General features: G+C 38.9%; 1 protein-coding gene across 1 annotated transcript; it reads left to right on the forward strand.

The window, feature by feature from the left end:
* Window positions 1-7471: 7471 nt before the first annotated feature.
* LOC137281341 (protein timeless-like) lies at window positions 7472-51777 on the forward strand. The gene is made up of 23 exons (XM_067812515.1): window positions 7472-7565; window positions 13186-13288; window positions 14541-14635; window positions 15062-15123; window positions 16909-17086; window positions 17573-17697; window positions 18133-18193; window positions 19643-19696; window positions 22520-22821; window positions 24049-24118; window positions 24378-24490; window positions 25690-25803; window positions 26700-26800; window positions 27567-27759; window positions 28042-28240; window positions 29159-29262; window positions 30005-30149; window positions 31019-31096; window positions 31659-31824; window positions 34446-34502; window positions 35451-35654; window positions 36697-36796; window positions 47842-51777. The coding sequence occupies exons 2-23, from the start codon at window positions 13195-13197 to the stop codon at window positions 47948-47950; spliced, it is 2724 nt and encodes a 907-aa protein (XP_067668616.1). The 5' UTR covers window positions 7472-7565; window positions 13186-13194; the 3' UTR covers window positions 47951-51777.
* Window positions 51778-58431: the final 6654 nt, after the last annotated feature.

Below are 58431 nucleotides of genomic sequence, written 5' to 3' on the forward strand. Positions count from 1 at the left end.
TCCGTCCAAAATCCGTGCAAGTATAGCACTTTACTAATTTTTCTATGATGATTTGAGTCAGGCTTGTTAAGGTTTTCATAGTACATAGAGTACCCATACTTTATATTTTTCAGTTAGTTTCTATAACATTCTTCGCAGGAGGGGCGGTGGGGTAGCCTAGTGGTTAAAGCGTGCGCTCGGCACGCCGCAGACCCGGGGTCGATTCCCCACATGGGTACAATGTGTGAAGCCCATTTTCTGGTGCCCCCGCCGTGATATCGCTGGAATATTGCTAAAAGCGGCGTAAAACCAAACTCACTCACTCACACTCTTCGCAGGAAAGCTAAAGCTTTATATTCATTCTTTTATCAATTCCTATTTTGATGGAAAGTAAAGTTTTAAACTTAAATGTAAACTTGAACTCCGCATTGATGCGGCTGTTCTATATGAGTGGTGTTTGTTTTATGCCTCTTATAGCAATATGCCAGTATTATCAAAGCGGAGGACATCAGAAATGGAGTTCACACATTGTACCCAAGTGGGAATCGAACCCGGGTCTTCGACTTGACGAGACAAGGCTTTAGCTAGCTAGTTACCACGCCGCTCCTGTTCTTAATGAAATTGACCTCGCACAATAAAGCCGTCATTTGATTCCAGGATTGTATACTTAGTTCTTAATGAAGATTATAGTTTAAAACTTTGATTACACGGTTCCATTTAGGAAGTGGTCAAATGCAACATATGTCATATTTGGGATTTCACTTCCTCAGTAAACTACAAATTCTAGTACTTTTTTCACGGATGGGACTCAACCATAAAAGTACTATAATTTGTACTTTACTGAGAAAGTGAAATCCCAAATATGACATCTGTTGCAGTCACTTCCTTTTATGACTATTGCGTGCAGGTGATTTTTTGTAGATATTTAGTAAATTTCATCTTGCATTCATTTGCACAAAAATGTCAAATCTTAGCTTGCGGACATATAGAAAAACAGAGGCATACTGAGAATTTGAGATGTTCTATTTAATGAACACTTGAACTTGGCGACTTGTCCTTCTTGCCGGTTCTCATATTAGACTATAACTAGACAAAGACTAGCCTTTAAACTTTATTAGATTCTTACAAGTAATGGCAAGTGTCAAAATATCAAACTGAGTTTGAGGTGGGTACAATGTATTTATTTTGGTTTCTCAAAGGAAAATTTGGATACCCAATTGAGATGAACACAAGCGGGTACAAACTTCAATGACCCAAACCGTTGTCTGTAGCTCATGTCCTGTTCCATAGCTCACGCGCTGGTCTTAAAGAATCAGGTACAGACTCGGTCACTTTATTGATTCGCGTGTTACTATATCTCAACTGTGTAATCTTTGCTCGGATATACCGATCAGAGTCACTGGATTATTTGCTCCTGGTTCGGAGGCTGTGAGATCGATTATGATTACTAAATAAGTCGTTAAGCATGCACTTACGTGTTTTTAAACGATGCAGGCTATTATACAGATTATTACCGGTGTAGGTCCGGGTTTGAATTGATATTCAGTAATCCATGCTTGTGGATCAGGTGGTCAGGCTTGCAGACCGGGTTGTCACATGTCATCAGCTCCCATTTGCGCAGATCAATGCTGATGCTGTTGACCTTGGCCTGTCTGATCCAGACCCGATTATTTACAAACCGCCGCCATATAGTTGAAATATTCGTGCGGCGTAAAGCTAAACTCGCTCACTCACCTTATACAGGTTCAGTATAAGGAAGAATCGCGCAGATATGAACAAAATGTGCACATGAAAAATTATGGAAACCATCCTAAACTTTGGGTAATACTCAATGGACACGCACTTTCTTGTCTTGGTCTAATGAGGGCGGTGGGGTAGCCTAGTGGTTAAAGTGTTCGCTTGCCACCCCGAGTATCCAGGTTCGATTTCCAAAATGGGCACCATGTGCGAAGCGTAACCCCGGCGTCTCCCGCCATGATATTTCTGGAATATTGCTGTTAGGTGAACGTCTTTTCGTCCATATCTCAAAGAGCTGTATCCGCTCATGAAGTTCTGAACATCATCAAGACACCTTTTGAGGCAATATATACAACTGATAGACGAATGGATCAATTAGAACACTACATAATGACCCATGAAGATCCTGATTACAATTAATCATCTATAATCCATGATGCAGGGCTTGTCATACGTGTCGTATCGGCCTATGTGCGGATACAAAGTATGCACGATACGTTAGGAGTTCATTTAAAAAAACCTAGCAGATACGAACCACAGCAATTGTGTAGGTCTAGAAATCATTTATAGTCGTATTTATCTAAAACATTAAGCTGAATTTAAGCAGTGTCCTATCTTAGAATTTACATCATAGCTAAAAATTGGGGTGTCTCTTGTGTTGCTAAGTCCCGGTTGCTAAGGAAACCGCGTATCGCAGCGAATCATCTCGGTTAAATTCCATTGGTCAAAATTGTGCAAATTACATTCTGTGCGGGATAGAAACTAATTGCAAGTTTGTTAAAGAAACAAGACTGTGCAAACAGTCAACTATCAACAACTTGCAAACAGTCAAGTATCAAATTGCTGTACAAATACTGAGTGAAACACTCACTGATTCCATTAGTTGAAAAGTATGATCATGCTGATATGTGGAAATATTATGACCTTCTGACCTCTGTAGCACTATTTCCAAATCATGGTAATGCAAACCACAAAGTATTGTTTATTGACCTGTTCAGACTTGCTGGCTTGGTGGACACATACCATTGTATCCCAAATGCTTAGATCGATTTTCATGTCGTTGATTACTGGATTGTCTGATCCAGGCTCGATTATTTACAAACCGTATTTATATCATTCAAAACTACGTTACACTGAAGACCCTGCTTATGTGTGATCAGACGTTATTACTCGCCCGTGGAAGATACTGCAGTGTAATATTTTACATCGATATCACACTAGTGTAATACCGCAAGACGTATGACGTCATAACGTTCATAGTTATAAAACGTAATAAAAATGGTATTACATAACCCCCATTATCGTTTAGTATCCTCGAAGATACCGTTTTGAGAGATTTTGTACATGTCTTGATATGTTATGACGTCATCGACTTGATGACGTCACAATGATAATACCTCACTGCAGTGCAAATGTGATGACAGTAACTTGTTAAGAAGAGATTTATAGTTTTCAATGAAGACTGATTGTTTATGGGTTGGACCCACTACGACATTGTTTATGGGTTGGACCCACTGCAACATTGTGTTGGAACCGCCTCCGTGGTGTAGTGGTTAGAGCGTCCGCCCAGAGAGCGTGCACGTCGTCCTATGAATGAAATAGTCTTAAATTCAACGTTAAGCCCCATTTCAGCTCACCTCGCCTCACAATGCCGTCGGTGATTTTATTGTATGGAAACAGGACATGTAACTCTATGTAATTGAGTGGTCTGTTGAAACGGCATGGTGTCGGTATAGTGTGAAGATTGACTGCATATATCTCACAGGCCCAAATAGACCGGACTCTGCACAAGGGTGTGATGCCTTGCAGTAATCTCAATTTCTTCTTCTCTTCTTTTGCATACTGCCATCTTAATATCTTTGTGGTGATTTGTATTACTTCGTTCACTGAAGAATGCAATTGATCATTGCATCCAATGTCTGTGTTTTTTTCCGTTTCACGCCGTTTTCCGATTATGGTACCAAGAAACGTTGACTTCCTGCAAAATTCAAACGGCAAAGTTTATTTGGTTGCGTCATTTATGTTGACTTTTATCCACTTTAAAAGTGAGTGTGACGTCATCCACTCGTCATGCCAACAACCCGGGCTCGATTCCCCACATAAAGCCCATTTTCGGTGTCTCCCGCAATGATATTTCTGGAGTACGATGTGTGAAGCCCTTTCAGGATGATATTGCAGGAATGTTGCTAAGTGTGGTGTGAACTCATTCTTATTTACGTTGTTTGGAGAGTGATGAGTCTGGTATTTCACTCACTGGTGCCGCCGGCGAGTGCTCTCCAATTGCGTTACTCGGAAAACGCTGACGTCATACCTCTGTTCCAATCACCTCCATCCTGATGTCATTTGACGTCTGGTAACATTTTGTTTCTATCAACGAAGGAACCGTATGGCTGTCGTTAACCTCACTGTCGTCTGGTGACGTCAAGTGCTGTGTAAATATGTATTTATAAATATACGTTCATAGCCATATAGCCCATGGAAAATGTTTCCATACTGGTATACAGAAAACAAACCTGAAAAAACAAAAAACAAATCGAAAGTCGCGTAGTGCGTTTCTCGGTATAAAGTACGAAGTCGAGAAATTTGCTGTTTCTAACTAAATCATGGACAAAGCCCATGGTGTATTTTTGTCTAAAATGAATAAATAAAGTTGCACCATTCTGACATTTTACACACCTCTGTGCAGGTTAATAGTCTGTGCCTGAACAACATCTCTCACAGCAATCCCTTTTCAGATCTAATAACAGTGTGCGTCAGAAAAAATATTAACGTGTATAAACAAAACAAGCAGCCCTGGTAACCAGCGGAATGACGCCGTACTGCATGACGCACTGCATGAAGATAGTCGTCCCTGGACCAGACAACCCACAGACAGATATCATGGGCATCCATAGGTCAACATGGGTGTGAGGGGGTGCTGGTCGCACACATCATTTTCACCCGAATTTCAGTGATCACTTACAAAACTTCAGGACTGAAAGGGGTGCTGACCCCTGCAACCTCCCACCTTTGCACAATGTATGAAGCCCATTTCTGTTTACCTTCAACTACCGCTCGCCATGATATCCATGGAATTTTCGTAACAGCGTTTTAAAACCTCATTCGGTCATTCGTCATCGACTAACTGACATTGTGATATAACCGTGTGGAGATACGTCTAAATGGTATGATGACGCTCATTAGACAAAGTCCGAGACCTGGAGCAACCCACGTTTGTTGAGCGGCCATTACACTATTTGGAGGTATTAGGTGAAGGCGTGCATTTGCATAAGTGAGAAGATTTTTTTCTTTTCAAAACACCTTTTTACATGTCCTCTATAACCATTTAATGTTTTCAAATGTGAAACCCGAGAAAATTAAGTGAATTTCAAGTATTTTCAGAATACATCAAATGTTCATCCCAGTAAGGTTTTATTTATTGTTTATGCTTATCACAAAGTGGAGATTTATCATCCAAAAATGGTGTTCCACGTGATACAACGCCTGGGTGAGATGAAATATTACCAGGTAATACAGGTATATTTTCCCTGATTTGGACTTTTGTTTGCCTTCCCGATATGGGCGGGATCAAAATAGTCAATCTGGCCCCTGGCATGATATCGATAGCTTGCCCGCTGACTTAAGGGAAGATATCGATATCTTTACCGTAATTTGTGTACACGACGTCACAGATCGGTAGTGAATCGAATGACGATACGTCAACAATGTTTGATCATCCTTTGATCATGGTGAGTGCGTGAGTCTAGTTTTACGCCACACACAGCCATCTCCCAGTTTTATGGCGGCTGTCTGTAAATAATCCAGTCTGAACCAGACAATCCAGTGATCAATAGCATGAGCATCGATCTGCGCAATTGGGAACCGATGACATGTGTCACTAAGTCAGCGAGTCTGACCACCCGGTCCCGTTAGGCGCCTCTTACGACAAGCATAGTCGCGTTTTATGGCAAGTATGGGTTGCTGAAGGCCTCTTCTACCCGGTACATTCAAGGATCCATTGATCATGGCCGGATAAAGGACACTAGCGTCTGTAACACGACGATTGCTTCAGTTGGAAGATTTTTGGGAGAGGTAGGGGGTAGGAAATATGTATTTTATTCTATTTCTATGTGGTCTGATATTATTAAATTCATAGAACGGAATAATCGTCTATGTGGGATATGTCATAGACTAAATCTTTTGAATACGTTTCCTTAAAACTTCATTTATTCAGACGATCTATCTGTTTCAATATATGTCCGAAATTCTATCATCTATGTCTTTGCAATGTGTTCAGCAAACATTTGGTGTATCCCCTCTTATCATGAAGGTCCCGGGGTAGAATAGGCCTTCAGCAACCCATGCTTGCCAGAAAAAGCGACTATATGCTTGTCGTTAGAGGCGACTAACGGGATCGGGTGATCAGGCTCGTTGACTTGGTTGACACATGTCATCGGTTCCCATTTGTGCAAATCGATGCTCATGTTGTTGATCACTGGATTGTCAGGTCCATACTCGATTATTTACAGGCTGCCGCCATGTGGTTGTAATATTGCTGAGTGCGGCGTAAAACTAAACTCGCTCACTCTTATCATTACGCCACGTCATGAGTGGGATATTTGTATTTTTATCAACCCATGTCGACATAATTGATATCAGTAGATGAAATTCTCTCTTATTCCTTTCCTCTGTATATTTCCCCCAATCCAACGATGTGAGACGTACGTATATCAATATCGGTTGGCCTAATATTGATGCTGTTTTTTTTTACAATACATCCAAGGCCAAACTGCCTGTTGATGATCATGGATGTATCGATCTTTCTATCATTCAGGATGGTTATTGTTGTTTTTATTAATGTTCACCCTCCTAAGTCACAAAATAACTATGCTAGTCGTTAGAAGCGACTAACGGGATCGGGATCGGGTGGTCAAACACGTTGACTTGGTTGACACGTCATCAGTTCCCAAATGCGCAGATCGATACTCCTGCTGTTGATCACAGGAGTGTCTGGTCCAGGCTCGATTATTCACCGACCGCCGCCATATAGTTGGAATATTGCTGAAAGCGGCGCAAAACTAAGCTCACTCAATCACTATAAAAACATTACATTTACTTTTTCTTTCATTTGTTTATTACAAGATACCAAGACACAATTTTCTTTTCCCCCAACGCATTAGTTTGGACAAGTCGGTTAAACGATTATGAAAGAATGTACACCATAATATTAGGTGCAGCCGTCGTTGATGCGGGTCTCGTTACGATTTATCGTGACAGCATATACAACAGTTAATTTAGTCATGCTGTGACATTAATGCGCATTGTCACGATATATCCTTAATGGGAGTGTCGGTGCCAATAATTTTCATTCTTTGGCGATTACTAGTATTACGTTAAGACTGGATGGTTAATATTTAGGAGATAAACATCATGTGTTGGCCAATTTCCGGGTGTTATTTGAAGCACGGGAATGCATTTGGAACCGACGGCGGCAGTTTCCGGAAATCTAATACCATTTGATCATGTTTTTCAACCAATCGTATTACAAAACACAGTGACTTTTGGTTTACAATGTGGCCCAAAAATGACGACACGTGAGCTGTCTTTTCGTCCCAATTTGTGTTCGAACTCCGCCCAATACATACGCTCCTTACAGGATCCCTAGTAATCGCTCTAGCTTGACGGAAAAGACACCTGCGGTGTTGTGAGCTAGCATCATCGACATTGACTTTTACTATGCTATGTGAGGGTCACGGTCAGAACACTCTTGAGTGACAACAGAAAATTGTTAACGATTCTCCATTTCACACGAACAGTATGTCGGATATGTAGTGGTTGTTGGAGAGTTACACACGATTTTCTTTGAACAGGTATGTATTGCTCTACAGAAGTATTTGGCGAGTCAATCAGGTGCGTGATCAGATGGTAAAATAGCAAGTATTTGCTGGTACAACTTGAGAAATGCGTGTACATTACGTTCACAGGTGAACGTACCTGCCTTGACCCAGTTCCTGCGCCATTCAGAATTGAGTTGACATTATAGAACGATGTGATTTTATAGGCTATCCTTATATTATGGCGTCTTTAGAATACGTTCGCCACCCTGACTTCAGTTCTATGTCCTAACGGATCCCTAACCCGAACTGTAATCCTAACCCGAACATTTTGATCATCAGATTCAGAGGAAAATAAATATCGGTGGATTGAGGTAAACATGTAGGTAAAATAGCTACGTAATTAAGTGTCGAACGTATTCTATTATCGCACCATTACAATCTATCCTCATCGTTACTGGTAAGTTGTCTTAATTAATCTCACCCGAACGCCATCTTCAAGGGCAGGGGTTTTTTTTATTGTATTTTTCTGGTTGCCACTGTGATCTGCATTATTCATGCCAGTCGTCCTAAAATATGTGTAAATATTTTTAAAATTTTGATTTGTTCATATCTACGTCAGAAAAGGATAGATGAACATACGTACCTTTGATTCTACTTTGTTTATGAGTGACTGGCACTCGACTCTGATATATTTGTGTGTATGACCTAAATACGTAAGGTATATTAGATCATGATTATGAATATATCAGTGTCGAGCACTTGTGGTGACTGTGTAATCTACATGTGAAATAAAAGCTGTCTTGAAAAACAAGTTAAAAACATATTGTTTTCTTTGGTATCCTGGAAATAGATGTATGATACGAAACACATGAAAAATGTTTCCAATTGTGAATGTGTAACTTTGTGATATGATAAGTCAAATTGCCAAATTTGCAAGTGAAATTTTAATTCTTCAGTTGATTTTTTTAGCTTAAAATTACGTTAATCTAGGAAATCGAAAAAATAATCCTCAGTCATCTAACAAGACGATTTTAATTGCCACTTCTGCTAACCACCAAATGTTAGGTAGTGCCAACCAACTTGACAAAAAGGGCAATCCCTATGAGTTTATCATATTTGATTGGATTATGCCTACCAAAATATAAACCTTTGACATTAATCTTACAAACTATGATGTGTGTGTAAATGTGGGTAAGGGTTCCACCCAAGCCATCCCACTTTCATAGAATATGATTAAAAAAAGTCCAACCCACATCCAATTAGGTGATGGCAAAATAAGATAATTTAACACAACTGAAACACGCTTGGGGAATAGAACACTAAAGTGACTGAAGGCGCCTTGACACCTGTGCAACATATTTGCTAGGCAAAAAAATGTCTACATTCAACGATTCATCACAGTTTCTCAAAGCATGAAGGTGTCATAGTGAAGACGAATTAGGCGTGTGAAAATGTAGGTCGCAGATACAAATGCAGTAAATACAACAGATATCTTTAGATGAAAATCCATTGACAAAACATCAGTTGTTAAAGAAAGCTGTATGTTACGTCAACTAAATATGCCACTATACATAACATCAATGAAATGTGTTTTGCTGATGTCAGTCACGAAATAGCTGTGATCACATTACCTCAGAACTAATGACGGGGAGAGCTGAGATGAACTGGAGGACAGTGGAACGAATCCCAACCTTCTTAACACCCATTAAACGCTTATACCACACCCCCTCCCTCCAAATTAAATAAGCTCCACCTTTTTAATGTGACCATTACATAAATAATCCCTCAGCACATATTTGAGGGGGTTGGGAGATGTGTACATGTGTAACTCTTTATAAAGGTGTATGTACAATTATGTATTTTATATTAGAGCAATATGGTTGTATGTATTAGTTTTTTTAAAACCGTGTTTGGCATAAAGTGTGGCAGAAGGGTTACCAAATCATGCTAACGGTCGTACGTTATAGTGTCTGCTCATTACGCTGAAGGCCCGGGTTTGATTCCCATTTGGGTACAAATTGTGCAAAGCCCATTTCTGGCTTCCGTAGTAGTGATATCGCTGGAATACTATTAATAGTGGTTTAAAATCATACTCCCTTCATTCTGGGATTATTGTTTTTTTTGTTGTTTGAAATGCTGATCATGCTTATAGTTGTATTAACGTTTTATGAAAATCATTGAAGGTCACATGCATCCAAAAAATCAAACTTAATTAAAACACAGTTATCTTTTGTTCATGATAATAGAAATTTATTGGTGATTGTGAAAAAAACCCAAATAAACAAAATTATAAACTTGTAATTGCAGATCAGAAGTGCAATATTTTGTACTTAGCTTTACCTCCCTCAAAACGATGCAGCCACGATACCAAACCCAATCAGGGCTGGTGGATGTGCACTCACGTGTAACGGTGCCTTGTCTTTGGCCACTGGTTCATTTGCTGATATGCTTATTCGTCTCTTTGTTTATGGCTTATAAGCCAGATAGGTGTTAATTTTAAATTGCAAATGGTTAATAATTGTAGTTGTGACAGGCAGGCAGACATATAAGTGTCAGTTCAGTTTTCCAGGTGACAGAGTCTGCTTATCACAATCAACATGCTTTTTTGATGGAACAGGTAGATCATTTACTTGTTTGTGTACACAACCAAGATTAGACTACTGCTCGCGACCTCATGCTAAGCGGCAGGCATGCTGTTTCATGCGCTGCAAACCTACTCACTGTGCATGTGGTATGAGCGCAGCACAGGTGTTGAATCTTTGGAAACCTGATAGCAAAGTTGTGTTTTACATTGCATGTGACCTTTAACCAACAGCAAGGCTTGAAAGTTGGGTGCCTTTTGATTTTTGATTAATTTATTTTTGTTGATTTTTTAGTTTTGCTTGTAAAATTAATTCTCTATCTGTTTCCTTTACTGACAAGTGGGTGGTGTACTCAGGGTAGCCTAGTTGTTATTATCTTGTTATCTTATTGTTATCTTGCTATGCAAAAGACACACATTTCATTCCATGTTCAGTTTCCCACATGGGTACATTGTGTTACGCCCATTTCTGGTGTATCCATCAGTGGAATTATTCTAATATCTTTGTTGATCCACGTCCAGAACTGGCCATTTTTCTTCTGCAGAATTTTCCCATTAGTGAGTCAAGTTAAATCAAGATTGACTAACAAACAAAATGATATTTTGTAGAGGTTGTAATGGCTTGTATTGTCATTCCTGAGCACACTCATAAGTACTGTTTTCAGATCATCTTTCTAAATCTAGAAAAACATCTTTCAAGAAAAAACAAACTGCCAGCTTGAATATCATGAAGCTCATAAACTGTTGCAGCTTGTTTTAATATTTAAAGTTTGAAATGCTACATCATTATTTTTGTTTATACAAATATTCAACACCAAAATATTTTGTTTGAAAAATGGGATACCAAAAAAGAATTTTCTGCGGAATTCTTAAAAAGTAAATATGACAACTGTTTACTCACCTTTGAAATAACTTTTCTTATGGTCATGTATTTTTGAGTGTGTACTCAACCACGTTTGTTTCATCTCCAGTGAGAGATAAAGATGTTTGTTATTTTTTCCAACACACAGTATTCTGGACATAATTTTTTCGTTTCCAACAAAATGGGATTGGAGACTGTGTCAAGCCTCAATTTGTGTACACAACATTGAATTAACTTTTTCGTGCACTTTCAAGTGGTAAAATCCAGGGCATGGTTAAAAAAGGTTTAATATCTGTGAACACATCAGAAACTGCATCCAGGGTATCTTACAAAATTGTTGAATGTATCTAACCTCCTACACTAGGTCAATATGTAAAATCTAAATAAGAAGTTTTACTTTTTTGAGATGACACCAATCACCTGCCATAGTTCACAATTAATTTCTTTTAGGCGATGAAAAAGATATAACAATGTAATATTATTCTGTTAGGCTTTTTTGCAGGAATAATGGCCTGATTGATCCCACGCATCTAATGTGATATTGATTTTCTCCTGTCTGATTGACCGTTGAATGAAGTGGTAACTTATCATAGAAAGGAAAGGTGAGGTAAATTAAAGCCCAGAGCCCTTTGCACAAATGCTCGAAACATCTTTGCAGAAAGAAATATCAATTGTTCACTTCACCTATCTCATGAGCATGTGTTCATATGAGATTGTGATAATGAATTACCGTGTTAATGAATGTGTTTATGAATCACTGTCAAGATAAGGCTACTGCCAAGATTTGTGAAAATTAGGCAAAGCATGACAGATATGTTGTTTTAATAGAGATCAGGGCTATTCCATCCCATCACCTTAAACCCAACTAATTTAAAAATAATTATCCACACAACCCACACTGGCTTCTCATTGACCTGCCAAACTTGCAGTGCTCACCACTGGCTTCATACCAAATTATCTTCTCTTACATGGTTTCTGCCTAACTAACTCACATTCACAAACTGTGACAGTAATCCCACTTATCTCTCATTTTGGGTACGTTGCAAACAACCAATTGCAAGTTTCAATTCGAAGGCTGATCAAAATATTTCGGCTGTCAAATTGGCAAAAACCAGCTTACATCCCAGCATCCTCAGTTTGTTCCACAGGTTCAGTGTAGTCATCAACAATTATAAATTCATCACTCTTCATCGAAACTTTCCTTATACGTTCTCTATTAGTGCCAGATGAGCAAATGGTAATTCCATTTTTGGAAGAGTGATAAACGCTTTGAGCTGTTGCAAGCCCGAAACAAGCGATTCATTTGCTTACTGTAAGCGATTTATGGCTTGCAACGCACCCATTGTTATTATAGCTCTTCAGTAATTTCCTTTGATGCTTTGTTATCCCGTCTTTGTTTGTGCTCATTATCACATCGACATACATCTTGTATGGTATCTGGTGTACCCCATCATTAACCTGTATGATTGAAAATGGTATTAGAATCTACACCAAAACATTGCCATTATTAATATAAAGAAACTGATCGTCCATGTAGTTGTGTCATCCCCAATACTAGCAATCTCTAGAAAGCCACTCATACTGAACAAGTTCTTGTCTATTGAAGTACAGCTTATGTGAACATTTCGGAACATTCCTTATAAACCAACAGTGATGTTTTTCTTTTGTTCTCAGGGACACTTTTTTTTTGTAATATCCTTCAAATCTGATACAATCTCATTTTCTCAGGCAAGAATCTAAATAGTGTCCCTCTGACCAGGGGATTATCTTAAGGTCTTTTTGCCTTGGCATTATCTTAATAATGTCCCTTTGCCCCGGCCATTATTTTCATAACATCCCTCTGCTGCGGAACTATTACTTGCTTTGGAGATTGATATGACTTTGTCTTGCCATCACTGAATATGATCGTAAAATATGACATTATTGACAATTTTCAACATGTAGTACCGACACCTGGTTTCGAAACTTAACCGTTCGTTGACTGGCTTGGCGGTTTTATCCACTAGGCTATGAAGGAAAGATGAGAAGAGTGAGTTGTTTTTCAGGGTGACAATGAAAAAGCATGTTATGTTGGTGAGTAACAGCAACCTCCTTGGATCTTCCTGGGAAAAGATGTCCTGTTATAATGATTGGTCCCTAATTTCTGGTATTCTGGGAAAGATGTCCTGTTATAATCATCGGTCCCTAATTTCTGGTATTTCCATTTGCAGATTCCCACTATGGAGTGGAGTTTAATGAACCCCATCGGTCTGTTCGAGACTGAGATTGGCTTTATGGCCAATGGGATATACTTCGTATCTGATGAATGTAAAGGTGAGTACGGTAAACTGTTCTATTTCTGCGTCTTAAAATTTTCGCGAGTGATGACCACTAAACCTTTTTGCACCTTCTTATTTTTGCGAGGTGCTAGTTGACATATATCAGACGGCAAGTGTGTGACCATTGAGTTGTTACAAACTAAACAGATTTACGTAGTGATCTAGACACAAGTGTAATTCATTTTAAGACCAATCCTTTTTAATTGGGTCAAAGATCAGTAAGTGACGCGCAATTTAGCCATGTTAATCCAAATTAGCCCAGCGGTGACTTTTGATTGAGCAGTGACACATGTATTGTTTTTATGTTGTTGACTTATGGCAATAAAGTGAATGATATATCTATGTTATCACATATTTTTTTTCTCGTATCATGAAGTCTGACGCGAAATTCGCAAAATTTAAAAGTATATTGTTCATGTAGCAATGCCTTTTAAACAATTATTTTTCCATTCTTGAGTGAAAGTTGGGAAGTACAATAGACAAAGGTTATAGTTGTCCATTCCTGCTTGACATCGATTCAAGAATTGAAAGGTTGCACTTATGAAATAAAAGAAGTTGTGAGCCATAAACTACTGATAAAGTTTGTTCTATGTTCTGTACAGTGTTTTGTACGTAACTTTTTGGGGTGACATTTAAGTTAAGTCCTCGAATGTGTTATTTAACTGGGAATTTTACATATACACACCGTTTTTATTGTGATTGTAAACAAAGTTTATTTTATGATACTTCCCGCTGTGAATAGTTACAACATTGCTGATGCAGTATTTAGCAATAGTTGTTCACTCACCTTGTCCTTCAAAACTAAAGGGCCAGAAGACGACGTAGCAGAACTTTTTTGTCTCAAACTGTGTGCAGCTGTTCCCTGTCAAAACCGTGTATAATTCTAAACAGAGCTTCTTTTCATGGCACCATTCCAAGAACTGTCTAAATGATCTTAACTGTAATTTGAAGGCAGAGTACTTCAATATTGCAAAAAAAACAAACTACTTGATAATGTTGACATTGAAGTATTCAGCCAATCAAAACCATCATGACTGAGATCAGATTCTGCTCAAATTATGATTCAAGTATATGAAGCACAGGGTGTGTCTGTCCACAATGATTTCTGAAAAAAATGCATGTTTCGAAAAAATGAAATCTAATAAAAGGAAGAGTTAATGTCTTTTATTTTAAACCTTGAGAAAAAAACAGTTGGGTTTCTTTTGAAGTTCAGTATATTTCTCTTTCATGCTGATGTTACTTTTCAGAGACCCTTCAAGAAATGTTGAACCTATTGCTGACTTCCGATGGAGCCGATGGTCAGATCAGACAAAAACTTGGACAGCATGATGTTATACGCAAGGTTAGTGTGTTTTGATATTAGCGTAACAAAACATAATTCCTTTTCTTTCACTTTGTTTTCAAAACTCCCAAGGAAGATTAACTTCAGCAGCCCAAAATCATTTTCTGAAACAGTTTGATGGTTTGCAGAATGAAAGGAACGGTTCCTGAAACCATGAGGAATCTTCTCTGCATTTCCAAATTTTGTTGAATTTCATTGTTGTTTGAATCATGCAGATCTGTTTAAAAGAGTGTTTGTCTTTCCAGTTTTGAATGGAAACATTTTTGACTGCGATAAATATGAAGAGCACGTCTCAGTTTTCTTACCTTTTTGACGAAAATATTGAATCTTGCAAGACTCTGATTCATTGGAGAGCACGTTTCCACTTTTTATTTCTTTCAGAAATCATGTTTTTTTGTGGACACTAACTGTGACTTTTCGTTTCAGGATTTGTTGCCTCTTCTCATGGCTTTAGAAGAAGACTCGGAACTTTTCCATGCAGCCATTGAGTAAGTATGCAAGGGAACTAGTGAGTTGACCATGTTGAGGTTTGACTTATTCACAGAATGTCACTGTCTCAGATAAAATCTTCAAATGATAGATAGTGTTGTTTGACACTAAGGCACATCCGAACAAAATCGTCTAGTAAAAAGCTGATTGGGTCTAGTTAAAATCGTGTCTGGATGGTGTTGAAGATCTTTAATGAGCGCTTTTTCAAATCATTGTATTTGTTTACTTTCATTTTTAAAAGATTCCACATGTTCAGTTATTAGAATGAGTATTATAGAGACTGTAATTAAGTTTATTATGTATTAAAAGACTATAAATGCTTCTCTTTAATGATAAACATTCTTCAGAAAACTCAAACTCTAAATTATACAGTATTCACAAAAGACAAAAGGAAAAAAAAAATGATCACATAGTTTTTGGTTTGATGCAGTTAATTCTTCCAGTATGCACTATGAACTTGCTGATAAAAAGAATAACCTTTCATTAGGAATCGGAAGTCAGTCATCCACATGCACTAAGCTGTTGTGTTTTTACATCAGATTTAGTGCTGATGTGTTTCACACCCTTGTTTTTCACTGTTTTTGACAATATTTCATTTTAATGAATATTGAATCAGTTGTTTCACTGCATCCTCCAACATCATGTTTAATGCGTCCATTAAGCACCCCAAAATTGCATTTACTGGTGTTCATGAATAGTGTCTGACCCTCTGACAAATCCACCAGATCAGACAGAAGTCCCCAACCTGCTGACCCCAGTGTCTGACTGAATATATCGCAATAACTTTGTCTGAAGTTGTTATTTGTGACATTTGACACTTGTTCACTGTTTATAAATTTATGTATATAATGTTTGTCATTATATAATGTTAATAATTTCACTGCCAATCATGAGAAATGTTAAATTTGAAATGTGTGTTAAATTTTATTCTGTGGGTCCTGTGAATTTTCAGTGGGTCAGACAGACATCTGAAACTTACAGGACCCAGTGTCCTGTTACTAAGAAACACCATTCATGAACACTGATTTACCTTTGAGTATAGATAACCTCACCGTGTTTGAGTTTATATATGACTGTCAAATTTTAGTGTGTTTCCAAATGTTTTGTTTGTAGTATATAACTGGTATATTTCTAAGGGCATTGCCAAACAAGAGCACAGATTTCATTTGTCTAATTGTCCAAAATTTGCACTAACTGCAGCACCTTGTTTCATGGTGTGCTTTTTTCATTCAGAATAATCTGACCCGTGAAGGTCCCAGGGTAGAGTAGGCCTCCAGCAACCCATGCTTGCCATAACAGGCGACTGTGCTTGTCGTAAGAGGCTACTAATGGGATCAGGTTTTCAGGCTCGCTGACTTGGTTGACAAATTTCATCGGTTCCCATTTGTGCAGATCGATGCTCATGTTGTTGATTACTGGATTGTCAGGTCCATACTCGATCATTTACAGACCGCCGTCATATAGCTGGAATATTGCTGAATGCGGTGTAAAACTAAACTCACTCACTCACTCTTAATACTCTACATTTCAAACATGTACTAACTGCAGTTGCTCGGTTCATGACGATGATGTTTTCATTCAGACTACTCTGCATTGTCAAACAGCTGACGCCGTCGGTTCCAAATGCATTCCCGTGCTTCACATACTCAATAACACCCCGAAATTGGCCAACACATGATGTTTATCTCCTAATTGTCAAACAGCAGCTCATGTTTCATGTGTCAAATCGCCCAGAACGTACACTAACTTAGGAGCTTGTCTCATGATGTGCTGTTTCCCCTCAGACTACTCTCGCTGCTAACACAACCTTTGAGTCTGGGACAGAACAGCCATCACAGTGGATTTGAAGAGCAGGCGCGGTCAAAGGCTGTGCTCGTCTTACTACAACAAGCTGATGATGTTTGCTGGAGCGTGGAGTTTTTTGCTAAGTTTAAGAAGGAAGTCATGAATCGTCTTGAAAGGGTTGGTATAACTCAGTTTTGTTTAGATACTGATATTTTCTTGATCTTATTTAAACTAAGGTCGATGCCCATGAAGATCCAAGTTTGAATTGATCTTCGGTAGTCCATACTTGGTAGAGGTGACTGACAGGATTGGGTGGTCAGGCTTGCTTATCTACTTGACAAGTCATTATATCCAAACTATGTAGATCAGTACTCATGCTGTTGATCACTAGATTGTCTGATCCAGTCTCAATTATTTACAGACCGTAACCATACAGCTGAAATATTGCTGAGTTTGGAGTGAAAGTGAGAATATGAGATGCAAAATGTGATCTAACAATTTATCCAAGTTGGAAACAGTTAGAGTGACTGGCAGTCTTAGATTGAAATTTAGATGCATAAATGTGAACAAAATGTAAAAGTTGCCCATTTCGTGAATTAATCCAAAGTGTTTGTATTTTTAGCTCCTATTGATTGTTCTTCTAATAAATTTTGTTTCTTCCAGGCTTCAGATGGTGTCTTGAATCAATTAGATTGTGAAACTATTAATTACTGTCTGTTGCTTATCCGAAACTTGTTCTACTTCGGCGAGACAGACCGCAAGGAACATATCAATAACTTCAGGTTAAGGTTAGTGTTCAACATTACAATGTATGGTGACCTACACCCAGACTTTTATTCACCTTGTGAGCATGACTTGCTTGACCTTGACCTCTGCCTTGGCTTATTTGACCTTGATCTCTGCTCAGTAAAATTTAGTCAGTAAATGCATAACTTGTTTTATTAGGAACGCAGTTGAACCTAACAATCATTTTAATTTTACTATGTATAGGGTGATATTTGAGCTGACTGATAATGTTGTATTTTACCCCTGTATAGGGCGATATTTGAGCTGACTGATAATGTTGTATTTTACCCTTGTATAGGGCGATATTTGAGCTGAATGATAATGTTGTATTTTACCTTGTATAGGGCGATATTTAAGCTGACTGAAAATGTTGTATTTTACCTTGCATAGGGCAATATTTGAGTTGACTGATAATGTTGTAATTTTTCCTTCTGTAGGATGATATTTGAGAGCGGTCTGGATGAGATGATCATGGCCGTCATTCGCCACCAGCAGAAGGTGAGAGATAACTTCCAGAATTTTTATGTTATGTCATTTCATTTGTGATGTGACAGTAATAATGCTGAGTATGGCATCAGGCATAATTCATTTGTTCCCAGACACTCTCTCCTAGTGTAACCCAGAGGGGACACATGTACATCCAGGGTAGAATAGGCCTTCAGCAAACCATGTATGCCATAAAAGGCGACTATGCTTGTCGTAAGAGGCGACTAACAGGATCGGGTGGTCAGACTGGCTGACTTGGTTGACACATGTCATCTGTTTCCAATTGTGCAGATCGATGCTCATGTTGTTGATCACTGCATTTTCTGGTCCAGACTCGATTGTTTAAGACAGCTGCCATATAGCTGGAATATTGATGAGTGTGGCGTAAAAGTACTCACTCGCTTACACAAAAGGTATCTATGTACCATGCTGTTTGTAAGAAGATAGCTTGGTACCTTGCTGTTTGTCAGAAGCTGCCGAGGTACCTTGTTGTCAGTAAAAGACTACTGAGGTACCTTACTATTTGTTAGATTCTACCTAGGTACCTTGTTTTTTGTAAGATTTTACCGAGGTACCTCGCTGTTTATAGGATTCTACAGAGGTACCTTACTTTTTGTAAGAGGCTACCGAGGGACCTGTGTACTGAAGTACCTTGCTCTTTGTGAGATTCTACCGAGATACTTTGCTCTTTGTAACCTAATGTAAGGGAGTACTAAGGCATGTTGGTGTTTGTAGGAGACTAGCAAGGTACATTGCTGTCTGTATGATTCTTCCACAGTACTTTGCTGTGTGTAAGAGGCTATTGAGGTACTTTGCCCTCTGTAAGAGGCTACCAAGCTACCTTGCTACTCTTTGCTATAAGCTACTCTTTAAGAGGCTACCAAGGAACTTTGCTGCTTGTTAGAGGCTACCGAGCTACTTTGCTCTCGTCAAGATGCTACAAAGCTACTTTACTGTCAGTTAAAAGCTACCAAGGTACTGTCTGTAAGAGGTTACCAAGGTACTTTGCTGTTTGTAAGAGGCTACCCAGTGACCTTACTGTTTGTAAGAAGCTACCAAGATTCTTTGATGTCTGTAAGAGGCTACCAAGGTATGCTGCTGTTTGTAAGAGGCTACCATGGTATCTTGCTGTTTGTAAGAGGCTGTCCAGCCTCCATACTGTTTGTAAGAAGTGATCGCTTAATTGGTCAGGCAGCACGACAGGGTGGTTGCAACGAAAGGTGGAAAAACTTGCCTTATCAGGACAGCTGACTACTAACTACTAACTGCTAACTACTAACGTTTGTCTTTGTAATGAAATAAATATCTACGCGAAATTTTGCTGTATACAGCAGTAATCTTCATTGTATGGTTAGAAAATTGGAGTGTGGCGTTTAGCAAATAAATATCTTGTAATACAGTTGAGATGTTACATTCCTGTATACATGTAGCTTCCAGTACAAGTACTTCCCCTTGTTTCAGATCTCATTCACAGTGTCAGTCGTCCAGATCCTTTCCTTCCTGTATAAGGACAATGTAAGTAAATCTACAACAATTTCACTCATGATATACTCTTTAAAAAAAGTAGGGGATAATGAACTATCAATTTGGATAGGAAGTGTAAACATTAACAAACATTTCAAGGACAGGCATCTTATGAACGCACCGCCATTTCCCTCTATTACCACCCCTAAATACAACACATGATTTGCACGTGCCTAGCTCAGTATGTGCATGGGGTCCCATTCTTGATTTTGACGTTTTTTCAAGGTCAAGAAATCACTTAGAACATTGATTTTGACACTCATCTTGCATCACACATTTGTTAGTGCTTGTTTCTAGTCATTAGTTTTCAAATGAAAACCATATACATGCAAAGTACATGCCACACACGAATCATCTTTCAAAAGCAACTATATTCCAAATAATTATGGTTGTAAGGAAGTGTAAATGGTGATGCACTCTCAAAACATTCAATAATATCATGTCAGCATTGATTGAATCCGATAGATCTTTTAAATATTTTTAATCGTAAATTTTGAAAAAATGAAGATCCCCTACTTTTTTTTTAAGAGTACATATGTCTACAGTACCTGGCCAAAAGTGAGTTATCTAAAGTGAAATTTCCATAGACTTACATGTTAATTTTGTGTAGCATACATATTTTTCGTGAATTTAATATTTGCTCGCATTTGTGGATATCATCGTAGCTACATCTACATAATTTCTGATCGATTTTTCTGTCTTATCAATTTAATCAACACATATACAATGTTGTGAGAACACTTAACATGACAGCTTATGGGATGTAATTGTAAACGTATGTACATATGTAGATACATATAATGTCATTGAGAAAAACATATAATATTATTATGTGAATATAGCGACGATGAATATTATTTATGCTACTCAAAATTTTCATAATATCTATGGAAATTTCACTTGTAATGACTCACTTTTGGCAAGGTGCTGCAAGTATGTACAACCATACTCACTGTAAGAAACAACAAATATATTTTCAAGAAATCAGGAGGTAGTCAAAATTAGCAAATCATTATTTGGAAGTTGTATGCCCATTGCTGGTGTTTTCTGTGAAAAAGTTCTCAGTTTAACTAGAATTACATTCTAATGAAAATATGTTATTGTTGTTGGGTGGCATTCTGAAAGGTTCTTGCCAACTGAATTATATAACTGTAATTTACTGTAACTTCTTACATGAGAAATTGTCTTGCCTTCATGTAAAATATTTTAGTTTCATTGGTTAGTGATGCTATAAGAAGGAGGGTCACAGCTAGAAAAAATATTACCCACAGCCATGATAACCACCAAACTCTCTGCCAAGGTGCTGTATCATTACTGCTAGACACTGCCTTAATCAGACACGCGCGTAAAACAGACGTATACACATGTTAGAGAGACAAGATTCAATGATGCCAAAGGCACATATTAGATGATCCTGCACACTAAACGCATTTGTGACAAGAGAGGCGGTACAATGAATTGGGCGAGTACACTTGGCTGCTACAGGTAGTTTGACGATTATGCATGTGCAATACATGCTAACCGTGACATGAAATCAACACCGCATATTCCTTCGAATGATAAGACTGCAATATCAGGCATAAGATACTGATATTCCACGCTAACCTTTAGTTAAGACGAAGACAAATAGATGATTGGGGCATTGACAAGCATTTTAGATATTCAACAATTTTGTTAAAAAAAACCCAGGAAAGTGTCATTCGCTTCGTGAAATGGATCGGTGGTCCTAAATATATTTGCTCAGTATATTGTGTTGATTCAGTTCGTTGGGATTGTACCTGTTCCCAAATTGAGTGTGCTATAACAATTCATGCGTGAAATGCACGGGGAAAATGAACTTCTCGAAATTTATCAGACAACCTGTCTCCCTCTTGTTTCAAGTGGATCGTTCTGTGGGGTGTTCCCAAGTATGCCAATTGGGGTCATTTGTCAGGTCGTGGATCATCTTATATGTGTTTACCAGTAACAACAGTATGACTCAATAACATGACACATGCAGTGCCTGGAGTTTGAAAACCGTCCCATCAGCAGTTTTTGAGAACACATTTATTATACCGACTTGCACTGCTTTATTTGAAGCTATTTTATATATTGAATAATTTGCACACTCAATTTCAACATAAGTAACCAGTTTTGTCACAGTCTCAATCATATCTATGTTATACTGATTTAAAAAATCCTGTCGAGAAGTAGACGCCAATTTGTTTACATGTCGTATGGTCAGTATAAAATAAAAGTTTGTACATTTGACATGGAAGTAAGATAAATATGTTGTATGCTTCTAATTAATAATTTAATTAATATTATCTAACATACAGTAGCACTGCTACTCAAGCCGTTACATCAGACTGAACTAAAAATAACAAGCAATTGTAAATATCATATTTTCGATTTATCAGAATTTTTATATTTTAGTATAAAAAACTTCACTGTAAACTAACCATGAAATTGAATATTCACCATTTGATGAATATTCACGGACGAACATGCGCTCAACACTTGGCAAACAGTAAAATTTTAGACACTTTTATTGTTTAATTAATATTCTAGTGTCTTTCGTGCATGCATGCATTTCATTGCGTGACAGTATTTGTTAAAACATTAATTTAAAAAAATGCAGAAAAAACTTTAAATTGGTGATTACATTAAAAGTGCACATGTATTTTGATTATAATCAGTAATCGATCACAAGTCCTCCCAATAATTGATAGTGGATTTGGTTTATGATTCTCAACACTATATAACTGCTTGAATGTAAAAAATATTAGGGGAGGATTGAGGATCAAAGATCAACATTTTGACCTTCATTTGAAGGTGAAGATCTTGCTGCAGACACAGCAGCCGATGTCCCCTGAGAGGGCAAGTGAATATTCTTCTGAAGAGCAGTGCCTACAAGCCATGGCCAATCTGGGCTTGGAGCAGGAATTAGGAAACCCACTATCCTCCCCCGATGACATCGAGGATCCCACGGTACAATGTCGCTACATCACAGCCATAATGGACACCATGGAACTAAACAAGCCAAAAGTGGAGGAAATTGGTGTTGGCCGTAGTGACGTCCCAGGCTTGCCAGTTGTTGTCCACAGCAGCAATGACGCCCGGAGTGATGTCGTTGGGTGAGTAACAGATGTAGATCTCCGCCTCCTTTCAGTGTGCAAAATTGTTTCCATGTTTTGTTACCTAGTCAGGCTAGCTATGCATGAAAGTTACTAGCCCATAAAATAATTCACTAGCCCGAATTTTGAATGTAGAAACTGAGCAAAAGATTACATAAATATACGAGAATAAGGTATTGTCACCATGACACAGGTTTCATCATTAAGTTGCTGATGAAGATTTTTGTCAGACGGTGTTCTTGCATGATTTAAAAGTCTATTACAACTCAAATTGGAGAGAGTGGTATATTTACTGAATGACCCTATGAAAATTTACTATCCAGTCGGGCCAGTGATTGTGGAGATTTACTGTCCTGAGTAAATTTTTACTAGTAAGACAGTGACTATTTCGCACACTGCCTCCTTTCACAAAGCACTAAGTCACTAAGGTAACCTTAGTGCAGTGTTGAAGAATGTTAGTAAAGGTTAACCTTAGTAAGTGTTGCTTCATGAAAGGAACCCCAGGGTGTTGTTGTACAGAGTGATAAGTTGACTGTAACTCCCATTACATAACATAGACTTTCGGTAGTCTTGGACCTAGGTTCCTTTGTGCATCAGCACCCTAGATCACATGGTCGTTGAATGCACATGATGTCTTTGCTCTTCCATCTAAAATGTTTACATTTGAAGAAGTTTGTTATACCACAGAATTCTATCATCCAAAGACATATTTGTTCAATCAGTAAATTGAAAACTTTTGTCGTGATTGTTTTCAAATTTTGGGATCAGCCTCCAGCGAGTGGGTGAGAATGGTTTGGGGCACTTATAGAGACTTTCCTCATGGATCATTCTTCATGTCTGCAGGGATACTAGGAATGTGTTGAAAAGATATTGTGTGATATTTTTAATTTATCTAGATGGGTCACAAATTTCATCTTATAAAGTCAGATTTGTTCGACCAACAATTTGCAATCATTCAATGGATTGATTTTCTGATTTGGATAATGACTTCTGTATTTTGACAGATTTAGTATTTTTGTAAATAATGATAACTAGTTGTTCGGCTTGTGTTTGGAGTTATGGTTGGTGTATTTGACAGCCTTGCGGTATGGCTTGTAAGTAGTGTAGTAAGTAATATTTTGTTATAATACAAGACTCTATTATGGATGACAACTTCTTTAATTCTTTTAACACAACGTTTGGTGTAATATCTAACATCGTTACCTAGTTTTGTATGTTTTTTTTCAGGCAATATTTGACTAATCTTGCACAAAAGTTTCTGTCCGATGGATACGCAGGCTTCATTGCAGATCTGTTGGTGAGTTCGGTTAACACTGTCATCTGTTCTGTCTTTCACAAACGAAACCAGTAGTAATTAGGGACCTGCAAAACCTGAGTGTTTTTCAAACAGCTTTGGGCCTTAGGACAGATGTGAATTTCAACTACTGGTTTTGATGCAGGCGGTACCATTGTTTAATAAAGTGTGAATTTGACTTTGCTTGGTGCATTTGTTGCTAGTCGTGTGGTTATATGCAACGATAATTGTCATGTTGATGAGATGCTTTTCAATTGTTTAGGAACTTACTCTGTCGAAGAACAGCAGGATATTGGACAATTCCTACCTGCTGTGGAGCATATCATTTTTCCTTCGCTTTGCAAGACAGCAAGCAACTCCCCTCAAAAGTCTTGTGTAAGTGTTTTTCACCATTCCACTATGGCTGTCTCCATGCTTCGAATTATCGATGGATTGCAATTGTTGAATCTCCAGTAGCATGTTAGCAAAGGTAGAAATGAAAAAGTATTGATCAATCGATAGTGTGTTATGATCAATAGTTTAGTAATTGACTACCATTAATAAATGTGCAGCACAGAATCCAGGAAGTACTAGATTCATTCACTTTTAGACTTGAAGTTTCATCGACTTTATATTTTTAACTTTTTACTTGATCTGGGTTTAAAGTGGAGATCAGTGATTATTTCAGTTGACAAGTTGTCTGACAAAAATGGGAGTACAATAATGAATACTGTAAACAGCCAAATTTTCGCGACCGTTTAATTTTCATGAATTTCGCCTCAGACTTCATGATGCGAGAATGAAAACACACAATAATACAGATATATCATTCACTTTATTCGGATAAGTCAATACCATAAAAATGATGCAGGTGTCACTGCACGGCCACTTGTTACCACTGGTCTAATCTGGATTAACACGGCTCAATCACGTGTCACTAACTGATTCGCTAACACCTAATTAAAAAGGATTAGTTTAAAAATGAATTAAATTTGTGTTTAGATCACTACGCAAATCTGTTTATTTTATTACAACTCAATGGTCACACACCTGCGTTTCGTGTACATACATTCAGAGATGCCCACTGTAACAAGATCACATGTTCGTAAGGAGACTGGTCTTTTTCATGGGTAGGGTCTAAGATAATTTTCTGATACCTGTCAACTAGCACCTCGCGAAAATAAGAAGGCGCGGAAAGGTTTAGTGACCATCACTCGCGAAAATTTAAGGGCGCGGAAATAAAACTGTTAACAGTAATTGATCCGTTGAAGTATTAACCATTGTGAGCCATAAAGATCCAGGGTGGAATAAGTCTTCAGTAACCCATGCATGAAACAAAACATGATTATGCTTATCATGAGAGGCAATTTACAGGATCGGGTGATGAGGCTTGCTGATTTAGTTGCCACATGTCATGGTATCCCAGTTGCACAGATTGATGCTCATGCTGTTGATCACTGGATTGTCTTGTCCAGACATGATGCAGCTGGAATAATGATGCTTGCAGAGGGACACTAAACTCACTCACTCATTAACTGTTGCAAACATCAAGCATATAAAACTAATTCTTTGACACATTTCATTTGGCATTTCAGAAAGTGTGTGGACGGTAACCTGATCTCATACCTGGTGTACGTCGCAGTCGATTGCTGTGAAAGGCAATGGTCACTTCAGAGACAAAAGCAGTGGTGTGACTTCACCCAGAATAAGTGAGTGATGAAACCTTTAGATTGTTTGCTTGTTTGGTTTAAAGCCATACTTCACAGTGTTTCCATCAAGATGACAGCTGTCTGTATAATGAAGTCCAGGTCAGACGATCCAGTTTCTCTTTTTGAACCAACAGATTACTCCAAATCTTTATTAAAGCTTAGCATTGATTTTTTTCATTTTATTTATACTCCCTTTGTTATTGAACAGCACAAAGTCTGTCAGTCTGTTAGTATGTCTATGGTGGGGACTGATTTTTTTAGAAACAGTTGTAGATAGGGAAACCAAGTTTGGTTTGTGTTAACTGCCTATGTATCGTTATTTGTAGGACAAATGAATAGTTCTCGAAATATAAACAGAACTTTGATGACTATGTTTTTTTTGTTTTTAATTTTCTCTGTATATATTTGTTTTTCACTTTTGTTTTAATTGTTTTTATTAATTTAGTCATCTTTCCCTCATCTTTTTCAACCAGGTTTTAACCAGTAGAGATTTATTGGGTACCAAAGTGACATAAATTTCTCTCACTCACCGACTTGACTGCCTCCTTGGTGTAGTTGTTAGAGCGTGCACTCAGAGAGCGGAAGTTTGTGGGTTTGATCCCTGTCCCTGTCATAACAAAAGACATATAAAGTATGGTACATTTTTATCCCTGTTGCTCTGCATGAATGGGTACAACAAGGACTGGGCGGCTTGGAGTATAATATGGTGTAATGGTGCTTAACTGAGTCATGGTAACTCAGTGAGCTGGCACCATGAAACCGGCTTAAGTCTGGGCTTGTACATCCAGCCACGCATGCACACATGCTTGTTATCATATGAGTGAAATATTCTTAAGTGCGAAGTTAAACTCAGTTTTCCTCACCTTACTCATTGACTTATCTACTGTTGGTTGCAGGCTTCACCTCACAGTTCTATCCATGATACAACTATTCCGCTTGATGCTCTCTGCCACAGAAGATCCAGAATGCCAGCATCTCATTACACCCACCATTAAAGGTAAGATATATTTTCTAATTTAGACATGGCATTAATGATCAATGAATGAGAAGCTGTGCTAATTAGCAGGATTTGATGTGCAGAGTCGTTTCCCTTGAACTCTCCAACATCACGCAGGACTATAAACACAGTAATGATAAGTCTTGCAATACTTTGGGATAGTCTCCCCTATCCTCCATGAATTGAGCTGCGCTAATCAAAGATGTCTCCCTTGAACACACCAGGATCCTAGGTCCTTGGGAACAGAACACATGATATTGATAAGTTCTGAATTACTTTGGGATTTTCTCCTCCATGTAGTTGTGCTAATCAGCAGATGTGCAAAGTTACCTCCCTTTACCAGGATCCTTGATATTGCAGGACAAACCACTTTGGGATTTTGTCCTCCTTGAATTGAGACTAAGAAAATTTATGCTAAAGCTGAAATAAATTTGAATCTTTAGAAAGAAAGGTTTGGGATCAGACTAATAGGTGAACTTTTGATGAAAATATGTATCATTGTACTGTATTTACCTCTCTGCTGTGAAGATGGACTAAACTGAACCCTTTCTTTTACTGTGTGAAGATCAGTTTTGGTTGTTTGTTTCTCTCTATGAAGATCGTGTTAGAGCTGATGTTCAGAAAATGATGCCAATTCAGTGGGGTTATGAATAATTGTTTAGTGCACTGTTAAACAGAAAACTAAACAAACCAACATCTGAAATGGTGTTCTGTTTGGCATTATCCTTATTAAGCAACCTTCAAACAAATAATTTCCTGTTTGTAGAGAGTCTAATGGGGATGACCCACCTTCGTGACGTCTTCGTGCTGCTTCTTAGGCAGCATCGCTGCCCAAACCAGGGCGTTGTCTACCTCCGCAACCTCATCTGCGCCAACCATCATCTCCTACTCATCTTGGAACAGTGGGGCACGGAAAAGACTAGGGCAGGCAACTTTTCAATGTTGGAGCATGTCAAAAAGTGAGAATTCAATGCACAGAGCTATCTCCCTTGACCATGTCATGATCCGATGATCGAGGTGCCTTTGAGATTGACATCCAATGATCGAGGGGAAGAAGTACCAGCGTCCTGAGCATGTACTAGTTGCGTTGATATGTGCACTATATAAATATAAATTTCTCATTAGTAATAATTATATTTCATCAATTCATCATATCAAAACTTTTCACAGCTGGATCACACCGATGATTTAATTCAAGAAAAGTGTTAGCATGAAATTTATCAATTCTATTCAATTTGTAGGTTTGCCACTCTTGAGATTATGGCGAAGTATGGCCAAGCCTTAGAGAACTTTGGGCAGAATGAAATTGGCCTGAATGAATGCATCCTCACAATGATGCATCACATTGCAGGCGACTGCAGTGAACCGCTGTGTCTGATGCAGCTGTCAATCATGAGAACATTCTCCAACATGTTGGAACAAAAACATCTTCTGTCAACTGTAAGTGTCTTTGATTTAAGCCGTCTGATGGTCATGCTAAGACATGAGTTCGTTTCCCCACATGGGAACAATGTATGAAGCCCATTTGTGGTGCTTCCCGCCATGATATTGCTGGAATATTGCTGAAAGTGGCAGAAGACCGTACTTAGTAAACATGTTGATCAACTAATCAGAGATGCATGTAAATGTCCTGTCTTTATGAGGTTTCCTGTTTACCACAAACACACTTAAAATCATTAGTGAAAATTTGAACTGCATTCAAACAATCCCGCAGATGAAATATGTAAAGCTAGTTTCTCATGTTTAATTTTTTATTTTAAGTGACCTTGACCTTGACCTTGACCTTGATGAAATGTGTAATTCTGAATGTTGAACCACATGTAGATGAAAAATATGTTAACAAATTCAATTTACAGTATGGAATGTTGTTCCCTGACATACTGAACACCTTAGATTTGAATTATTATTTAAACTTAAGTGTAGGAACTCAGATTTTTAGCCAAGGTCTGAACTTGCATCAGTTTGCTTATCCGTTGATTTAATGAATTTTACAACAGTGAAATTTGTCTGTTAATGACTTTCCTGGAACTGACTCACTTGTGTGGATTGTAAAGTAGTCAAGAATAGATGGGTAGTTTGTTTGTTACCATAGACACAACATCGTATTGCTTTGCATGAACAAGTAATGGAAGACGTACAATGTTTTTACTTCCCCATAGGTAAGGTGCATAGTATGGAATACATATGTAGCATAGCAGTGTTCACAGATTTTGCATAGCAAGGTACACAGTTGTTACTGTGTGGAATACACACGTCCTAGTCCAGATTGTGGAGAAAACTCCGGATTTGACATATTCCACTGTACCTGGAGCATTCTTGACTGCAGTGAAGAATAACTCGAGCACACTCATGTTGCAGGATTTCAGTGATCTCATTGAATATGTGTTGGAACAGTTCATGATCTTTGCAGAAGAAAAACCTATCGCAACAGCTCAGATGCTCTTCGGTATCCAAGGAAAAGAGTGAGTGATAAGACAAGAAATATTTGTTAGTGGAAGCAATGACCTCACAACACAGAGTTGTCACCCTCTTAATGCTTCCAGGATCAAATGTGATTGATTCACATGACAATTATCAGGGGTTCAAAACTCTTTAAAAAGCCACTTGCCCCCAGGGCACTAATTTTCCACTAGATCTGATTTTTATGTCATGATCATAATGGTGACATTGTGAAAGAATACTATATTGGTGCAAATGTTCACTGGACTGTTTATCGAGAAGTGATAAATAACAAAGAAAGATAGCTCTACTTTATTACCATTGCAAAATTTCATGTATTTGCAGTTTGAAACCATGAGCGGAAATTATCTAGTTGTCCATGGACAAGAAAGATACTGTTATTTGATTGGCTGAAATGAAAATTGACTTCTGTTGGGCGTCGGGCAATGGGATTTTTGAACCCCTGATTATGAATGTGTAGCAGGACTTTTTCAGCTCTTGGTTGCAACCATGCTTAGGAATACAAGTGTATTTGATATATTGTATTTGTTGGTCATGTACATCTAAAGCTGACAACAGAAGCAAACAAGCTGCACTACCAGTAATTACAATTTACAAACATTTATGTAAGATTATGATGTGTCTACCTCTTTTCGTGAGACATATTGTGACTCATGGATCCTGAAACATTGCAAAATTACGGTGGCAGATGGATGTGGCGGTGAATCAGGATATCTCAAATAAGTTTTTTTTCTTGGAAAAAAGGTCGGTGAAAGAACAAGGTGTGTGGTCGTCAGAGGAGGAGGAAGTGCTTATGTCGAGTATTCTCAGCCTCACTGAGAGCGACAACATCATTGCGGATCTCAGAGAAGCTCTGCTTCATACCGGCTTCGAGCGAACTGAAGATGAGGTGAGTTCCCTCGTTCCACTGTCTGACCCAGAGTTCCCCAAGCTGGCATTTGACAATTCTTTACATACTCCCACAGACTTCATTACCTAACAAAAGTAGTAGAATCTGGTATGGGCGAAATGGTATACCACAGTATTAGCAGAGCTTTGCCTATGGTATGGTATACCATAATTCAATCTAAAAATTCAATATTTTTAGTTTTTTTAACACTTCTTTTTATCTAGTCATAAAATGACAATTTCATTCATTCAAAATAAGAGAGATAATGGTTATTTTTTTTTCCATGTTAGGCCAGACCAATTACATTTCTTTTATGGATCCACAGGTATTTTTCCAAGAATAAGAAGAAAATAAAAATAAATTTTCCCCTGCCAAAAAAACATATTCTAATGGTTTTTATAGGCCAAAAATGCAAACTTTCAAGAATATGTATTTTTTACATTGGATCTTTTTTCTCCATATGCACTTCATAAATTGCCGAAAGTAAAATACTTTAGTTGTAAGAAAGAATATTATTTAGATTGGTGATTATATTTTTATTCCCACCTTTAGGTTTTCTGAGTACAAGAATCTGTAAGACATGAAGTACAATTGGCCTTATCAAATGATATACGGTTTTGCTCTTGTCAGTTTTGTGTGTTATGATGGTATGTCCTAATTAGAAATGAAATGGAGGCTTTACTTCAATATGTGCTTGACCATATTTTGTGTGTTTTGATCGTATGTCCTATTTAGATATGAAACGGAGACTTTATGGCAATATTACTTTACCATGTTAAAAGCATACTGTTTCACCCCAGGTATCTGTACTTTACTGAGAAAGTTTAATCCCAAATTTGACACGTGTTACATCAGTGTGCTTGGTGCAGATTGAACAGTTCATCAAAGACAGTGGCTGGCTGAAGGAAGACTCAATGATGGACACAATGGCCCCTTTGGGTAAAGAGGTAGGCGTACATTCTTGAGTAGAGCTGTGACGATATATCGTATCGATACTTACTGAACGCTAAATATATCGATCGTTCATGATATGTATCGTTGACTTTAAAATTGTTAATTTTCACTGGAAATTGACAGTTATGTCAAAATTTATCCTGTTACTTGATATACTTGCTGTCAGTTCCAAATACATTCCCGTGCTTCAAATACTCAATAACACCCGGAAATTGGCCAACACATGATGTTTATCTCCAGAATGTTTCTTTGGTCCTGATGAGTATTGGTTTCGACAGCTTCACCATAGTTGCTGGAACGTTAGTGAGGGTGGCCTAGTGTTTGATGTGTTTGCTTGTCAGGCTGACGGTTCAGGTTTGATTGCTGACATCCATTTAGTCAAGCTGGAAGTGTTTCTTTTCCTTACTCTCTCAGCATGTCATCATAGGAGTATTCTCAAGTATGACGTTAGGCCCAATTTTACCTCACTTAGACCTGGAAAATATTCTAATCTTGGGAGATACAGTGATTGTGTTAATTTGACTGTGTGTGACCTTGCTTTGATATTTGTTGCAGAACACGCTGGAAGAAGACGAAAAGATGAGGATCATTGATGAACTGTCCCAGGTACCGGAAGAAGATCTCATCGATCACCTCGTCTCACGACTAAAGAGCATCGGCCATGAGAAACACATCATATGGCTGCAAGAAAACCTTTTTGAGGCGGCCAATGCGCGAAATTGTAAGTTTTCCATGCCAGTTTCCAACACTCTAGTATGATCGAGCTAAGGATAATTTGTGTTTGCCTATATGTTAATCTTATAACCTTGTGGACTGCATCACTTAGTGTTCTGTCTGATACTGTGGGCTTCATGCCCACAATGTCCTGTAAGGAACATGAATTTCCTGTGTGGTGATCAATTGTTTGAGGACTCAAGCATTGATTTTGTTCTGTGTGATCAAAGTAAAGGGCTTATAACCAACAAGAATCTCCTGGGCTTATAACCAACAAGAATCTCCTGTGTGGTGATCAAGTGTTTGAGGACTCAAGTATTGATTTTGTTCTGTGTGATCAAAGTAAAGGGCTTATAACCAACAAGAATCTCCTGGGCTTATAACCAACAAGAATCTCCTGTGCTGGTGATCAAGTGTTTGAGGACTCAAGCATTGATTTTGTTCTGTGTGATCAAAGTAAAGGGCTTATAACCAACAAGAATCTCCTGGGCTTATAACCAACAAGAATCTCCTGTGCTGGTGATCACGTGTTTGAGGACTCAAGCATTCATCTATGTGATCCCAGTAAAGGCTTGAAATTATATGTGGTGTTTCAAACAAGTGACAAGGTGCAGCTCTCCTTGGAGGGGAAACTCTGGCTTGTGTCAGTAGAGTCCTCTCAGGTAAGAAATTTAGTTTTTGCAGAAATGGCTAAGTTTTGAGCCAGTGTCATTGATTCACTCACACCACAAGCATTAGGAGAGTTAGGAGAAAGTGTCTGCATAAATCTCCAGAACAGATGTTAAGGACTGCAGTACAACATGGAGGCAAGGGACCGGACTCTGTCAGAAAGGCTCATTCTCGAGTGTCCGTGAATCCAAGGATTAGTCCAGGCATCTTGACAAGTTGCAGAAGACAACAAAGGATGAAGACACCGATGTTTAGTTCATCTGACAGGAGGGCAGAGGGAAAAAAGACACAGCTAAACTTCTCAAACCAAATGTCTGCTACTGAAGTGAACTTGCTGTGCATGCTGGCCTGGGGTTTGAAAAGAAAGTATGCAAAAGGAGATTAAAGAACACTTTCATTACGTGCACAATGGTGTGGTTTTCAAAAGGGTACCCAGAAGTATGCAACAAGAGTTTAAAGAAAGCATAATTCGTCAGACAGGAATCTCCTGAGAAGAACTGAAGAGTTTGTGTTTTGATCCCAACAGAAAACTACAGGATCCAGTGATGCCTGTTAAGCCATCATGTAGAGCTCAACAAAGAGTCAAACCAAGAAATATGCAATGGAGTAAATTACTGTAGCAGGCTTTATGAGGCGATGGCAACTGATATGCACCATGAAGTTGGTTTCATTGGGACGTAATGCAAAAGTGTTTGATTAGAATGCCACAGTAACTCCAAGGCATTGTGATGCTATGCAGAAAGTATGATAAAGTACGGTTGGGCGCCTTTGATCTTCCACCAAAATGTATTCGAATTACATGTAGGTGTATATCATTGGATTTTTTATAATGGTCTACAATGTGGCTTGCTGTTTATTGCTGATAATGACAATTCAAATTAACACAAGTGACTCCCTGGTTGATTGATCCCTTTACTCAGGGATTGATCCCCATGCATGACAAAACGTACCTATTTCTTCACATTGGCCACTCCATGTTTGTAAAATCAAATGTACAGGCATTCTCATTGATATTTGTTGTCAGCTGGACACTGACACTTTGACTGTTTGAGTCCAATATGGGGAGAGGATGTCGGATTGCTCAGATTGACAGTGTCTTAGGGACCAGAAAATGATGTCAGAATTCGGAATGTGCAGATGTTGGATAATTCAGTGTTTAAATGATGTTAATATAGAAGAACGCTGCTTTAACCCAAAATATGTCAGAATTCACAGTTTGTCGGATAATCCAGTTGTCAGATTATACAGAACCAAATGTAGTTGCCAAACCTAAAGGAAAATCATACACAAGCATGGCAAAGACAAAAGATTGTCTATCAGTTGAAACGATAGTTTGTAGAGCTTGTGATGTCATTCCTGATCAGGCTCATAAAAGTGCTGTTTCAGATAATCTTACTAATTGTAAAAAAAATCTTTCAAGGAGACACAATCTGATGTTGTACCTTGAATCTCATGAAGCTCTGAAACAGTTAGAGCTTTAAAGAATGAAGTTTGAAATTGTTTATTTACTTTTGTTGATGGTTTTATCAAGTCTTTAAATGCAGAGTCTTTAAAAATGGGATACAGAACTTACTTAAATTTGCTGCGGAATTCTTCCTCTGCGGAATTGGCAGTGAAATTCAGGAGGGAGTGATAGACATTCATTTAGTCATGCCTCAGTTGTGGTGTGTTTGCTCATTGCTGATTGGACACATGAAGATTCGGATTAAAACTGATCTTAATTATCCCATGCTTGTTGTAAGATGTGAATAATAGGATCGGTTGGTCAGGCGTCAACCAGGTCACCGTATCCCAGTTTCGTAGATCGATACCTATGCTGTTGATCACTGGTCCAGACTCGATTATTTCCCACTGCCATCCAGCTGGAATATTGCTGACTGTGGTGTAAAATTGACCACACCAACTCACACTCATTGCTAATTTATGAGGCATCCCTCAGTGATTTGTTTTTATTTTCAGGCATAATGGCGAACACAGTTGATTTAATACGGGAACCGGTCACCCGAATATGTGCAAGTAAGTCATATCAGCTGAAAACACTTATAAACTGAGAAGATCTGGGTTAGAATTGATCTCAAGCTACCAAACCTAGGTGCAAAGGGGATCGGGTGGGTAGGGTCACTGATTTGTTTGATGCATGTCATTGCTTTCCAAATGGATGGATTGATGCTCATGATATCAATCAACAGATTAGATATTACCAGACATGCTTTTGCTCGTTTGATACCAAATCATTAACTTGTTTGATAAAAATGCACAGAAGGACGTATAGTATGTCTGATGCAAAGTTGTTCGAAGATGGCCCATATACAATTACATAGTTCCCACAAATACATAGTTCACATACAAATACATTGTGTCACATACAAATACATGGTTCCCACATATACAGTTATCCCATACAAGTACATTGTGTCACATACAAATACATGGTTCCCACATATACAGTTATCACATACAAATACATTGTGTCACATACAAATACATGGTTCCCACATACACAGTTATCACATACAAATACATTGTGTCACATACAAATACATGGTTCCCACATATACAGTTATCACATACAAATACATTGTGTCACATACAAATACATGGTTATCACATACAAATACGACATACCATACATAGTTATCACATACAAATACATTGTGTCACATACAAATACATAGTTCCCACATACAAATACAACAAACCATACATAGTTATCACATACAAATGCATTGTGTCACATACAAATACATTGTGTCACATACAAATACATAGTTCCCACATACAAATACAACATCGCATACATAGTTATCACATACAAATACATTGTGCCACTTGCAAATATATAGCTCCCACATACAAATACAACATTGTTTAATGATAGTTTTGCCAACTCGTTAACCAGCTTCCTGTTACAAGGGCATCTGGGCAGTTACTGTCATCTGGTGACCAGTGTATTTTCTATTTCAGTCATGAAAAAGGACATTCCACTCATCTTTGTGACAGAGGAACACGAAAAGATATGTCATAATGTCTACTTCTTTGCTTTACTAAACACTCTGGATCTGAAGGTTGGATCAAGTAATGAACAGTTTGTGTTCCCAAGAGTGCCGTCTGATTGGTCGGCATCAGTCATTATTCAAAAGATGAAGATGTTGGGTCCAGTACCTGTTGGTAAGTGTTTTCATTATCAACCAGAGATGCCAAAACAATTTTAGAAAAGAATTCTGAATAAGGCCAGACCAGTTTTATTTCTTGTTTTAAGGCCCTCAAAAAACCGAGGGGATGGAGGGAAAAAAGTAAAAATATCACCAGTCAAAGGGATATTCTTTCTATAAACTCTTGAAGTATTTTACTTCGGACAATTTATGAAGTGTATGTGGGCCAAAATATTCTTAGAAGTTTACATTCTTGGCCAATAAACATACTGGTTTGACAGTTGGAGTTTATTTTCATTTGTTAAGTATTAATTTTATAAATACTGAATTTAAATGAATATTTTTTGCTCAAATTTTTCCCAGATGCTAGTTACTAGCCATTTTCAGTGGTGAGAAGACTTGAAGAAATTTCCCATGTATACAGTCTAAGTTACATTCCACTACTGAGTCTAACAAAACCTTATGGGAGGTCTCGTCAGGTAACGTTTGAGATTGACCAATCAGAACACAGCTTATCAAATCGCAAAAGTGGACATTTGCACATACCTTTTGAATTTTTTATCTTGAAAGGGTGCGTACCCGAATGATTCCGAATGCTATTTAGTGTACGATCACGGCGCACATTACAACCATGACAATGGTGAGTAAAAAGTCTCTGAAAATAGTGTTTTGGCAATATGCAAGGATGTCATCTCGCGGAAATATTAGCTAATGGTAACCGTGTCAACAGAAACCCCAAAGCGTATATACCGCAAGTCAAATAACTGTTATATGCAGATTTTTGTTGTTAAAGAGATCTGTGTCAGTGACCTGAATATTGTGGAAGTCCCTCTGATCTCCAAGTAGTAACCGTTGTCTGATTGGTTAAATACTGTCTTGCTATTCATTGTGCTGTCGTAGGTTGCTCAAACATTACCCGACGTGACCTCCTCGTTTTTGTTAGACTCAGTGGTGGCATGTAACAAAAAACACTTGAGACTAAGTTTTCTGAGACTGTCATGTATAATGAGTGAGCTGAAATTTCAAAATTTAAACATCATACCTACTTTTTGTAAAAGAACATGCAGAAGTGGATCAGGTGGAACAACTAGTTGTTCAGTTGTCTCAGGCAACGACTACCGGGCAAGAATTCCCTGCGTTTGAACCCAAACAGTCAAGGTAAAAAGTTTTCCTCACGTTAAGTTATTTTCATTGTCTGTTTTCCTGCTTAATTTTTTGACTTAACACACTGTAGTTTTCGTTTATTTTCTTTTTGTACTTCATTGCACTTTTATAGTTACGTATGCTTACATAAGTATTGAAAGTTCCAAAGTGACTCTGTTTCATTGTGTGACCAAATAGTCGAAGGCGCTGTGATTGACTGTGCTGAGTTCTGTCCCATCAAAAAGTCTTAAATTTTTTATCATGGGTTAGAGTTCTGGCTTGTTGCATGTTCCTTGGTTTGTTTTGCTCCATTAACAGCCTGACAGTGTCTGGATTATCCAAACCCCCTCTACTGTATTTTTCATAATAATCTACAGTGCAAAATAATAAGGGTATTCCACCCTACAAGACAAATGCCCAAAGCACATTATTATTACCCCAGATGACACAAGTTGCCAGTCAATAGACACATGACTTATCCCACTGGGTACCCATTATCTGCTGGGTGAACTATGCCTGTGGTTTGGACATTGTGGCCAACATTCAAGATCTGCATTCTTTTGGGCTATTCTACTACCAGGTACCTGTTATCTGCTAGGTGAACAATGCCTGTGGGCTGGACTTCGTGGTCAACATTCAAGATTGGCATCACTTTAGGCTGTTCTACCACTGGGTACCCATTATCTGCAGGGTGAACAATGCCTGTGGTTTGGACATTGTCGTCAACATTTGCTCATCATGCCAAAGACCCAGGTTCGCTTCCTCATATGGGTACAATGTGTGAAGCCAATTTCTGGTGCTCCCCTGCCATGACATTGCTTGAATATAACTAAAAGTGGTGGAATGTTATACTGATTGACAGACTCTGTTCAGTGTGGTTCACTCTTTGTGATGCCATTGGCTGGTGTGTCTCAAAACAAAATTCACACACTCTGGATCCATGCATGTGAATACAATGGATGAAAACAGTGATGCATTGTTTAGGATGTTTGTTGTCCACACTTTGACAATGTTCCAGCTACTTTGGTGTGATCTGTACATGATCTCATCTCTGCCAGACCGTGATTGACATCATGAACATAAACCAATATTGCTAGGGTAGCATGCATCAACCAAGTCAGTCAGACTGACCACCAAGTCGTGTTCCTGCAAACCTGTTCTGTTCTAGATCTGTCCACTCTCTTTTGGACTAGACACCGTTACTTGGTGGGTTGTCTAATGCCACACTCGTCAGTATTCCAACTGTATGGCAGCAGTCTGTAAAAATAATCCTGTGATCAAGAGCATGAGCATCAATCTACACAATTGGGACACAATGACGTGTCTACCAAGTCATTGAGCCGGACCCCCCGATCTATTAGTCACCTCTTACCACAAGCATAGTTGCCTATTATGGCAAGAATGGGTTGCTGAAGGCCAATTTTAAAACATATCTTTACGGCCCCTTAGACATGGCATGGCTTAAAGCAGCAACAGGTCTTTTGTAAGTTGTGAAAGGAACCAGATACCATGTACTATCAACAGCCAACTTCAATATTCCATTATAGATTTATACTCACAATGAACTTGGTAAACAATACTTATGTTAGCTGTAGGTTTCAGGGGCTGTCTACTAACAATTCACTGGCCATTAACTTGGCATTCACTAACAACTACTGTCCTAACTCATACAATAGCTGATAATAAATTGTTACCTTTATTCTTGTGTTTATTTCAGAATAAATATAATAATTCAGGTACTAAAATTTTTTACACCCCATAACCTTGCTTAGAACGGATTTAACGGTTTAAGTGTGCTTTTCTCTGCTTAGAGAATCAACTTGCTTTCAATATTTTCTGCTGTATGAAAGTCCTGTCTGTGTGTGTGTGTGTGTGTGTGTGTGTGTGTGTGTGAGAGAGAGAGAGAGAGATCTGCTTTACTGGACATACCTGTGTATGTATGAATGATTGATCTGCTTTACTGGATGGACGTGTGTGATATCGATCTGCTTTGATGGACATAACCGTGTGTGTATGTATGAATGATCAATCTGCTTTAATGGATATGTATGTATGTATGTATGTATGTATGTATGTATGTATGTATGTATGTATGTATGTATGTATGTATGTATGTATGTATGTATGATTAATCTGCTTTAATGGACATGTATGTATGTATGTATGTATGTATGTATGTATGTATGTATGTATGTATGTATTGTTACCTGAGGGTGTCGGGTCCTGGTTATAGTATGTATGATTGATCTGCTTTAATGGACATACCCGTATGTATGTATATATGTATGAATGAATGAATGAGGTGCTTTAATGGACAATACCCTGCTTGGTCTGTCTTACTAGATGTGCAGTCTTCATTGCAGCATGTGAGATGATGTGTGCATGTGAGAATGGAGGTTGTTCGTCAGAAAGGAAGCAGCACATGAGAATGGAGGTAGCACATGATAAGGAAGCACTTATAAAGGAAAGTAGCTAGAGCTGGTTTTGGTATACAACCTGAGATGCAATGTATCATGATACCAAAATATTGCCAAAGTATTGTGCACTGTAACTGCAATATGACATGAATCCTAATATAAGGGTGGCGATACGATACATGTCATGATACTGAAATCTTTAATTCTAACTCCAACTATGAAATACCTAGGTCACATGCAACATAAAACACAACTTTGCAGATTCTGATAACTTTTGGTATGCACTTACCAAAACAAACATCAAAAATGCCAATTCAACCTGTAAAGTTGATAGAAAAAAGCCCCAAAATCAGAGTTCAAACGATTCACTCATTTTCCCCCAGCGCTGCGAGAAAAGTGGTTTCAAAAGCTATGCTGCGTTGCGCTCATAACACATGCACAGTGAATAGGTTTGTGGAGCTTGAAACAGTATGCTTGCCCCGAGTATGGGGTCGTGAGCAGTAGTCTAATCTTGGTTGTGTACATAAACAAGTAAATGATCATCTCTGCACATAAAAAAAAACATGGTGATTGTGATAAGCAAACTCTGTCACAGGGAAAATTCAGTGTTTGGTTTGTTGACACCTATATGTCTGCCTGTCTGCTAATGACAATTTGCACAACTTCAATTATTGCAATTTGAAAATAACTCTTATCAGGCTTATAAGCCATAAACAAAGACCTGACTAAGCGTATCGGCAATTGAACCAGTGGCCAATGACAAGGCGTCTTTACACATGAATGCACACCCACCGGCCCTGACTAGGTTCAGTATCCCGGCTGCTTCGTTTCAAGGGTGGTAAGCGCAAGTTCAAAATATTGCACTTTTAATTTGTGATTATACTCTTATAATTTTGTTTATTTGCTTATTTCACAATCACCAATGCATTTTATATATATCATGAACAAGTGATAACTGTGTTTTAGTTATGTTTGAGTATTTGGTTGCATGTGACCTTTAATATCAAAACACCAATTTTACAGTTTTTGTTCAGGGTTCATTCAGATACAAGCTAATTAAGTTAATACATGGGGAAGTAGCAGCACGTGAGAAGGGAAGTAGCAGCACGTGAGAGGGTTAGTAGCAGCACGTGAGAAGGGAAGTAGCAGCACGTGAGAGGGTTAGTAGCAGCACGTGAGAAGGGAAGTAGGAGCACGTGAGAGGGGAAGTAGCAGCACGTGAGAAGGGAAGTAGCAGCACGTGAGAGGGGAAGTAGCAGCACGTGAGAAGGGAAGTAGCAGCACGTGAGAAGGGAAGTAGGAGCACGTGAGAGGGGAAGTAGCAGCACGTGAGAAGGGAAGTAGCAGCACGTGAGAAGGGAAGTAGGAGCACGTGAGAGGGGAAGTAGCAGCACGTGAGAAGGGAAGTAGCAGCACGTGAGAAGGGAAGTAGGAGCACGTGAGAGGGGAAGTAGCAGCACGTGAGAAGGGAAGTAGCAGCACGTGAGAGGGTTAGTAGCAGCACGTGAGAAGGGAAGTAGGAGCACGTGAGAGGGGAAGTAGCAGCACATGAGAAGGGAAGTAGCAGCACGTGAGAGGGTTAGTAGCAGCACGTGAGAAGGGAAGTAGCAGCACGTGAGAGGGGAAGTAGCAGAGGGAAAGTAGCAGCACGTGAGAAGGGAAGTAGCAGCACGTGAGAGGGGAAGTAGCAGCACGTGAGGATGAAGTAGCTGCACATTAGAGGGGAAGTGGTAGCATGTGTGGAGGGAGACAGTCAGTGTTCATACAGACACATAGGAAAGGGAAGTTTTTCACCAAGCTTCATGTTAACTTTGCTAGCTTCTCATGCCACAAGATCTTGCAATGTTTTTACCTTGCTGTAATAACTTGCTGTTCCCAAGCTTATTATGTTGTCGCTATGTCAAATGTTTGCAACTGAGAGAGGGTTAGTAGCAGCACATGAGAGGGGAAGTAGCATCATGTTAGAGGGGAAGTAGCAGCACGTGAGAGGGTTAGTAGCAGCACGTGAGAGGGGAGAAGATCTTGCATTGTTTGTACTTTGCTGTAATAACTTGCTGTTCCCAAGCTTATTATGTTGTCACAGTTTCAAATGTTTGCAACTGAGAGAGGGTTAGTAGCAGCATGTGAGAGGGTTAGTAGCAGCACGTGAGAGGGTTAGTAGCAGCGCGTTAGAGGTTTAGTAGCAGCACGTGAGAGGGGAAGAAGATCTTGCATTGTTTGTACTTTGCTGTAATAACTTGCTGTTCCCAAGCTTATTATGTTGTCGCTATGTCAAATGTTTGCAACTGAGAGAGGGTTAGTAGCGGCACGTGAGAGGGAAGTAGCAGCATGTGAGAGGGTTAGTAGCAGCATGTGAGAGGGGAAGAAGATCTTGCATTGTTTGTACTTTGCTGTAATAACTTGCTGTTCCCAAGCTTATTATGTTGTCGCTGTGTCAAATGTTTGCAACTGAGAGAGGGTTAGTAGCAGCACGTGAGAGGGTTAGTAGCAGCACGTGAGAGGGAAGTAGCAGCATGTGAGAGGGTTAGTAGCAGCACGTGAGAGGGAAGTAGCAGCATGTGAGAGGGTTAGTAGCAGCACGTGAGAGGGTTAGTAGCAGCATGTGAGAGGGAAGTAGCAGCATGTGAGAGGGGAAGTAGCAGCACGTGAGAGGGTTAGTAGCAGCACGTGAGAGGGGAAGAAGATCTTGCATTGTTTGTACTTTGCTGTAATAACTTGCTGTTCCCAAGCTTATCATGTTGTCGCTATGTCAAATGTTTGCAACTGAGAGAGGGTTAGTAGCAGCATGTGAGAGGGAAGTAGCAGCACGTGAGAGGGGAAAAGATCTTGCATTGTTTGTACTTTGCTGTAATAACTTGCTGTTCCCAAGCTTATCATGTTGTCGCTATGTCAAATGTTTGCAACTGAGAGAGGGTTAGTAGCAGCACGTGAGAGGGAAGTAGCGGCACGTGAGAGGGGAGAAGATCTTGCATTGTTTGTACTTTGCTGTAATAACTTGCTGTTCCCAAGCTTATTATGTTGTCGCTGTGTCAAATGTTTGCAACTGAGAGAGGGTTAGTAGCAGCACGTGAGAGGGTTAGTAGCAGCACGTGAGAGGGAAGTAGCAGCATGTGAGAGGGTTAGTAGCAGCAAGTGAGAGGGTTAGTAGCAACACGTGAGAGGGAAGTAGCAGCATGTGAGAGGGTTAGTAGCAGCACGTGAGAGGGTTAGTAGCAGCATGTGAGAGGGGAAGTAGCAGCACGTGAGAGGGTTAGTAGCAGCACGTGAGAGGGGAAGAAGATCTTGCATTGTTTGTACTTTGCTGTAATAACTTGCTGTTCCCAAGCTTATTATGTTGTCGCTGTGTCAAATGTTTGCAACTGAGAGAGGGTTAGTAGCAGCACGTGAGAGGGTTAGTAGCAGCACGTGAGAGGGAAGTAGCAGCATGTGAGAGGGAAGTAGCAGCATGTGAGAGGGTTAGTAGCAGCACGTGAGAGGGTTAGTAGCAGCACGTGAGAGGAAAGTAGCAGCATGTGAGAGGGTTAGTAGCAGCACGTGAGAGGGTTAGTAGCAGCACGTGAGAGGGAAGTAGCAGCATGTGAGAGGGGAAGTAGATCTTGCATTGTTTGTACTTTGCTGTAATAACTTGCTGTTCCCAAGCTTATGTTGTCGCTATGTCAAATGTTTGCAACTGAGAGAGGGTTAGTAGCAGCATGTGAGAGGGGAAGTAGCAGCACGTGAGAGGGTTAGTAGCAGCACGTGAGAGGGGAGAAGATCTTGCATTGTTTGTACTTTGCTGTAATAACTTGCTGTTCCCAAGCTTATTATGTTGTCGCTGTTTCAAATGTTTGCAACTGTGAGAGGGTTAGTAGCAGCACGTGAGAGGGTTAATAGCAGCACGTTAGAGGGAAGTAGCAGCATGTGAGAGGGAAGTAGCAGCATGTGAGAGGGTTAGTAGCAGCATGTGAGAGGGTTAGTAGCAGCATGTGAGAGGGAAGTAGCAGCATGTGAGAGGGTTAGTAGCAGCACGTGAGAGGGTTAATAGCAGCACGTTAGAGGGTTAATAGCAGCACGTTAGAGGGTTAATAGCAGCACGTTAGAGGGTTAGTAGCAGCACGTGAGAAGGGAAGTAGGAGCACGTGAGAGGGGAAGTAGCAGCACGTGAGAAGGGAAGTAGCAGCACGTGAGAAGGGAAGTAGGAGCACGTGAGAGGGGAAGTAGCAGCACGTGAGAAGGGAAGTAGCAGCACGTGAGAAGGGAAGTAGGAGCACGTGAGAGGGGAAGTAGCAGCACGTGAGAAGGGAAGTAGCAGCACGTGAGAGGGTTAGTAGCAGCACGTGAGAAGGGAAGTAGGAGCACGTGAGAGGGTTAGTAGCAGCACATGAGAAGGGAAGTATCAGCACGTGAGAGGGTTAGTAGCAGCACGTGAGAAGGGAAGTAGCAGCACGTGAGAGGGGAAGTAGCAGAGGGAAAGTAGCAGCACGTGAGAAGGGAAGTAGCAGCACGTGAGAGGGGAAGTAGCAGCACGTGAGGATGAAGTAGCTGCACATTAGAGGGGAAGTGGTAGCATGTGTGGAGGGAGACAGTCAGTGTTCATACAGACACATAGGAAAGGGAAGTTTTTCACCAAGCTTCATGTTAACTTTGCTAGCTTCTCATGCCACAAGATCTTGCAATGTTTTTACCTTGCTGTAATAACTTGCTGTTCCCAAGCTTATTATGTTGTCGCTATGTCAAATGTTTGCAACTGAGAGAGGGTTAGTAGCAGCACATGAGAGGGGAAGTAGCATCATGTTAGAGGGGAAGTAGCAGCACGTGAGAGGGTTAGTAGCAGCACGTGAGAGGGGAGAAGATCTTGCATTGTTTGTACTTTGCTGTAATAACTTGCTGTTCCCAAGCTTATTATGTTGTCACAGTTTCAAATGTTTGCAACTGAGAGAGGGTTAGTAGCAGCATGTGAGAGGGTTAGTAGCAGCACGTGAGAGGGTTAGTAGCAGCGCGTTAGAGGTTTAGTAGCAGCACGTGAGAGGGGAAGAAGATCTTGCATTGTTTGTACTTTGCTGTAATAACTTGCTGTTCCCAAGCTTATTATGTTGTCGCTATGTCAAATGTTTGCAACTGAGAGAGGGTTAGTAGCGGCACGTGAGAGGGAAGTAGCAGCATGTGAGAGGGTTAGTAGCAGCATGTGAGAGGGGAAGAAGATCTTGCATTGTTTGTACTTTGCTGTAATAACTTGCTGTTCCCAAGCTTATTATGTTGTCGCTGTGTCAAATGTTTGCAACTGAGAGAGGGTTAGTAGCAGCACGTGAGAGGGTTAGTAGCAGCACGTGAGAGGGAAGTAGCAGCATGTGAGAGGGTTAGTAGCAGCACGTGAGAGGGAAGTAGCAGCATGTGAGAGGGTTAGTAGCAGCACGTGAGAGGGTTAGTAGCAGCATGTGAGAGGGAAGTAGCAGCATGTGAGAGGGGAAGTAGCAGCACGTGAGAGGGTTAGTAGCAGCACGTGAGAGGGGAAGAAGATCTTGCATTGTTTGTACTTTGCTGTAATAACTTGCTGTTCCCAAGCTTATCATGTTGTCGCTATGTCAAATGTTTGCAACTGAGAGAGGGTTAGTAGCAGCATGTGAGAGGGAAGTAGCAGCACGTGAGAGGGGAAAAGATCTTGCATTGTTTGTACTTTGCTGTAATAACTTGCTGTTCCCAAGCTTATCATGTTGTCGCTATGTCAAATGTTTGCAACTGAGAGAGGGTTAGTAGCAGCACGTGAGAGGGAAGTAGCGGCACGTGAGAGGGGAGAAGATCTTGCATTGTTTGTACTTTGCTGTAATAACTTGCTGTTCCCAAGCTTATTATGTTGTCGCTGTGTCAAATGTTTGCAACTGAGAGAGGGTTAGTAGCAGCACGTGAGAGGGTTAGTAGCAGCACGTGAGAGGGAAGTAGCAGCATGTGAGAGGGTTAGTAGCAGCAAGTGAGAGGGTTAGTAGCAACACGTGAGAGGGAAGTAGCAGCATGTGAGAGGGTTAGTAGCAGCACGTGAGAGGGTTAGTAGCAGCATGTGAGAGGGGAAGTAGCAGCACGTGAGAGGGTTAGTAGCAGCACGTGAGAGGGGAAGAAGATCTTGCATTGTTTGTACTTTGCTGTAATAACTTGCTGTTCCCAAGCTTATTATGTTGTCGCTGTGTCAAATGTTTGCAACTGAGAGAGGGTTAGTAGCAGCACGTGAGAGGGTTAGTAGCAGCACGTGAGAGGGAAGTAGCAGCATGTGAGAGGGAAGTAGCAGCATGTGAGAGGGTTAGTAGCAGCACGTGAGAGGGTTAGTAGCAGCACGTGAGAGGGAAGTAGCAGCATGTGAGAGGGTTAGTAGCAGCACGTGAGAGGGTTAGTAGCAGCACGTGAGAGGGAAGTAGCAGCATGTGAGAGGGGAAGTAGATCTTGCATTGTTTGTACTTTGCTGTAATAACTTGCTGTTCCCAAGCTTATGTTGTCGCTATGTCAAATGTTTGCAACTGAGAGAGGGTTAGTAGCAGCATGTGAGAGGGGAAGTAGCAGCACGTGAGAGGGTTAGTAGCAGCACGTGAGAGGGGAGAAGATCTTGCATTGTTTGTACTTTGCTGTAATAACTTGCTGTTCCCAAGCTTATTATGTTGTCGCTGTTTCAAATGTTTGCAACTGTGAGAGGGTTAGTAGCAGCACGTGAGAGGGTTAATAGCAGCATGTGAGAGGGAAGTAGCAGCATGTGAGAGGGTTAGTAGCAGCATGTGAGAGGGTTAGTAGCAGCATGTGAGAGGGAAGTAGCAGCATGTGAGAGGGTTAGTAGCAGCACGTGAGAGGGTTAATAGCAGCACGTTAGAGGGTTAATAGCAGCACGTTAGAGGGTTAATAGCAGCACGTTAGAGGGTTAATAGCAGCATGTGAGAGGGTTAGTAGCAGCACGTGAGAGGGTTAGTAGCAGCACGTGAGAGGGGAAGTAGCAGCACGTTAGAGGGTTAATAGCAGCACGTTAGAGGGTTAATAGCAGCACGTTAGAGGGTTAATAGCAGCACGTGAGAGGGTTAGTAGCAGCACGTGAGAGGGGAAGTAGCAGCACGTGAGAGGGGAAGAAGATCTTGCAATGTTTTTACCTTGCTGTAATAACTTGCTGTTCCCAAGCTTATTATATTGTCCCTATGTCAAACGTTTGCAACTGAGTGCTCACACTACCATTGTTTGAACATGTTTTTATTTTTGTTGTGTGATATGCGTTATACAGACTACACTGGCTATGAAGAACACCAATATTTGTCCAGGACAATTTAGGTGCTATGACTGTCAAGTCTGAAAAATATAAGGAAATGTCAAGAAATGAATACATGTCCATTTAACAACTATGTACATAAATGACAGAATATAATTTAACATATACTTAACAATTAAAAAGAAATTAATCCAGATGAGCAGACCTTGCCTCATGTCAAAATACATGCCACGTTTGCGCTTCACTTCACACAATCAGCAAAAGTTCAAAGCTTTGCATGAATAAGTCAGTCAATTTTGTGCTGATTTAGTTGGTTCGTTTGTAAAATTTACCATCCAAAACTGGAATCCGAATATCTGTCATGGACAGGCTCCATTATAACATAAGAGATGTGTCTTTTTTTAAAGAAAATTGTCAGGATGTGGAGGTTTCCAGATATTTGGGCTTCCAGGTTGGAAATAACCCATTGCCTGACATCCCAGTCCAGTGTGTTTTTCTTTCGGGCAAGCCAATTTGTCTGTCACGCTGTACTGTGGCCCGTTGATTGTCCATTGTTCAGGATGTTCTTTATTTTTTAAAATCAAAACGAAAAAGGGCAGGAATAGTGGACAAATTATCAGGTCAAGTGACTTTATATGTGCCACTGTACCAGAGTACACAAGCAATTTCAAACTTATTTCCACCCGTGATATTTACTGAATAGGGTTAGGCATTAAGGCGTGCTTGTCACACCCTCCAGAGTCAACACTGGCACCATAGATTCAACACTTGATTTCACTCTAACCAGTCGTTTGTATTGGAGCTTGTTCAGTGCCATGTGTATCCCGTTCTCGTGTTAACAGCAAGGCAAAATTGTCTCATTGACTTCTGACACCCGTGATCAAAGCATTGGACAACCTGTGCCATTGCTCTTCCCGCTGGTGCGCAGTTCTTAAACATTCTAGGGTTAATGTCTCAAGGCATGAATACTTCTTCCAAGAACATCCAAATGGGTGTGTTTTACTGGCATTTATCTTAGCTTGAAGACTTGATTACTGCAGGTATTTGGACAAAATTCATTTTACACCCGGACTTTCTCATGGCTCTATCTCTCTATCTATCTCTCTTGTCTACCTTCCTTCCCTCTTTCTCACGTCTTTCCTCCCCTCTTCCCTGCCTCTCTCTTCTTTGATGTCTCTCTCTCTTGGGTTTGCTTGTAACGTCAAAGACCCTGAAACTGTCTGATTTTGGCAGCTTCACTAATCATAAGGTCTGACAGGATATTGAGTCAAGTATGAGGTATGGTATTTTATGTATGGCCTTGCAGTCATCTAATCGCTTGTGCATAGTTGTGTCCCCTGTTAGTGCTTGTATCCTCAGTTTGTTGGTTCAAGTCAAAATGGGTACATTTTAATGTTTCGAATAACATAACGTCTTTCTTCTTTTTTCTGCAGTTCTATGAAAGAGGTGAAACTCCCAGAGAAAGAATGGATATCATGTGTTCAGGAAGCCAATAAGTACCAAGAATCTCAACAGCTCCAGTTAACCATGGAAACGAACTGATGCTCTTCGACATTGAGAGAAAGCCTTGTGAGAATCATTGAAGTCATTGTCTCTCCATCTAACACCATGGAACCCTTTCATGGATCCAGACATATATTTATTGGTAGTCATCATGAGAATGGCCACAATACAGACACAATGACAGATTTCTGGGGTAACAAGTAATAGAAATCATTTTTGGAAAAAATGGTATTAATGCAAAACTCTACCAATCATTCTTGTTAAAACAGACCCACTTATTCATTTTTCATTGAGTCTAGAGGCCAGATGTGAGCAAATTTAGTCTGGGTTTATTCTGGACCTTTGAAGTTAAAGTTTTAAAATGAATTTGAACATATATTTTATTTAATTATTAAGTGCACCAAGTCTTGCCAGGGGTCATCTTTACATGAACATGCATAAATATTGTGTTCAGGAATAAATTATGTAGATATTGTAATAAGGAATTAAAATGTTATTTAGAGTTGTCTCCCTTGCATCACATCTAATTTGAAAGTTGTTTCCCTTTATGATCTTGATGTTATGGCTGCAGTATTTCATGTGAGAAAATGTGAATTTTGTATGTTGTCTCTTCAGGAGACTTTGACTGTTTTTGTGTGTTGCTGTTTCCAGACTGTTTGCACATTGCATTTATAACTTGATAATCATCACTGGATGAGGGTAATAAATGTATTGACGAGAAAATGATGGCACTATTGCAAGATCATGATGAAAGATCTAACTAGGTTGAAAATTGTTCCTTGGGGAGTGTCCTTCCAAAATTAATGATGGTGCCATTTTGGATATCATAACTACCTTGCTTTAATACTTAATGGTCTGAAGATAACATAGATTGTGAAAGGGGTGTTTTAGTCCACAGGAAATAATTAATTCTGAATTGGTGGGAATTATTTATGTAGCAATTATCAACAACTTGACAGTTTCATTGGTGAAATTTTGGAATCTTGGGCCCTGTTCCATGAAGAGATCGTAGTTCTATGCTAGAATATGAACATTATTAAGATTGTGTTACTATGGTTACTTCAGGGAACAGGGCACTAAACAAGTGAAATAAATTGAGTGAGAGAATCCTGATTTTTAAATACAGCAATGACCAAATACCAAATCTTCTCTTCATGAACTCTGTATTGGGTAAAAAATTAACTCCCAGTAATTTAATCACCGAATAATTCTACTTTTTGACATTTTCTATGCACCTTAAGATCTTTCAAAAGAATTTCAAAATATAAACAGTGTTTTTAATTTGCCAGCATGGTAATTTGTTTCAGATAGTAGAAAAATTCCTGGTACTCAAATTGCCAAGAAACTGGTATGGTCAAGAGCCTTTAACTCATTCAAAACCAGCCAACCAGAGGCATTTACTGCCATGACGCAGAGTTTCCAGAGACTCTGAGGTCATAGATGAAGCTTAGCCTATGTTTATGAAGGAAAATGCCATGTGGTAAAGCATTTTCGCTTCTACATATCATACACCAAGGTCTTATCCATCTGTTTGTAAATACGCTTCCTTGTCTATGCCATTTCATTGGAACGTTTGTAGATGAAACATCTTTTGTTTCCAAGTCAGAAAGATGCTATGTATATACATTTAGCAGTCATTTATTTATGACCATATCTCTGTGAACATAATTGTATCCTGTCTGTTCCTAGTGGTTTAAATTTTTTTTTCAAGAATTTTCCATCAGAGTTTAGAGCCTTATGAATGCAGTTTCTATTGAAACTGTCCGATTTTGGCAGCTTCACTAATCATAAGGTCTGACAGGATATTAAGTCAAATATGAGGTATGGTATTTTATGTATGGCCTTGCTGTCATCTAATCGCTTGTGCATAGTTGTGTCCCCTGTTAGTGCTAGTATCCTCAGTTTGTTGGTTCAAGTCTCCGATTGATCCTGATCGTGATGGTTAGGTTGTTAACACTACATGTTGATTTCCCACATGAACGGTAACTAAGCGTTACTATGTCTTGACCTTAAGATGCTGACTTTTGATTCAGCTAATGTGCATTTTCACTCAGAGCGTCTAGTGAGCGTCTAGAGCGTCTGAGAGCGTCTAGTGCTTGAAGTACTGGCTCAAATATGCGGATTTGATTCCCCACATGGTGACATTGTGTGGGGGCCATTTCTGGTGTCCCTCACCGTGATATTGCTGGAATATTGCTAAAAGCAGCATAAAATTAAACTCAGTCACTCATGCCGGTCTGAAGGTCAGACAGTAAATTGGTCCAGGGCGCTGGTTGTAGCAGAATGGAGATAATTGGCTACATACTCATCAGTAAGGTCTTCCGTATTTGGAAATTGTGAGCTGGAATGGTCATTTGATTCAGTTCTGGTATTATCCAATGATTGTTACTAGGTTAAGTGGAACAATTTGCCAATTTACTAACAACATATCTGCAGGTTGCGTTGTAAAATATCCTTCTCTTTCTGTACATTTTGTGTCTTTGGTGCAATTATGTAATACTTTCAAGTCATATTAGGTACATAAATAATCAAGTTCTCACTGCTACCAATATGATTTGACAGTTGAAGTTCAAAGCCTCTTTCATTTCTTTTTCAAGAATTCGAAATAAGTCTGTTTCTTCATGCCAGATGTTTGAGGTCTCGTGTTTAAACATATTTCGCTGTTGATGCATAGAGTTATTTGTTGGTTGTTCTTGCTGCAGTCAGCAGTATCAATGCTATTTTCGTCAGCATATGAATGATGAAGCCCAAACCAGTCTTGTGCTTAATATCATGATCATCGTTTTACATCATTCTCACAGAATAATATGTCACAACCAAGTCAGCAAACCTGACAACATAATAATGTTACTTGGCTCTCATGACAAACAGTGTTGATGAAGATCAATTCTATACCAGATCTTCACTGTTCTAATAGATAGAAATTATGAATATCCCAAGCACAATCCTAATGCAAGAGGTATCGATAGCACAACCAGTACAGCTGCTCATAAGTGTATTTGTTGATAATAATTGAAAATTAGATGTGGTTAACTGTTCTTGAAGTTTTGCTATGAATATTGACTTCTTTTTAGAAACATTTTATGTTTTGTACAATTTTTGGACGAACTCTTTGTTTGCACTCGAAACAGGATTTTTGTGATAGTTTGAAATCTGGTTTGGGAACATTGCCCATTTTACAAGCAAGATGTTTGAAGTCGTGAAAACAAGTGTTTGACATTTCTGTTGTATGATAGAATTAAGAAATGTTCTTAAAACAAGAAAAAGTGTGTTGAGTGAAAAATAAGGAGTTTTTGAAACAAGCAGGTGTCAATTGCCAGCTTATCTGGAACTGGAAACATACTGTTTCTCGATGGTGTCCATCCTCAACATCTGCAGGGTATACGTTCCTATGAATCTCCACTTTTCAGTCCATTAAATTTATTACTTCCTTTGGCTTGCATTTTATACATGCAGATGTTCATGTTGGGAGGTTCAGCGAACCTGAGTCACAACTCACATTCAAGATGGCAAAGCAAACCATGCACAGGTTATTTTGTTTAATGTTTCGGACCTGCCAGTTTGTCTGTATGATTACCCTGTATGATTACCCCCAAATCTTAGCGGCACTGGCAAGCTCAGGTTTAATGGCAGCTTAGCTGATTGGCTGCTGTCAGAATGCGGAGCTAGCAAAGGTAGGTAATAAAGTTATTGGGCTGATCTGTAGATGCATCCAAGGCATAGTGGAGACTTGTTGGAACATATGCCCTGGAGATATTCAGGATGAATGTATTTGGATGTGCTTAGATGACATAAGTTGGTCCTCTTGTAAGAAAATGGATTGTGACATTGTTGATAAACCAGAAATTTACTAAACCACAAACAAACCCAGTTTTGTTTTTGGCAACATGTAGTTGTTTATGTTTATTTATTGTCTAACATCATACTCCTCAATATTCTAGCTCTATGGTGTCAGTCTGTAAATAATTCAGTCTGGACCAGACAATCCAGTGATTAATAACATGGGCATCGATCTACGGAATTGGGATACAATGACATATGCAGCCAGTGATTCTGACTACCCAATCCCGCAAGGTGCCGCTCATGACAAGCATGGGTTACTGAAGACCAGTTCTAACCCTGATCTTCAATAGGTACTTATTGTTGGTTCTTCAAGTTACATATTTCCATGAGGTGCAGTTAGTTCAGCTTGATCTGATAAAGTAAATACTAATGTATTGAGTGACCGTGTCATAACTAGTTGAGTTGATTTTTGTGAAGGGAAGCACCATTGTCAGTTGATTGTCAACATGTGCGAACAGAACAATGTCGCTATTTGACATCTAACTGACAAGAAATGGTCAGCAAATGTCCTAACTTTCTTTTGAAAGGAAGCTATAGATGGCTTAATGTTTCCAATCTGGGCTGTAACAAATCCATGTATACATGAACTTAGCATGAATTACATTCTCTGCTCCCCTGTTTAATGATGTTAACTCAACCTGTTGGTTGTGCCATTTGATCTCATGTGTCATGCATATGTAGAGTAGCTCAGATCAAGCTGAACAAGCTGTACACTATGATATCACACCCCGAAGGACACCCTGGACCCGTTTGAAAGCATTGAGGAGAGTTCAAATCACGCGTACATGTCCGTGGAACTATCTTCAACATTTTCAAAACTTCAATGTAAGGTGTTAAAAGGGGCCTTGACATCCAGGTGGTGTCTCAACGTCTGAGCGACATAACATACTTTATCATCCAGAACTGTGTTCTACAGGAGATATCGTTTGTGTGAGATCAGATAATATATCTTAGGAGATATCGTTTGGAAAGTAGATTTTGCGTGATGCCCTGACAATGCTATGACATCATGAACTTGATGACATCACAGTGCTATGACATCGCTGCACTACAAATCTCATGGCACTGCTGTGTGCAGAGATGTATGTTTTTCATTGAAAACTAATGAATGATTTTGGATGAAAAATAAAAAATCACCCACGGGTCTGCTGATATCAATTATATCAATGCTTGTTGATGAAGGTGAAAATTTGTTTATCAGCCTATGTTCATATCAGTATCATATCAGTAGACACTTGGGTAAGATTCTCTATGTATTGTCTGGTTCTCATTTGTATTGGGCTAAAGACAAGTTCAAAAGTTCAATGTTCACTGAAATATTTATTTGCTTACAATGTAAGATGTAGCTTTGAACTAGCACTTTCAGTGTCCGTGCCAAATTACCAAATTTATTTTTGTGATAAAAATCAGAATTTGGTTGGAACTAGTTTAGCAGTATAGTGTTTTGTTCAAAATCTCAACTGTTACGCCAGGTTGATGATGGTTTGGGGTCTCTGAAGTTGTTTCAGTTAGTTTTATCAAAAATAAGAAACAAATGAAAGACCAAACATCATAGTGAAATCTGTTATATTTGACTGATTATTTATCTTGCCCAGGTGCATAATCCTTGCTCTAGAGCATAATCCTTTCTTATGGATTGATAATCTTGGAATATTATTTTTGTGGAACAGACTTCCAACAGTCTAAACACACGAAACATAATTGAGAGCTCTTTTGCAGGGTGAAACAAAGTTTCCTAGATCAGTGTTGTGAATATCTTGGTTTCAAAGTACTTTAGATGCATTGCATATTGTTTGTGTATCTTCCGTGTCATTGCTTGTTTCTTCCAAAAGGTGTTTATTCATGTTAACAAAGCAAACGTTCAGTCACATTTATTGGTCATTATGTATATGGTCTGTATTGTAACATTGTATGTTGGGCAATGATAGTGTTTCATCCAGGTCATAAAAAGAGCATCCTGGGCTGGTCCTGGAATGATCAGCGTGACAATTTGCAACCAAGAGTTGTGTCCCTTAGTCGTGCTAGGATCAGATGACCATTTTTCATCCTGACTGTGATTCTGCGCCACACGTGTGACTGGCTCCTCCATAGTTGGAGGCATACATCATGTTGCTGGGTTAGTGCTGAGAGCAGCATTCATCACCTGTGTGGTAAAGATCATAGACCTTGATCGTTTTGGTTTTGGTCTGTGTTAAGCTGCCGCCCACAATTTATGAACTGAAACTGTTCCGATGAATTTTCCACCTCAAAAGCGCTCTCACAGTCATAAAATAATACTATGCTCCACAGAGAAATTTCACTGCAAAGATGATAAAAATTCACACTTGTATAAAGGCTTCCTGTAAATGATAGCACTGATGTTGTTTTGTATGTCTCTTTCATGTTAAAGTACAGGGTTTGTGCAAGGTGATCTCATTGCAAAGGTAACTCATGTACCTTAATATGGACTTGTGACAGTTGAAAGGCTAAGATGACTTACTGGTATGTCCCTTTCCTCTATGTTCATGTGCAGGGCTTGTTGTCCAAAACCATCTTAGCACTATGGTGATTGTAACTTCCATACCTTAACATAGACTTACAACTACCTTAGTGCTAAGGTGGTTGTAACTTCCATACCTTAACATAGACTTACAGTTGTCTTTGCGCTGAGGTGATTGTAACTTCCATACCTTAACTTAGAAGACATGTTGGTTTATTCTAAGTCGGTTACTTTACCTTTCCTCTGTTTTCACACATGCTCAAAGTTTTCCTGAAGGTGGTATTTCAAGCAAGGCTTGAATTTTGTAGATTCATAATGGTCCAAACATGTGTGGATGTAAACTGGACTTTTGAAAGACTAGTTTTTTTCCGGAATTAGACTGACACATTTTGACAAAAAAAGACTCATTTGGCTTTTTGGCATATGTGAAATTACAGTGAATTAACTAGGTGAAAGTGTTTATGTTTTATGCATGAGCACAGAAGTAACTTTCTCTTGTGCTTGGCTAAACATTTCTTGATTGCGTCTTTCATTTTTCTAAACATCTGATACAGTTTCTGACATTAGTTTTAAGTGCAGTGGAAGCTGTCTAAACTGGCACTCATTGGGAATAAAGAAGTAGTCCAGTTTAGACAGCTTGCTGGATTGTAGAGCTGTGATAAATGTACAAACAACGGGTAGGACTGAGACTTTGTGCTGGTGTTGACAACTTGCCGGATTGGACACGTCAGTTTTGACTGTTTCCACTCTAGTCCAATCCTTGTCATTATCACAGCTTTACTGTATTGTGAGAGGTGTTTTATTGAAATGCTGTCTGGTACAGATTTGATTTTGTTTTAAAATTTCATTACTCTGAATTTTGATCAAATGTCTGAAGGGAAATTGAAATGAAAACTAATATTTCAGCTGTTTTTTGGGTTTTTTTATGTTTCCCTGAAATATAATGATAAAATATAAAGTGTAAATATAAAGTAAATGGGTTGGATTGGAAAAAAAACTAATATTTTTTTTAAAGATATCAAAATTTGACAAGTTGGCAGGTTCAGGAGCCAGTTAGTAAAATGTATTCTTAATTTGAATTATGCTGGTTTGTTTATTTAAACCTTTTCTTTTGCCCATTTTTCTATACTCTTCCCTGAACTTTCAATTTTGATAGGAAGTGTAACCATTAACACATTTTTCAAAGACAAATGCGTTACGAATGCACCACCATTTGTCTTTCTCACCAACTTCAAAAACAAGGCATTGGAAGTACATGCAGAGTGCTGTGGCTCCATACATGGCATATCTTGAGCTTTATGGTTTTCAAGAGGGTCGATGAATCACTGTGGACTAATATCTTGCATCACACAGTTGTTTATCTGTCTCTTGCTGGGTATTTTGGTCTGTTTTTTTTTAAAAGCAAATTCATCATTTGAATTGAAATCATATCCAACCTAGAAAGAATTCATCTCTTTCTATTTGTGAGAGCTGGGTCAAAAAATTTCCTTTTATCTTGTGAGTTTGTCCATTTTTCCATGTGTTATACCGTCCACTGGTAGCTTTTATGTTGTCAGAATTTTATCAAAGACCATCTCTTGAGGGTCCAGTCGTCCGACATGCTGAAATCAACTGTTGGGGTAGTCTGCCTTTGCATGTTACAAACCCATGATTGCATTTGTAAGTACTTGTGTCATGGATGGAAACTCGTACATCTCATGGTCTTAATCACGACTGGGCCTTTTCAAAACATAGATGGGCACAGAATGAAAACAGTCTGGGAGTACTTCCAAGGAAAGATAACTCTAAATTTCCAAACTTGGCTACTCCAATAAATTGATGATACAACACGAAAGTCTTTTTATGTTGTTAGAAAATATCAGCAAGAAGATAATGTTATAATCACTGAAATATTAATGAATATTGACTATTTGACTCATTTCACTTTACATGATATGATTGTTTGCTACAATTCTTGGCAAAAATGGCATACCATACAGATACAAATCTTCTTGTAGGTCATGGAACATAGTATGGAACAAGCAGTTACGAAATCCATGATTGTGCATTCAAACCCATATAAGTTTCTAAGTTTGTCATCCCCTTTGCTTTTATGACTGGTATATTGTTGACAAACTGCATCATAAAACCACAATTTAAACCATGCTGGCTCAATGTAAACCAGTATCATCTGATGTAAATCACAAAGGCTTCATGGAAAGATAAAGATTCTCACCATGTTATCGTCAAAACCAATTTATAGTGGTAGGAACTTGGCAGCATAAACTTCTTGAATGATAAAACCATGACAGTATTTGCAGAAATAATACTGAAGCCAAAATACATTATTTTTAGCTCACCTGATCATTTCCACCTCGTTTTCCTAAACTTGCCCTACTGCAATGAAATAGAACAGAATAACAAATTGTTTCAAAGAACGCAGGTGTCGTGTATTTATTTATTTTCACCGGTTGTCTTTTACACTGAGTGATCTATGTAGTCAAGTTGTGATAAATTGCGTTGATATTGTTTTGTACTGTTAGTCATGTTGGTTCCTTGAAAAAAATTTGGAATCAGAAGTTTGAATTTAGGAACGGGGAAAGGTTGTTTTCTTTCTTTCCGTCACATACTGGGATGTTCCCCAGGGAACTGAGAATGCAAATTGAATGGCTATCTGTTGTTTTGTGTGATATTATAAGGAGTTGAATCTCAACAATAATGGCAAATGTGCCACAGGTTTAAAATGATTCTTTATTTACTAAACTATCTTTAAAACCATGTCACATTTTAATTTGCATGGCAGGGGCGAGGATTGTGTTGTGTTGATCTGTGGAGAAACTTCAGTTAAATCTCTGTATTTTGGATATCTGGACACAAAGCATTCATCATTCAAGTAACTTCTTTGGCCCATTAGGACTAATGAAAACATGACACATTTTAGAAACATGATAAATAAATATATAGTAACATTAATTGGATAAGCTAAGTAATCATCTGAATCATTAGACCTTTTGAAATTGGGTGAAAATGAATACAAAACACGTTTTATGAATAAGTTCTCCTTTATTCTTAACATGATGTTTCAGAGCTAATTTTTGCTCCTTAATCACCTGATTTTATTTCTGTAAAGAATAAATGTTACTATGTATTTATATTACCATGTTTTTCATACCTGCCCTTGTCACATAAATGGCAAAATGTTATTTTAAAAATTTCAGTGGTTTTTGACTTGTATGAAATGTAAAAATTATACGTTATGTACTGATCTTTAGTTTATGGCTGATGACAGCATGATATTCCTCTTGCATTTATATTTGGTACTAGTTGTGGGAGTTGGGGGCCGGTGGTTGTGGGGTTCAAGGAAATCATCTGCATTGCCTCAGGCTTTCCTCCCCTCACTTGTACTCACTCACTCACTATGATTACCTACATCTCAGGGACTTACATTAGACGTGCATCAGTTCAAAAATTGTTTGTTCTAAATTTCTGAAAATAATTTGTTTTCTTTTGTTGTCTCTTGTTCTTTAGAAATCACAATCCAAATGTTTTCTGAAATAAATATCTGAAAACACACTGGTTAAAACATGTTCGAATGTCATCTTCAATAGCAGTGTTGTGAGTGCGGAAGGGGGTGTATTTGTCAGAAGTACTGGGATTGTCCCTGGCCCCGAGCAGCTTGAAATTTTCACAAACACTTCTAAACAGACCTTAGCATAGAAATGTTTAATTAAACTGACGAAGGTGAAATACGGTATTGGCGACACTCTTATAATTTCAGATTCTGTCCTGGAGCAACTCTTTCTCTGAGAAGTTTTGAATATTTGTTATGGTTAGACATTTCATTATATATACACACATGTGAAAATGAACCTCTCTCACTCTTGTTTACAATCACAAGAGGATGGTCATACAATCTGGAGCAGCTGAATGTATCTGAATGTGGATGGTTCGAAGTTGATGTGCAAATGTATTCTCATTATATTTGTTGTGAGAATAAATGTTGTCTATTTTTTACATTCTCGTGTTCTGTGTTAAAATTTTTTACAATGGTGATTTGTCAAACAGTAACTCGAGGACGTTTACTATTTGTGTATTTTGCCAATAGTAATTTGAGGGAGTTACTTTTTACTTTCATTCAGCAATATTGAGCTGTATTGTGGAGGACTAAATAAGTTTAGACCAGACAATCCAGTGAACAACAGCATGAGCATTGATCTAT

The sequence above is a fragment of the Haliotis asinina genome, chromosome 4 (assembly GCF_037392515.1).
Source record: "Haliotis asinina isolate JCU_RB_2024 chromosome 4, JCU_Hal_asi_v2, whole genome shotgun sequence".
Classification (NCBI taxonomy): Eukaryota; Metazoa; Mollusca; class Gastropoda; order Lepetellida; family Haliotidae; genus Haliotis; species Haliotis asinina.

What these genes read in the sequence shown, in the direction of transcription:
- LOC137281341 (XM_067812515.1), top strand. Translation starts at nt 13,195, where the DNA reads ATGGAGTGGAGTTTAATGAACCCCATCGGTCTGTTCGAGACTGAGATT. An exon ending in GCTTCATTGCAGATCTGTTG is followed by an intron (nt 24,119 to 24,377) that starts GTGAGTTCGGTT and finishes TCAATTGTTTAG; the next exon opens with GAACTTACTCTGTCGAAGAA. An exon ending in CATTACACCCACCATTAAAG is followed by an intron (nt 26,801 to 27,566) that starts GTAAGATATATT and finishes TCCTGTTTGTAG; the next exon opens with AGAGTCTAATGGGGATGACC.